This window comes from Dermacentor variabilis, chromosome 1 (genome assembly GCF_050947875.1).
Source record: "Dermacentor variabilis isolate Ectoservices chromosome 1, ASM5094787v1, whole genome shotgun sequence".
Classification (NCBI taxonomy): Eukaryota; Metazoa; Arthropoda; class Arachnida; order Ixodida; family Ixodidae; genus Dermacentor; species Dermacentor variabilis.
The window spans coordinates 72,595,724-72,667,812 of record NC_134568.1 but is presented as its reverse complement, the minus strand read 5'-3'; the positions used below and the strand labels follow the sequence as shown (position 1 = coordinate 72,667,812).

At 45.0% G+C, this 72,089-nt stretch overlaps 4 protein-coding genes across 4 annotated transcripts; all 4 read left to right on the top strand.

Moving 5' to 3' along the window:
- Positions 1-2,560: 2,560 nt before the first annotated feature.
- Positions 2,561-7,930, top strand: LOC142576581 (uncharacterized). Its single transcript, XM_075686801.1, has 3 exons — positions 2,561-2,599; positions 6,611-7,242; positions 7,825-7,930. Exons 1-2 carry the CDS (start codon positions 2,561-2,563, stop codon positions 7,238-7,240), a joined length of 669 nt encoding a protein of 222 aa, XP_075542916.1. The 3' UTR covers positions 7,241-7,242; positions 7,825-7,930.
- Positions 7,931-17,743: 9,813 nt separating this feature from the next.
- On the top strand, positions 17,744-19,621 carry LOC142571528 (uncharacterized). Its single transcript, XM_075679961.1, has 2 exons — positions 17,744-17,828; positions 18,493-19,621. Exons 1-2 carry the CDS (start codon positions 17,823-17,825, stop codon positions 19,381-19,383), a joined length of 897 nt encoding a protein of 298 aa, XP_075536076.1. The 5' UTR covers positions 17,744-17,822; the 3' UTR covers positions 19,384-19,621.
- A 15,321-nt stretch (positions 19,622-34,942) lies between these two features.
- LOC142571522 (uncharacterized) lies at positions 34,943-36,847 on the top strand. Its single transcript, XM_075679950.1, has 2 exons — positions 34,943-35,031; positions 35,717-36,847. The coding sequence occupies exons 1-2, from the start codon at positions 35,026-35,028 to the stop codon at positions 36,605-36,607; spliced, it is 897 nt and encodes a 298-aa protein (XP_075536065.1). The 5' UTR covers positions 34,943-35,025; the 3' UTR covers positions 36,608-36,847.
- A 10,412-nt stretch (positions 36,848-47,259) lies between these two features.
- On the top strand, positions 47,260-51,290 carry LOC142571515 (uncharacterized). Its single transcript, XM_075679939.1, has 3 exons — positions 47,260-47,495; positions 48,794-49,848; positions 51,187-51,290. Exons 1-2 carry the CDS (start codon positions 47,490-47,492, stop codon positions 49,844-49,846), a joined length of 1,059 nt encoding a protein of 352 aa, XP_075536054.1. The 5' UTR covers positions 47,260-47,489; the 3' UTR covers positions 49,847-49,848; positions 51,187-51,290.
- The last annotated feature ends 20,799 nt before the right edge of the window (positions 51,291-72,089 follow it).

Here is a 72,089-nt window from a genome sequence, read left to right as displayed (position 1 = left end):
TGGGAAAAAAATCTGAGTATCTCCAAGCAACGGCAAGCAACATTACCTTGGTGCTGTCCAGCTAAGTACCATATATATATATATATATATATATATATATATATATATATATATATATATATATATATATATATAAACCGATTTGTTATATGAGTGTTGTGTTGGGTACAACAGCAGCAGTAGCATCAGCCCTCTTACAGCACTAGTACTTTATTTCATAACACAAGAATAATTACAATGTCAGCTGGCCATACGGCGCACAACGCACACATAAGGAAAGCTGACTGGTTTAGTGTTCGGCTTGCTTTCATTTGCTGTGCATAACTTTAGCTCTCTTTATGCATGCTTAATGAGCTCGCCGTAACCCTCCGGGATGAGGGCGACGTTCGTCCAGTCTCACGACAGAATCACCGACAGTTTTAACGGCGCCCTCCACTTACTCTCACGTAATCGAGCTGGCGCCCAAATGCGCGACTCCTGACGTACACGGGTCGTTTTTCAACGGTGAACCAGAGGCGAGTAACCTTATATAATGAGCTAGCGGGAAGACCTTGGTTGGAAGCGGGTAAGGCGGCGCTCCCTCTCTTAAGCACGGGGAACCGTAAGAATGATGGGCAGCATCACTGCAGCCTTTCGGCCATCGCTCGCGGCTGATTGCTGGTCCGCTCGTGTTGTGCATTCTCCGAAATAGTGCATCGCGCACAGGTGTTAACTTTTTTATGACCATGCGTCACGGGAGGTTGTATTTAGATTTGATGAGGCAGCGTGCTTTTCCCGTTAACCCTCTACTTAGCTCGTTCTTCGCCAGTTTGAACCGTGCATGCGAGCTGGTGCCGGGATTTCTGATATGTCACCTATGATTATTCTATTGGCAAAGGAACCACGAGAACGGCATGCAGTATTTTCATGTTATATTGAGTTTCTTGCAAACACATAACGGCCCGAGAAATAAACTTCGCAAGGCTATCAAGGTGCAGAACTTCTCAAACGCTCGTCATATTTTACTGTCTCAATGTTTGAATGGTCTTAGTTTTGCTTGCCCTATGAAGAAGAGTAGCCGGTGCCATCAAAGCTGTCAACCTCTTCAGTTACAAAAAAAAAAAATGACACAGAGGTGACACCGAAAGGAGTATACGAATACTGCCCACACTTCCAATTTTATTCAAGAAAATAATCTAAGAATGCCTGTTTGGTGTTAAACTCAATGAGAATGTGGTCCTCATGTGAATAGCTCCGGATATCATGAGCTGGAGGTAACGGGAGCCATCTTTCATAGAAAAACCACAAACAGGTGCGTAGGTCTACATATGTTGAAAAGAAAACAGGGACCAGCAAGCCGGAAAATGTAGGAGACTTTTTGTAAAACTCGCTGAGTCTCGCGAGTTCAAAGCACAATCGCGTGCCATCTTGTGTAGCAACTGCGTACGTCCTTGCGAGTGGAACTAAAACACATCTGCCACGGCATTGCGCCGAATGGGCGGATTCGTCAACTTGGTCGTATCCAATTATATTTCTAACACCATGGTTGGTAGGGACACGCTCTTGCAAAGAGATCTAGCGTAAAATTTTTTTTATTGCGATCCGAAATATACGGACGCTCGAGGCGCCTTTCTGCCGTCGGTGCCACCGCTGCAGTGCGGTTCCGCTATCAAAGTCACATGCGCGACTCCCAGTGACACGGAATGTGTTTGCCTGCACTCTAAGCTAAGTGAACGGTCAACGCTTCGCTGGATCGGCTCGGTGGCAGAGCCAGGGCAGCGCTCTGCCTTCCGCTGCTGGCACGAAGCGCTGTGCGCATGCACATTATAAGCACACTAGCGTTCCCGCTTATAGCACTCTAATTTTTTTACACCCTTAAGGGTGTTTGAAGGGTGTTTTCTTGTCACACGGTAACAACCTTACCGTCAGGGCCTTAGAAAAATTATAGAGGACAACAGCGGAGCTCTGACGAGACTTGCGATGACAAAAGACGTAGTTGAAGACTACGCAATCATTCTGACAGCCTTGGGCGCACAGAAATATTCGAATGAGAATTTCACAGGGAGAGATGGGAAACTCTCCTGTCAGCTATTTATATGCGCCCAAGGCTGTCAAAATGATTACGTAGTTTTCAACTACGTCTTTTGTTATCGCACGTCTCGTTAGAGCTCCGCTGTCGTCCTCTATAAATTTTTGTAAGGCCCTAACGGTAAGGGTGTTACAGTGCGACAAGAAAACATCCTTAAGGGCGTAAAAATTCTATGTATGCACTGCTCTGGGAGCGGAAGAAACAATAAATGTCAAGCTAACGTTATCGTAGGTTTAACTGGACGCTGACTAACGCCTGCGGTTTCCCGCCAGTCTCCTCTCGTCCACCTTCCAGATGCGACGCCTGTGACGCATCTGGTGCCGTGACTGACTATACGCCAGCGTTGTGAGACGCAACTGCCGTGGCGCTGTTCCTTCTGTGGCGGCTGTGGCCTTGCGTGCGGCGTCCCGCGAACATGTTACATCCGCGTATTGTTGGAGTGCCATGCGAGGAGTTTAAAAATTGGGCGTTCTGCCCGGGCGAGCTTGCCCAATGTTTAACTTCTCGGATGCGGCAGAACTCCTCGGACGGGTAAGTAGAGGGTTTCGCTCTTCCCAGTATTTTTTTACAACAGAAGCGGTTTATGGCTAGGTCTCCCGGACACTTCCGACATCAGCATAGAACAGAAATACGTCGTAGTCCAACATGACTGCAATAAAGCTGTCAGCTTCCGGCCGAACGAGCAGCCATTTCTGGCCCACCTGCCCCCTTCACGGGCCTTGAGTTGTAGACTTTCGCTACTCTTCATCTCACCTTGGCAGCAATGTTCGGACGTTATCTTGGCTATATTCTTTAGATTACTTCTCGGAATCTGCGCGTATAGGCCTAGACTTTGGTTACACTTGGGTGATTCGCTATGTCACTGGCATGAATTATTGGTGCGGCTTTAGGTAGCGTACGCCATGCAGCATACGCTCTTCTTTGTTCGTGGTAGTTGCCGTCTTAAAACAATTGAAACACTTGTTCACGTACAGTCAAAGGCAAAAGTTTACACGACAATGTTTCCCCTGAAAATATGAATTCCTGCACTGTTAAGGCATGTAAATTCTAATTTAATGAATCACTGTGTACGTGGCGACCCCTGTATCTGTGACTCACCAGTAGAATGTGTAATTTGTGGCAATATTTAGTACAGTCTTGGTGTCGAGGTCTGTGCGTGCTGAGCGAACGCGGTGGAGGATTTGACTATGAAACAACTTCAGCTGGGCAATGAAAACTGCTTTGTGACTTTCGCGTCCGAAACAGGAACGTCGTCTGCATCTAAATATTCAAAAAAGTGTCCTGGCAGATTATGGTCACCTTATTAAAAAAAGTAGGGGCCACTAGCATAGATTCACCACTGCTAATGCAGTGATCGTCAGTTTACCCCTGGTGTATGAAGCGTGCCTTGTCTCTCAGGCCATTTTCTTAAGGAACAGAACACCAACCAGCCTGGCAAGTTGGTATTTTCGGTTAACGAAATTTTGGTAATTGTGCTTATTTTGTTTCTTTTTACTTCCTGTTTATTTTATTTTCATGCTTCTAGGATCGCTGCCCTACTTTGATTCTTGTTATTTTCATGCGTTGTCCTCGACAGCCGAGTGTAGCTGAAAAAAGAAGCTGTAGCCGTTACCATCATGAGTTAGATATTACCAGTTCTAGTCATTTTCATTGAAGCTCAGGATAGGCTTAGGGTAGAAGCTCGGATGATAATAATAATAATCACCCGAACGTGAACGGCGACATTGAAATTAGCGGGTTACGCATCGCGTAGTCTCTTTCTTTGTCTCAATACGCGTCCTTTGTTTGAAGCATGTGATACGAACGGTACAGAAGCGTAAGGCTATGATAAAGACGTAACGAATCAGAGTGAAGCATCAAACATAACAAAGCGCTGCGTGCAAATAGACCCTGGACAGGGTGTTATAGCAGCAAAAGTAGTAATAGCAATAGTATAATAAGTTTATGCAAGGTTTGTTCTTCCATGAAGACGAACACGATATTATAAGGCAGGCTTCAACACTAATCGCTGCTTGCCGCGCGAAAAAACAAAGATTAGTTAATGTAACAGTAGCCTTTTTTTTTCCTTCAACGTCGTTCAAGTAAGGGAGCCACATTAGAGAGGTCAAACATCATGCGGTGAAGACGGTATTTCAGTCAGCGACGCTTCTTGTAGGTGTCGCTCCTTTTACTTTGTGTGAGCTTCTAGTAATGATTGTTCCCACGGTAAGAACAACGCACCTTTTCCCAGGGCACATAACTATATGTTTAAACTCCCGGTCACGCCTAAAGTCCGACAGGTAGTTTATTCATCACCAAACACGTCTCTTGGACGCTGCGCTATTCATCGACGATTTGTATGTTCGCCGGCCGAAAGGAGGTGGGCCCAAAGGCACGCGGTTACGCACTGCGCGGGCTTACAATCGCCTGAAGCTATTATTTTTGCTTGGTCCCCGACATACTCGTGGAACCGAGGAGGTATCGCCGGGGCGAGTGGTCGACCTAGAAACCAGTTCCTAGGACCAACAACTCCTTCGTGTGGTTCAAAGGCACGAAATACTTTCTCACACAGCTTGCCGTCACGAAAGGGTTGATCACCGATCGGGCCCGACAACGGAGAGTCTACCATCCCTACGGTGTGTTTCTTTTTTAGGTTGGCTTTGCCCGGAGCCCGCAGACTGAGCTAGGCCCACGGACGGAGCACGCGCTCTACGCGTAGTGCCGTGCGGACAAGGTCAAGCGCCCCCCTCCACCCCTCCTTACGCTTTCGGATGCCCCGGCGTGCAGGCGCACACGCCTGCACTGAAGCGCTGCACGACCTGCTCTAGAGAAAGCATGGTCGCTTCCATTCGTTATTATTACTGTCTGGTGAAGAATGGAGATAGAGTGGCATAGTAGGAGATAGGCAGATAATTCGGCCCCCTTGGTTCCTTTTTTTTTTGTTTAGGGGGCGGGGAGGGGGGGGGATGGCGTTAAGGTGTGGTGCCTCTGCACTGAGGTTTTTGGCCGGTAACGGCATACCAGGGGGGCGACGAGGTGCTTTTGAATTATGTTTCATCCTGCGGCGTTTTGACTATAGGTTGGGGATAGCGCGACTTGTATAAAAGGACCCGTCTTGGCACACCGCCGACACAGATCGGGAAGAGAATTCGAGCGTTGTAGTCCCCAGAGAACTACTCTTCATCTCTCCGACCCCTTATCGAGCAAGAATATGAAGGTATAATGAACTTAGTACCAGTATATTATGTTGTGTTATAGCTTGACCATATCGTTCAGTATTGCCAACAAAGATTGAATGTTAACACCCTGAAATGTTTTCCAATCTCTGTTGACAGCCCTCTTGCATGATGCACCCAGGAAATTTGCTTGTCATATCCAAGTAGCCAGTGAATGTCGGATGCGTGTCCTCTTGTCGTCATATTATCAGCATGGCAAAGCAGAATCCGACAACAAGCAATTCTTCTGCTTGCATTCTCATTTTGAAGCTCAGCTGCGGGAATATATTGGAGTGCAGTGTTTTCTGTTCTGTGCTATCAGTTACAGATAGAATAAGCAGAGAATGATGTGCACAGTGCGGATCAGTGAAACTTTGCCGGCCGCTTGACTCCGTAGCTTGACATTTTCTAACAAACCTGCGCAATGTGAAGGCTAATTTAGCTACATTTGGCAGTAGGAATTAAGCCAGAATACCGAAATAAAAAATTACACTATGGGGTTTTACTTGCCAATACCGCGGTCTGATTATGAGGCACGCCGTAGTAAGGGACTCCAGAATAATTTGCACCACCTGGGGTTCTTTAACGTGCACCTGCATCTATGAACACGGGTGTTTTTGTATTTTGCCCCCATCGAAATGCCGCCGCCGTGGCCGGGATCTGATCCCGTGACCTCGTGCTTAGAAGCCAAACACAATAGGCGCTAATAAGAATCATATTTGGGGTTTTACGTGCCAAAACCACTTTTTGATTATGAGGCACGCCGTAGTGGAGGACTCCGGAAATTTTGACCACCTGGGGTCCTTTAACGTGCACCTAAATCTAAGCACACGGGTGTTTTCGCATTTCGCCCCCATCGAAATGCGGCCGCCTTGGCCGGGATTCGATCCCGCGACCTCGTGCTCAGCAATAGGCGCTAAGCCACCGCGGCGGGTAATATCGACTTCCATTTTATGAGCCAAGAAATAATTTAACCCTTTGGATTCATCCCATTCGTGTCTGTCGCGTTTGAACGCAATAAATAAATACCAATTGTAGTCTAGTCCATACAAAAACTTCTTTTTAGTAGCTTCAATATATTGCTTACGCAGAGACAACTGTACGCAAAGTTGAGAAATTAATGTGCTTCTTTATTGGTTTTCCGCACCTACTGCATGTGACTCAGGGACATATTTCTGAATCAGCGCGACAGAGCATAGATCGAGAAATCGCATCCAATGTGACGTAAAGGTCCAGGGACGAACTAAGGCGAGAGAAGTTCACGGTGCGCTTCTGAACTCTAGCTGGTACTTTTTTTTCGTGCATTATCCGCAATCTATGAATATGTTCGCAATCTCTTGCTCAACAGCTGATCGCTGCCACCGTCTTCGCCCTCCTGGCCTGCACGGCCTTTGCCGAAGACAAGGACGTCGAAGGTCGGGGTGGTTTTCTGGGAGGCCTGGGTGCCGTCGGAGGCGCCGGCTATGGCCCAGGTCTTGTCGGTGCTGGCAACCCGGCTTTCCATGGAGCCGTCGGCCCTGGTGTTGTCGCGCCCGGCGTGGTTGCGCCTGGTGGCGTGGTTGGTCCTGGTGGTGTGGTTGCACCAGGAGTATTCGGGACGGGACTCGGTCCTTTTGGTCTCATCGGAGGATTCGGCTATAGAGGAGTTGGTCTGGGAGGCGCCTATGGTGCCTCGCATGGAGTTGCCGCCGGTGGTCACCAGGGTGGATTCCAGAAGGGAGTCGCTGGTCACGTCCAGGGATCGGGTGCGTACGCTGGTGGAGCCGCCCACAGGAACGTGCAGGCATACAACAATCAGCAGGGTTACAACCACAACTCTGGCTTCTCTGCTACCGACAGCAAGGCCTTTGGCGCTGGACAGCAGCAGGGATCAACGGGATACGTCGGCGGGGCGGCTGGACAACAAGCTGGATTCGGCAAGACAGCCTACGGAGCCGCCGGTGGCGTCGGCGGCATTGGCTTTGGCCTCCACGGTTAAAGGTGAGCCGCTGCATGATTGTCAGTCCTGAGGATAGGAACAGTAGGGTACTGTTTGGAATGAGAAGGTAAAATGAAAAATAAAAGCCTGCGTTGGGATGCACTGATGAAAGAAACAAGAGTTTCTCACTCCCACTTCTTTGGAGTGACAAGGTGAATTGAAAGAAAAATCTTAGGTCGCATTCATGAAAGAAACGAGCACTTCTTCCAACGTTTTAGCAGATAATATTGCAGTTATATTAGCGGCTGAATACACCAGCTTAGTCAAGCGAAATTGTAGATGTGACTTGCAGCTGTTCTTTTTAGGAATCTTGCTTTTTATGCCTTTTGAAGTCTGTCACGAGGGAATATGCTTGTCTTTATTATTCTTTCTTTCTCGTAATTTTCACTTACGATAAAGAGTTGTCATCAGACGCACAAATTTTGTATGCACTAAGCTGAAAAAATTGCTAGTTGTCAATTTCGGTAGGCTCGCAATTGCTCAATTACGTCAGATGAAAATGTGGTACTGAAGCCAGCCTACAGGAAAACACTCTTTAGATAAAGGTGACTCACTTAGCCTGGGTTTCTGTTTTATCTCTTCAGAGACGACGTACGGACCCTTATCGATCTTGGCGCCACTCCTGTTTTCGCTCCCTGACACCCATGGACATTCAACTGTTTTGTTGAGCAATAAATGTTGCAACACCAAAGCGCATGCCTTTTCATTTTCTTTGCATATATTTTCATAGGTATCAAAAGGTGCTGTCTCAGCATTTTCGTTTGTTTAACTGGGCTCACCATGAGGCTCACTGCTGCTGATTAAATTCTACTGAAGTATGAATATGGCCTTCGGATGTAGAGCTAATATATATTTATAAATGCATTGAGAAAACTTTGTTCCGGGTTGAGAGCGGGGATGGGGGCTTGTAGTGGCAATAAGTTTCTTCATTTGAATTAGCAGATGGCTAATATCGGAGCATACTACAATACCTGCCGAAATTCAAGGATGAGTAGCAATAAGAAATGGCTCCCCGTCCAACTTTTCCGAGAAAATGAGTAGCGGCGCCTTTCACTTCTAGCCGCATTGCAATGTGTCGGGCGTCTTGCGTTAAGTTCAGCCTTGTGGATGCGCGAAAAAAGCGCGTATGCCTTCGCTCGGAGTGTACTTCGTTACCTTGAGAGTCACAATACACTTTGTAAGACTTTGGCATCTATAAACGCGGTTTTCAGATGACGCAAAATTGTTTTACGATGCAAAACATTTAGCCAGAAACGAGGAACTGCCACAATGATTCAGTTCTGCCTAAGTACATCCTTCATGTATTGGGTCAATAGCAATAGGATTTAGATTCACGCTTCATTAACTCCATTGGCCAGATTTATCTTAATATCGGCGACACAACCATACTTGCATCCAACCCGAACCCGCGCTTTAATGACGCCGGCGCTCAGCTTTTCCAGTTTGGATAACGGAGGCGGACGTCGTTTTCGTTAGCAGCTATGTGACCTTTAGATCCAGATCGTTGTTACACTGGCTGCTTTTCCCCGCATATTTGTGACGTCTGAGGCCATTTCACGCCCAACTTATTGTTAAATATGAGGTCGAGACATTTTTACAAGTTCGTTATCCACGCCATCCTATGAAATACTATAGTGTTTCGAACTGGATGCTTTGCGGAAAGACTGAGAAATCATCGTCGCAGAAGTGCGCACGTGGGTGGATGACACTGGCAGGCGGGCAAATACTGTCCCGAGAACTAGGAATTAAAGTGTACTAATGGGCTCTTCGTGCTTCCATAAAAAATTTAAAAAGAAAATTTGGTCATATTTAGCCTCCGGCGAAACACACCGCAGAGAAAACGGCTTTGCTTAAGCCGGATGCTCTAAACGTGTGAAACGCCGCGTGTCGGACGTGTGTCAAGAAGCTGGCGTATTTGCAGGAATGATAGGCTAGGCTAGTCGATTCTCGTTGAGTCTAAATATTGTTCTAGTGGAAAAGAGACCCGGTCGAGTGGAGAGAAAACGACCGGACAACGCAAGTTAAAAAAAGGAGTGAAATCTACTTGCCCATGGCACGGCATTATCGAGGGTAATGTTATCGCACATAAGCAACGACGAGGTTCTCATCTGTCACCGGAGGGTTTGCAGAAAGAAGAGGTTTCCACCCGAAGTCCCGTAATGCATTAGGAACCAACAATTTTACCTAGTACCAGAATCTGGAATACCAGATCTTTCTTCCTACTACCCCATGGGCATGCAGCCGTGGCGACCAGAAATCAAACCAGAGACGTTGTTCTCTGCACAGCGATATATGCATGTATTAGCCACTGAGTCTCCAAAGACTAAGCTTTTGCCTAAGCATAAAAGACGCAAGCACCAGGTTAAGTGTAAAAATTTTCAATTGCTTTCAATGCAGGTACACAGGCAATCTTGTTTATATGTAGTATAGTTCTGAATTACAAATTCAAATCTTGTAATTTATTTACAAAAAAACAAGAAAATAAAATAAGAAGCTATAGCGATGGGTGTTAGAAAAGGCGGATTATTCCTGGCTTTGGTCGCGTCCGTCAGCGTTATTGTCATTATGTTGTCATCGCAGAAGAGGTCCGAGGACACAGCTTATGCTTATACAGTGTGAGAAGGTCGAGCAGATTCATCGTCATGTTCATTGCTCATTATGCCACAGTGGTTAGGGAGCCACTGAAATGTGACGTCGTGTCCTTGGTCGACGAGACGATGTAGGAGCTCTCGTATTTGTAGCAGTAGTTGTTCGTAGGGTCCACAGCGTAAGGCGGAAAGCTGTCAATGTAGAGCCGCTGAAAATGCTCCATTTTTGAGGTGGCTGCTGACGATTTACGCGAAGTGCGCTAGGAAGACTAGCAAGCTCCGCGGCTGTCGATGTAGTCCTATGCGATGTCTTGAACTTCTGTGTGGTGACTTTCGCAAAAAAAAAAGTGTATATAGATGGGTATGATCGTTGTATTTTTCGTACCGCAAGAGCAGCGAAAGTTGCCCGAGAGCCGGTGATGAGAGTTGTGCCTTTGTTCGAATATCTGGTACTGTCAGTCTAACGTGTGGCTGAGCCAAGCACACAGGGGAAAGCAAAACTCTCATTTCACCTGTCTAATCTGATAGCAGGTGTACACGGTAAGGTAGCGTCATTTGTCAGAAAGAGGCCCGTGGTGGGTCTTCCGGCAGTGAGGCCATATGGTGGAGAGGGGCGCGAGCAAGGTGCCGGCGTGCAGGAACCACTGCCAAGAACAGATGTAGCAGCGAAGCTTCGAGTGCTTGCATACATGCCTTACGATCGTTGTGGAACACGCCTAGTTTCTAGCCCACACTTCTACACGCACGGGACCCCTGTCTGCAACTTCATCCTCCACCTGGACTATTCCGACCCGATACAACGGTATTTCGCCGATTGTGGCTTGGCGTCGCATTTGCGAAGTCGCTTGCTTTCTGCATCGGATGGGCGAATAGTGCTGCGGGTGACCACTGCGGTGACTAGGAAACTATCGAACACGTTCTTTGTCATTGTCCCCAATACAGCGCGCACACACAGTCACTCGCGACCATGCTGGCGCGCCTTGACGACCGGCCTCTTTCGGAGCAGAGAGTCCTGGAACGCCGACATTTGCTGTCGTCGCACCACAAGACAGCGATGGCACTCTTGAAGTTTTTATCTTCGAGTGGCTTATTAGAGAGACTGTAGTCTTCATGGACGTTCGCGAACTTCCCTATCCTTCTTTTTTTTTCGTTCAGTTGCTTTTTCTCTCCACTGTTCTTTCCGTCTTTCATTTCCATTTAACCTTCGCAGAGTGAAGGGTAGCCAAACCAGAATCTTATCCTTCCTACCTTTAACCTACCTGGTTTTCCCATGCCTTTTATATCTGTCTCTATACAGTGTGCAGCGAAATATTGGGGTAGGCTCTCTATGGATCTCTTGTCGTTGCTCTTTCGCAAGAGGGCCAACGTCATACCGTCGTCAACACTGCCGTTGTCATGTCATCACGGCAGTGTAAGTCGGAGGCCATAGCAGTACGCTCCGTTTACGATACCGCTCATTTATTTAGATTTCGGTGCACGTTAAAGAACTCCTGACTGTCAGAATTACCCGCGAGACTGCCATTTCTGTGTTCCTCATAATGAGATCGTGGTAATGACACGTAAAATCCACAATTTAATTTCAATTACTTCCGTTCACTAGAATGTTGCGTATGCGTCGGGAAGGGCCCTCGCGGCGCTTGTCGTAAGCGAGTAGGCGTGTTGTCGCTGTCATCGTCGCGTCGCCGTCGTCGTTTCAGGTCTTCGGTCACTGCATTGTTGCTAACGGTGATTGCTTGCGTCGTTTGCGATTGTTACCGTTGTCAACACCAATAGTGGGTCCTATAACGTAAAACTATTCCAATATGTTTTTATTCCAATCTCCTGACGTCAAACTTACGTAAACGCCAATGCAAGCACCGGGCGGTCACCCGCTGGGTTGTCTGAACAGACCAATCAAACGCTCTCCGCGTTCATAGGATGTCACTTTTGTTTGCTTGAAACACGAATAACATTGCCTAAACTGAGCTGCTTGTCTCATCCAATTGGCTGACAAGAGGCGAAGAGCACCCTCAAGTAGAAAGGAATTCGATAGGACCGAGCCACTGCACTGAAAGTAGATAACCGGATGAAGATGGTGGTGCCGGCGTCTGTGATTCATCCGCTTTCCCTTACTTCGCTTGCAGTGGCTGGTCAAAAATCGCGGCGGCATGCAACGGAAACTTAAGAATGACGCTAAAACGGATCCTCAGCAAAGAAGAGTTGGCACAATGAGGTCGTAAACGTGCCGAAGGTGCTCGAAAACGTTACACGGCCATGCAAGAAGCTTTATTATACGCAAATAAACCCATGCTCTCCGGCAGGTGCGAGTAACCAGCGCCTGAGCGATCGGCGGCAGCCATATTTTATTCCTTTCGGAACGGGGCAGCCTGCGGCTATTCAGAAGAAAAGTCAGTTTTGTTCGGCATATTGAGGCATCTTTATGCGTACACTTTTACGCGGTGAGTTTATGCGGTTTTGTGACGTCGCGTGACAGGCAGGTGAAGTGGGTGCAGCCCGAAAGCTTTTGACCAATAGCCGGGGGCTAATGGCAAAAAGGCGTCGAATCAGAAATAACTATTTCTCTTTTTCCGCTCAAATCACGGATAATCAGTCTGTGACGTGGCGTGACGTCGCGTGGCAGACAGGTGAAGTGGGGGTGGTCCAAAAAAGTTTTTTACCAATCGCGGAGGGCTGATTACAGAATTGGAATAGAAAAGTTTGGAATAGTTTTACGTTATAACGCCCAGTGTCGGTCTTAGTCTCGGTCGTCGCCATTGTTGTTAACGTCGGACAGTAAATACTGACAAGTAGCAGCATTTCCTCCACATGCAGCATCTAGCTTATTAATTTCATTGTATGGTAAAGAACTCGCTTATATCCTAAAATTTTCTGCTAGAGATGCATGGTAGGCGCGTTGGTACGTCATTTTAGAGGGCTTAGGTGGAGCAGGCGCGATAAAGGACAGAAGAGCGACACATGCATTAGTGCGGTGTCCGTGCGTGCGTGCGTGCGTGCGTGCGTGCATGCGCGTGTGTGTGTCTGTGTGCGCTTGTGTGTGTGTGCGCGCACTCACGCGCGGTATACCTAAGCTCTTTAGTGTGACGCAAATTTGCGACTCTCAGTACTGTGTCTAATTTTCCGCTGCACTGTCCTGATTTTCTGTTCTTTAACCGGCTGCATTGATTTCCGTTCTACATGTTATATATAGGCGGATGTTATACAGGCCAACATAGGCGGATATCGTCTAGGCAGAAAATAAAGGAAGAACTAAATTCATGTTGCGGGCTGCACTGAAAGCACGATTCCTTTGACTAAACGGGCACCGTTATTTCGCACAGGTGCGTGCGTTTGTGTCATGCCTGCTTAGCCTTCGCTGGCATCATATTGGACGGGCAGGGTGGAGTGATGGTTAGGCAAGCAAATTAGGCAGGTTCATACATAAAACACGTTGGAAATAATCGTTTGATGCAAATGTAACACGAGATTTAAACTGAATAGCCCAAAATTTCATGAAATAAGACAGGAGCAAGTTCGCCTAAAGACTCGAGGACTCACATTTGTATAGCGCAAATGTGCAGACGCACCAGTGGCCATTCAGTATAGCACGTACGGGGTTAACTTTGGTCTAGCTGGAGAGATTGGAAGCAGCATGGTTCCGGCTACTTCATTTCATTTGCTTACGCCATTCCACTGTTCACTCACGTCATTTGGAACGGAACACAAAAACACGGGATTCATTAAGGCGATGGCATTTTCGTCATTTATCATATCAATTTGTTTATTTTTAATGAATTAATTTTATTTTTATTTATACATGCTGCAACCCTAAGAGAGTTATCGCAGGAGTGGGGTACAAAATTAAGGGTGACACACACACACCAAAGGGGGTACACAAGTCAAAGATAGATGGCACACAGCAAAGTACTAGTGAACAAAGTATGAAAAAGAAAAAAAAAGATCTTAATACGTACATATATGCACATAAACATGGTATATAATACATGGTCCTAGGAATCATGGGCATGAGCCAGTCATCGCCTTAACAAATTATCAAGTGACAGTTTTCGTGTGTTAGGTGGAAGCTGGTTCCACAATTCAATGGATCGGGAAAAAAACTACATTTGAATTTGTCAGTGCGGGTGTAGAGGGATTTTATATTTAGAAGGTGAAAATTCCGTGTGTTAGACGTTTTAGCAAATTTAATTTATTCCAAGTATGAACAACGTTCAAAGTTAACGGTGGTGTAAAACAGTTTAAGACTTTCTATATTACGGTGCTCCACTAGTGAAGAGAGGTTCAAGGAGGAAAGGTTAGAAGCGGGGGAGATGTCTTTGTCGTAACGCCGCTATATAAATCAACTAGCATTTTTTCTGGACCAATTCGACTTTTTTTATGTCGGATTTCAGTTATGGATTCCAAATGGCACACCCGTAATCCAAGATGGGCCTAGGGTTTTATACGTGAGCAATTTATCTTTTTTTTTTGGGGGGGGGGGGTGGTGGGGGCGGCTGAGCGCAGAGAACGCTTTAGGTAACCTAGACGTGCTAGAACTTTAGACCAGGTTGCTTCAATATGTTTGGACCAGGATAAATCGTATGTGATTAGAATGCCAAGATACTTATACTCAGAAACATTTTATAGAGGAATACCATTGAAAAAGTAAGGAAGATGCAGTTGTGCAGTACGTGTCGAGAAGGACATACAGAAAGTTTTGCGAAAATTGATGTTCATCTGCCACTCGTTACACTAAGTACAAAAGTTAGAAAACGCTCTATATTCAGAATGGCGTGATCTTCATGACTGGTAATTCTGTAATAGATAACGCAGTCACCAGCGTAAAGACGGATTTTAGTTGGTAGCACGTTGATAGGTAGATCATTTATATACAGGAGGAAGAGAAGCGGGCCTAAAACAGAACCCTGCGGAACACCAGAGGTAACGGCCACCGTAGGTGATTTTGCAGAATCGAAACATGCGTATTGCGACCTATCTGAGAGAAAACTAGCCATCCAGGTAACTAGGCTAGGATTATTTAAAATACCATTTAGTTTATGCAAAAGCTTGGTATGTACAACTGTATCCAAGGCGTTGGAAAAGTCTACGGATATGGAATCGATTTGAAGGCCTAGGTCAAGTGCGTGGCAGATGTCATGAGCAAATTCAGATGTTTGCGCAATGGTGCTGAGGCCACTGCGATATCCATGCTGGAAGACTGTCAAGATATTGTTGACCTCAAGAAACTCAATATTATGTTTGTAGACGACATGTTCTAAAGGTGTACTGCAACTAGAGGCTAAGGAAATCGGTCTGTAGTTGGATAGGTCTTGTTTACTCCTCGTCTTGTGCAAATGAATAACTTTCGCAATAACTTGTTTGCAAGGATTTATTAAATATCACTGTAAGAAACCTGCTAAAACAGAGAGTATACCGTATGATAAAGGAATTGTGAATGTTATCAGAAGCGCAACCCATTTTAGAATCTAAGTTTAAAACTAAGTTTAAGACGCCTGACATAGATACACTTAAGTTATTGATGGCAAGCCGTAATTCTGAACAGAAAGGAGGGATTTCTAAGTTGTCGGCAGATAAAACTGACCGAAAATACGAGTTGAAAGCAGCTGCAATAACATGAGGATCATTAGTGGAAGCATCGTTTATTAAGAAGGATTGAGATTCTGTTTTACTAGGCGAAATCACACCCCAAAATTTTTTATGATTTCATTTTAGTAGACTAGGTAAACTGATGACGCAGGTCAACTCTATGGCTGCTTTAGTTTTTATTCGAAGCTCATGCTTAATAGTCTGAAACAGTGTGGTTACAAGAGTACTACCGGTGCGTCCTTGTCGTCTAAGTCTAGCAAGGAGGCGAGAAAGGTGAAGGATCTCTCTGTTCATCCATGGCAGGTCAACGTTTCTTTTTTTTTTGGTTTTGAGTGCAGCAAAGCGGCTGGCACATGTACGTCGGGTAGCAGGGATACGGGAGATTACACGCACATCCTGTGGGGCTGCATAAAAAATCCAGAAGAAGTAAGATCAAGAACGATCCCACCACGGCTCGAGGCAGCCGTGGTGGGATCAGTTTCAAATCCGCGGCAGGTCGTGGTCATGCTGCAGTCAGCGGTTTATGCTCTTCGCGTGGTTTTTACGACATTGTATAGACGCCGTCAGCGCACAGTGCCTTGCAAGTGCTGGACGCCCAGCATCCAGTGCTTGCACTGCGCTTCGCATTGGAAGATCCTCGAAACATGGCCGTGCGCGTTACTGACAAGGAAAACGATCAGATAAATTCCCGCAAAACCTCGAATCGACACGTCACTGGATGGTATACATAGATTTACTGCACATGTTCGCGTGTACGCTCAGCTACTACTCTCTGTCTGTTCTCCTGCCTTCTCTCTTTTCGTTCTTATGTATCCACTCCCTTCACTGTAGGGTAGCAAATCGGACATGCGTCTGTTTAATAAATGCTGATCTTTCCTTTCTTCTATCTCCCTAGCTTTCGCGACATTCAGCCCCACAATTTAAGTGAAGGTCAACGAAATGCTCCATTCTTTTATTCAATGTTTTCTCACTGTGCAAGTTCTAGCACGGAAAACTGTTACATGAAACAGCAACGTATATCACGGAACATGTTCAATTCGTATTTCTGCAGGCCCTTTCGGCAAATATATCATGACCACAAAAGTGAATAAATAAAGAGACAAATATAGAAATGCTGTGAATTAATGAATATGTTGGTGATTATCGCGCTGATTATCTAGTCCACCCGTACAGTAATCCATTGTCTGATATTCTGAAGCAGTCGTCACGCAAACGCACGAGTGCAATCACAGAAATGTATAAAAATAAATACACTAACAAGCATCCCAGAATGTCATTACACCACGATAATGGGTGAAGCTACTATAACGAATAGATTGAACTTAATGCGCAAATCATAAAGTTGTTTCAAGCCGCTTCGGTAATAGCTTTATTATACTCTGAATTTCACAAAATATTGACCAATAAAATGCACGTGAAATGCACGCTTGCAAACAACGTAGTCGTTGCAGACAACGTGGCAAACAACGTGCAAACAAGAAAAGACTGGTGTGTGTGTGTGTGTGTGTGTGTGTGTGTGTGTGTGTGTGTGTGTGTGTGTGTGTGTGTGTGTGTGTGTGTGTGTGTGTGTGTGTGTGTGTGTGTGTGTGTGTGTGTGTGTGTGTGTGTGTGAGAGAGAGAATTCGGTGTAAAGATTTTTGATGTAACAATATTACTTTTTCCATAGCTCCTTGGACGTCCATTCACATATTTTCAAATTTTGTTTGAGTGGCGGGAAACATTATGGAACTAAATTATGATCAAATAATTCATCCTATGATGGTCTTAATTCCTATTATTCCATGCGCAAAACGCAAATGTTTAGTTATACTATAATCAGCATTGCCACCGAGGGAAGCCGTAGGCCTGAAGTTCGTCATCAGTTCTTACAGCTCCGAAGCATAATTGCGGGAAAGGGTCTTTGTTAAAAGAACGAGAGCGATGTCAACGGATGCTAAGAAGCAGGAAGTCGTTGCAATTGCAGCGATCAGCACGGTACATCAGCAGTGTATGGGTACCTACGCTAGCGTACGCACTTTCGAGGCCAAGGTCACCCTGCCGTCATTCTAAGTTACTTGGGAAAAAGGAAACCGCCCTGCGCCGGAGTGAAATCGACTCTACAAGCGCGATAAGCTTGAAAGAATTGCTGGCTCACTTCATGGAACAGCAGCGAGCGGTAATTTTTTATGCGCTAGCGGCTTGTTTGTTGCTTGGTGGAAACGCAACTGATATGTACGTCTACTTCTAAAACTTCTGACCGCTTCATTTCTTGTTTTGTTTTGTTAAGCTTTCTTGTTCTCCACGAACCAGCCACAGAAGGGGTATAAAAGGCCAATGAGTTAATCTCTAGTCATCAGTCGACACCAAAGAAAGATTCTGAAGCCAAACATAGCTAAATTCAAAGCTGTTTGAACTCAAACAAGACGTCAGCAACAATGAAGGTAAGTGGTCAACGTGCTTCTCAAAAAGAAATGAGTAATGAAGAGATACCAGTTAATATTTTTTGGATAGCTGGAAAATTGTCTAATCTTTATGTGCATGCAGGATACGTAAAAATACTTTATTACATTTTTTTCTGCTAACCTTTAGTCCCCATGTTCCGTATCAAATCTCCTTAAACATTTATGAAAATGAAGATTCTAAGTGTTCCCCTTGTGCCCTTGATATTTGCAAGGGAACTAGATTGATGCCACAGATATGAATATGTGGTAGCCTCCTCAGACCAAACATTTTGCTTACCAAATATGGAATGATGGCATTGCCATTAAAAAAACGAAAGTATCTCTTTTATTCTTTACGATATCTTTAGCTGTTCTCGACCATGCTGAGTTTTCCAAGTCAAATTCAATTCACAAAATGGCGCATTCATAATAACCTTTATCAAACTCAGGAGTAACTCTTTAACTCATTATTAAATACTGTTAATCTATGTGTACCATGTGCAAACACAGTTTTACGTATACCGCGTTCGCAACAGCGCAACAGCCCAAATTTTTCATGTAGTAGGCTTGACTTATATCGGTTGATAGCCTAATCTCATAGCTAATGGAATAAAATGCGTAAAACGGGAGTTTCTAATAACACCCTTTGCATGTGCAACTGCAGTTCTTCGCCACCGGTGTTGTCGTCGCTCTCCTAGCCTGCTCTGCGTTTGCCGAGGACGCTGCAAAGAGCAAGGAGAGCAAGAAAGACGAGAAGAAAGACGTTGAAGCCCGTGGAGGCATCCTGGGGGCAGGAGTCGGGCTTGGAGGTGTCGGTGGTGGCTACGGTGCCGGAGTGGGTTCCAGCATCGCAGGCACTGGTCTCGGAGGAGCCGGACTCGGTGGAGTTGGAGTGGGCGGAGGCAGTTACGGGGGAGCTGGTCTCGCGGGGGCGGTTCCTGGCGTGATCGGCAGTGGTCTCGGAGGAGCTGGACTCGGCGGCGTCGGCCTGACTGGGGCTAGTTACGGCGGAGCTGATCTTACGTTAGGTAGTCTCGGCGGAGCCGGTCTCGGAGGCACTGGTCTTGGAGGCGCTGGACTTGGCGGTGTTGGTTTTACTGGAGCCAGCCTTGGAGGCGCTGGGCTCTCTGGGCCGGCCCTCGTGGGACCTGGAACCGCTGGAGCGGGAGCCTTGGGAACTGGAGTTTTTGGCAGCCCAGCTGTCGCCGGCACCGGCCTTGGCCGAGGCGTCGGTGGTGGTTTCCAGTCAGGGTATGGTTCTTCGGCCGGAGCACACCAGGCCGGATTTCAGGGGGGAGCGTCCGGTCACAACCAGGGATCGGGAAGTTTCGCCAGTGGTGCTTCTCAGAGCAGGGTGAACGCGTTCAACAACAAGCAGGGCTACAGCCACAGCTCTGGATTCTCAGCCAGCGACAGCAAGGCGTTCGGATCTGGCCACAAGCAGGGCTCATCCGGTTTCAAGAATGGAGCAGCTGGGCACCAGTCGGGCTTTGGACAATCGTCATACGGAAAGGCTTCGGGAGTCGGCGTTGGTGGTGTGGGCCTGCACGGTTGAAGAGCCCTGTCATTTGGTTAAACACCACAAGTTAGCTTCTATAAAGTTGTCTCATTTTTCTTACTTCCGTATAGCAGGGACGGCGCTTGGTGAAGAGCATTATGGGCTCAACATTGCTTGACATCCTAGAGTATTTTTTTTATTGGCCTTCTCATGTAGCCGTCATATATTGTGTTGTGCGCGTCTTGCAAAGCGTCCGTAATGTTATTTAAATAAATAATAAAACTTGTTTATTTAAGCCCTGCACTCTTCTGTCCTTCATCAAAAAATATAATGGTGGTTGTGGTGCTCAAACGATTTCAAGTGGTTTTTGGATGTGCTAAGCGGAACTTGATATTCTCTGATATATGGAGTTAAGAACCCCTGTGAGACATAATCGAGCATTTATATCTCTATAACTTTGGGACGACGATTTGGTTGGGCAGTTAAGGACTTGTGGCACAGTTGAGAGTTGAAGTAGGAAAGGGAATCATCTACGCCACTTAACATAAAACCAACATCGCCCCCATTGGAGTCAAAGAATCATTATATGGGGCAGGAGATTGGTAATTTTTGCAGCATGTTTCGGATACAATGTCTATAATAATGCAATGAATCTATTCACACCACACTATTTGCCATGCTTCGGCGTTGAGTGTCTCCACGCATACGCAAACTCTCTGATGGGCATCTTGGGAGTGTTCAATGACATGTTGGAACCCCACTACACCCACTTACTATGTTTTTTTTCTTTTTTTGCGGTCATTACTTCGTCGTCGTCATGTCTTCGGCTGTTATCACCACCATATCATTTTTATTCTCTTGTGTTTGTCTGTCGTCTTACTTCATAATCTCACTGCCGGACGCCGCTTTACTAACGATATATGTATTTAGGCGTGCTTTCCTTTCAGCGTGAACCTGGGGTAACACAACTGAAAGGTAGTCAAGTTCTTACAGGTCATAAGCTGTTGCCTGGAAATCTATGATTGAAGATGGGTAAAATAAAAAATAAAAATCACCGAAATGCAATTTCATAATTTCCACAACTCATAAGGTCTCTTGTTTTGAACAGTGAAGGGGAAATGTAAAAACGGTCGTGAACCGTGAACTGGGTGTACGTTAAAGATCCCCCAAGCGGTTAAAATTATTGTGGAGTCGCTCCCAACGGCGTGTTTCATAATCACATTGTGATCTTGTAGCGTATATTCCCAAGAATTTACATTAGTAAGATCTTGACGAGGGCTAGTTGTTTCATACTTAGAACTGAGGTGAAACAGCGCGAAAAAGACGAGGACACAAGGAAACAAATCCGTATTCGCTACATTACATTCGCTACAAGTACATTCGCTTGTCTGTGGTATCTGTTTCCTTGTGTCCTCGTCTTTTTCGCGCTGTTTCACCTCAGTTCCAAGAATTTAATTTATTCCGTTTTATATATGACGCCAGCAGCCTTAGAAGGGTCGGCGACATTAGCGACTGTGCGCAGTGGCTCTAAAGGAATTCGTTAAAAACCTGAATAAAATCAAGGGTAATAATTAATCGTTCCATATGGCGATCAGTTATTACTTATTAATGAGAAGCCCAGAAATAGCTGTTTTAGTTCAACTAAATAGATTGCGAGAACATGATAGATTTGGAAGGTCAACGCTTGTAGTTCATTTCTGGAAGCAAATAAAGGTGCAACAAAAAGGATGCCTCACCACAGGTCGCGAGCAAACCACCATTCATAGTTCCGCAGGATGCCAATGGTAATAGTGCAAACTTCAAAGATCCAGCGAGGCAACTGTCTCATGTACATAAGCACTCACCACTTCTCTTATCATCATCATCCATCCCAGTACTTTCGCTCCCCTTCCCTCTTCCCCAGTGCAGAGTAGCAGACTAGAGCGCACTAGCTCAGGTCGACCTCTCTGTCTTTCCTATCAATAAATTCTACTTCTTCTTCCTTCTTCCTTCAAAGATTCCGTTAAAAGGACGCAGAAATGTGTCCTATATTTTTTAGACAAATTGCTAGAAGTGATTGGTGTTGTAAAATACTCAAACCTAATTCAGAACTATGAATGACGCTAAAGGCAGCAGTTAAGAAAATACCGAATGCAGGCGTAATCTAACGACAAAATATTATGTATTATTATTCATAATATAATATATATTATACATTATGTATGATGATATAGTTTCTTCGTCTTTGATAGCTCAACACTTACGCTGAGTGTGGACGTTTATTGCTGGTAAACGATCTCACCGAGCTTAAAGTTCGTGAAGATAGGTATCATGTCAATGGGCTTGGATGTGTAACGTGAAACACAAGCTTCGGTCAGAAAACTACTTGGTGAATACTCACGTGTCATGTTCGAAGAAATAAGTCATGAGTTAGAAGCACGCAAACTTTCGTAGACCACTTTATAGAAGCGTTAAAGACGTGAAAATTGCGTATAACTTATGGGGAGTGCAACCATCTTTTTAATCTATGTAGAAAGCCACACCTGCAGTGCTGCACTGATGATTTCAGAGTCCTTCCTACTCTCTGAAGCCTAAGTTACCCTGTGTAGACATCAATTAAGGCACGGATGTAGACCTGAAAGATGCCTTCTCATGCCGTGAAGTAACAGTACGTTAGGTTCAGGTTTTTCTCTGCCGACACTGACGACCGTGATGCACAAGTACATTCAAACAAAGGTTTGTAACAGTGACGCTAAGTTACCCTGTGTAGACATCAACTAAGGCACGGATGTAGACCTCAAAGATGCCTTCTCATGCCGTGAAGTAACAGTACGTTAGGTTCAGGTTTTTCTCTGCCGACACTGACGACCGTGATGCACAAGTACATTCAAACAAAGGTTTGTAACAGTGACGCTAGATGGACATGGTAGCAAACGCTTCTTTACTCTGATGACTCAAAAACCTTGATCTCGAGTGCTTTCCTGCATGACAGGTGTGCAGACATGGATTTGCGCCATATTGCGGGTACCAGACTCCTTTCCGATGAAGTTATTATTCGGACCATTTGTAGTAACTCTTTGTTTTAATGATATGCCAATAATTTTTTTTTGTGGATTCTTCTCTACCTTTCTGTAAAATGAAATTTAACAACTCACTATCACGATCGTTGCCTAGAAAATCGCATTGAGGTGATCGTTCGGCTCCGGGAGATTTTGACGTAAGGTTCTGTCGTACGTTGTATATGGGCACTTTGGCTACGTGTGACAAACAGGATAGCCTTTTTCCCCATGAATTTTAAATATAGCGCGTAGAGGCATTGCTTGGAGAAATTTATACTTTTGATGCGTCCTTTACTTAAATTATGGGGTTTTACGTGCCAAAGCCATGATCTGATTATGAGGTACGCCGTAGTGGAGAACTCCGGGTTAATTATAACCACCCGGGGTTCCTTAACGTGCACCTAAATCTAAATAAACGCGTTTTTGTGCTTCACCCTCACATAAATGCGGCTGCCGTTTGATCCCTAGACCTTGTGCTTTGCAGTGCAACACCAAAGCCACTGAGCAACAACGGCGGGTGTCGCGTCCTCTTCTAAGAAATCACTAAAAATTATCAAGCAATCTCAGCTAAGCACTCTAATATCGGAGCCCGGAACACTGGATACTTCGTGAATTAAAAAAAAAATTGATGCGTGCAGTGTTAGCCGAAATTCTTACAATATGTCGTATGAGCTCGGGAAAGTTCGTGATTAGAATAATTTGCATAATAATAAACTGTCAGAGGACAATAACTCTTAGGTGATGGCTTTATTTAAATGGTTCTAGAAGAGCAGAACGGAGCATGCCATGCTGTAGCACTTTAGCCGCCCGATCTGCGCATGACAGTGGTCAAAGAGTCTTCATTCCGCTTCCGCGAACAGACGCTGCGGCTGGGCTGCGATTGATGTCCCGTGATTGTACGTTGCTCCTGTGGGACTCGAACGTTTTCACCATGAGTCGTTTGCGTTCGTTGTCTCCGGATATACGGATGCACCTCCCGCCTGGGTTACCACGACGTGTACAGACCATGCTGTAACGTCTGTGGCTAGGCGTTGCCTTTACGAACTCATATGCTTTCCTTATTGGAATGACCAACAGCCCCACGTGCGACACATGCAACAGCGAAGAGACGCTCACACACATTATTTGTGTCTGCCCCCGATATAGTGCCCAGAGACAAGTGATGGGCAGAGTACTGGACCAGTTGGACAATCGTCCACTATCAGAACTGAAAGCTTTAGGTCAGTGCTGTGAAAGAACATCCGCGTTGAAAGCCTTACTAGCGTTATTAAGGTTCCTGCGGTCTACGGGGCTTAACGATAGACATTAAGAACGCCGCCCACTATACCGCTCTATAGCGTACACGCTTTGCTAGTGCTCGTCTCGCTTTCTCTCTATTTTCCCCCTTCCACTCTCTTTCTCTTTTTATCCCCTTAACCATTCCCCCCGTGCAGGGTAGCCAACCGGAACTACCTCTGGTTAACCTCCCTGCCTTCCTCTGTATTCTATATATATCTCTCTCTATCCATGATAAATATTTTTTTGAAATTTTATGTAGGCCTTTTGCGATTACCATACAACATTCAAATCATCACGGCTCAGAGATCCTATGTGTAGTCAAACACACATCTGTATGATAAGTTACCATGGCCTAGACTTCGTGATACTGGCGTGAAACAGTAAAGACGTTGATCCTGTATGCAGGCCATGATTTTACGAGGTCGTGTCACGGAAACGCAAGAACGACATGTTCTCTCAGGAACAAAGCAACAAAAATTATCATACCTAAAAATCTTGTGCGAACAATTGGGGAACATACCTGGACATCATGAACATTGAATTTCTCCGGAGGCGCTAACGAACCCTAGGCTTGCAGCCTGCCTAGGGTACATTATATTTTCCGTATTTTTCATTCTTTCCCCTTGAAAACCCCCCAAAAGGGGGGTTACCAAGGGATGGAAACGCATAAGCAAAGCAACCTTATTACTATGTGCTGTCAGTTTGAGAGATGCTTAGACATGTTTTCAGTAAACGATAATGGACGAGTAACGTCGACGATATTGTGAAGAAGGTTGCAACAATCTTTGGCAACACGGGGAAGAAGGATGTTGAACGAGGTACAGCTGGGGCGCGCACGGGCAGTAAACTTGCAGTTGGTGACCGGTGCGGTGAGATATGTTTGTGGGTAGCATCATGTCAGGTGCGTTATTAGGCGAGGAATAAAAAATCTACAGAGTACGATCAACCTCTCTATATGGATTTCATAGATTATTAAAAGAAACTTGATTCAGTAGAGAGAGGTACCAGCATTCATAGTGGCACTACGTAATCAAGGAGCACAGGAGGCATACGCGAACATCTTGGAAAATATATACAAAGATTCCACAGCTACCATGATTTTCCACAAGAAAAGTAGAAATATACCTATAAAGAAAGGGGTCAGGGCAAGCAGACGTAATCTGTACAATGCTATTCACTGCAGGCTTTTGAAAGAAGTAGTCAAGCTGTTAAACTGGGAAGGCTTAGGAGTGAGGATCAACGGCAAATATCAGAGCAACCTTCCGTTTGCAGATGACATTGTCCTTTTCACAAACACTGGGGACAAATCGCAACAAATGACTAAGCTGAGGCGCTAAAGAGAGAAATTTTATGAGTGGCCGGGTTGAAGATTAATATGCAGAAGACACAGATAATGTTCCATAGCCTGGCAATGGCACAGCCATTCAAGATCTCCAGTCAGCCTCTAGAGTCACTGGAAGAGTACGACGTTTACCTAGGTCAATAACTCAATGGGGGCCCTGATGATTAGAAGAAAATTTACAGAATAAACATTGCGAGATCCTCACCACTATCATCGAAAAGAAAGATGTACAATCAATTCGTTCTACCAGTGCTAACATATGGGACAGAAACTTAGAGGTTGACAAAGAAGCTCGAGAACAAATTAAGGACCGCGCAAAGAGCGATGGAACGAAGAATGTTCGGCGTAACGTTAAGGAGACAGGAATAGAGTGGTGTGGATCAGTTAACAAACGGGGATGGCCTGTATTCGAATTAAAATTAAGAGAAACGAATGGAGCTGGTCAGGCTATGTAATCCGTAGGAGAGGTAACCGGTGCACCGTTAGAATTACAAGATGGTTGCCAAGAGAAGGGAAGCGCAGTGGAGGTCGGCAGAGAACTAGGTGGGGTGATGAAATTAGGAAATTCGCAGGCGCAAGGTTGGAATCAGTTGCCGCAGCGCAGGAGTAATTAGAGATCGCAGGGAGAGGCCTTTGTTCAGCAACGTACCTAAATATAGGCTGCTGCTGATGATGATCATGATGATGATGATTGAAAGGACTAAGAGAAAGATCAAGAGATAGTGTGGTTATTCGGCGAGGAAAAGAAAGTGGTTGTAAGTAAGATTGCGTTTTCAAGACTGAAACAGTGGTTTCAAATGAATAGGAGGAATGAAGGAAACGTGCGGCACGATTTTGAACACTTTCAAATCCATTGATGCGATACGTTTGTGATGAGATTCATATTTCCTATTTGGGCTCTAGTATGGGCCGAATGATTATCTTGTACGCGTATGCAAGCAATATGACAAGCTTAGGAGCATGAAGGAGGAGACGCGTCAAGAAACCCAGCAAGCGGTTTGCTGATGAGACAAGGTTAGTAACATGCGCGTAACATTAACATCGAACTGGACTTCATCGTATTTACTCGAAATATAAATGACAATAAGTTTGTAAATGCTTTCTTCGATAAATATCGTTCAATGCAGTGGAGAGCGAATACGGTATTTCTCCGGCTGCAAATTTTTTTTGTGTGTGTATACCTTGCAATAAGTTACCATGGATGTACCGGGCTGTGTTTCCCTCCACGCTTTCATCTTGCATTTTTTCTTTCTTCAAGTCGCTGGGCTTGGCGTCCGATTCAGAATACAATTGCTAGCCTAATTTTATCTTATTTTATGTGGTGCTTTAATGTTTCCGTGAATAAAGGATAATATACGTAACGTACGCTGGGCGTCAGGGTGTCCCTTTGCAAACAGTCACAATTTCTTTTCAAGACAATGCCTTTCTTCGTGAGTCAGCCCCCCTTTTGCGTGTCGTGTTCGTACTATTTCTAGTTTTTTTCATGGGCCGATTCCGCGCGCACACACACACACACACACACACACACACACACACACACACACCCACCCACACACACACACACACACACACACACACACATATATATATATATATATATATATATATATATATATATATATATATATATATATATATATATATGGATCTCCGACGGCTGGATTAGGACTCAAGACCTCAAGCACAGAAACTCAAAATCTAACCATTGCGCCACGGACGCTTTCTTCTTTCTTTAGTGCTGGATTTCAGCAACTCAGAAAGCTGTACAATAATAAACAAAGAATATCTGCAAATCAAAATATGTACAATGAAGAGAACATAATAGACACAACAGAAAGGAACTGCCGAAAGCCTCTAGTGACATTGCGGTTCTTATAGTGAGGGAAATATATTTTAAGCTTGCTAGAAGTTCCAACCTGACCAACCTGAGTTTCCAACCTGACCAACCTGAGGACAATCCTGAGTTTTAATTACAACTATAAAAAGACGGTATGTTCACGAAAATACATTCAAGCTGTTCTTTTATCTGGACCGCTGTAGAATCCAACAGTATAGGTGCGCCATATACAATACAGGCCAATGATCATTATAAGGCCAGAGGAAGTTACAAGGTTATTATCCATTGCTAAATACGCACTCACCCCCTGAGAATCTTAAGTAAAACCTTTCTTTATTGTGTTCTGTAAAACGTCCTAGAAGCAAACTCCTTGCCCGCAATGACGGAAAACGTGATCTATGGTTTCTGGTTGCTTACATTTGAAGTAGTGTGAATGCCATGGCATATAAAAAATCTGTTCTTCTAAGGAAGTTGCGACAGAACACGTTCCTGTGTGTAACTAAAAAAAAGAGAAGTCTTTGTACCTAGTGGTACCTGCATTCTTTTCACCATTCTTAGTACGTTCTGACCCAGGCCTCCACGGTATATGCCTGTGAACACATGATTGTGGAGTACATTATATAATAATTTCATATAGAGACTTCTCCTCTAAACCGCAAACAGGTATTCAGGCGAAAATCGTACGCACAAGGAACATGCACTTCCCACCACTTCCTCTAAAAAAAAAAACAACCCTAAAACGCTCCTAGCTTATTCAGCATGCATGCAATAACTTCTATGAATTGTCGTCCAAGCCTTACATTGTTTGCAAAAAAAAGGTCCCTATTTTCACCATTTAACAGTAACTTATTTACTCCCTGGCCAATAAATAAATGAGTCAGCCCCAACGTCCCGCCCTTTAGTGGCCGGAACAACTTTGTGCAACTGCACTTCTCCGACCATGACCCTCAGACAAAAACTGCAAAACGACTATACTATACGGACGCTCCCCCCCCCCCCCGCCCCCACCCCCCTACGGCGTGCCTCATAATCAGATCGCCGTTTTGGCATGTGAAACCTAACAAATAAGATAATATTAATTAACACGTCATCTTACATCAAAATGTGGGCCGATCCAGAAGATAGTTCCAAGAAATAAATTGAAGCAATACGACGCTCCTCCTTCTCTCTTCACGCGACAGGTGACACTTTAGAGTCTCACGAACAGGCTCCCCGCCCCATTCACACCCACAACTCGCTCATGAAGTCTTTGATCGACGTCAACTAAAGGTTGAATCGGCTTGCAACTTTTTCACTTTTGCTTCTGCAGTGCGTAGAGCCGAATGAATGCCGATGCAGTCATGCTAGTGTAGATTTTGCCATGACTTCCTCCTTCTTTAAAAATTAAAATGAAGATCACGTCATTTCAGATTTATTTCGGTGATTGTCACTTCTGCAGTAAAAATGACTCTTAGTGTGATGTCATCGCTTCTGGTACTATTGTCTTGTTTTGTCTAGATGATACTTAGAGTTGACGAGGGGGCTGTAAGAGCTTCAAGCAAAAACGAACGTCTGCAGACGCACTTCCCTGCCAAGAAAACGTGTGAGACATCCATCCATTGCTGGTTTGTGCTCTCGCCTCTAGAATAGGTGAAGTGATAAGAAAAAAAAAATTAAATTATGGGGTTTTACGGGCCAAAACCACTTTCTGATTATGAGGCACGCTGTACTGGAGGACTCCGAAAATTTCGACCACCTGGGGTTCTTTAACGTGAACCTAAATTCAAGTACACGGGTGTTTTCGCATTTCGCCCCCATCGAAATACGGCCGCCGTGGCCGGGATTTGATCCCGCGACCTCGTGCTCAGCAGCCTAACACGATAGCCACTGAGCAACCACGGCGGGTGTAGTGATAAGAAGCCCCTCCCCAAAGGCCAAGGAGAAAAGGAGGAAACAAACTTAAATAGTGAATACAAAGATAGATGTTAAAAACGGACATGAAGATGAAGGAGCGAACCTACAAACAAGTGTACCGTCACATGAAAATGGCGGTTGATGTGGCAGTAATGAATAAATTGGGCTTTATGCGGAAATAATATAGCTCTCTCGCGCTTTCTGCTCCAGTAGTCAAGTTCGTTTGCATGGTAATTGACAAAAGAGGGGTATTCTGTAACAATTTTAATAATTATTACCTCACATTATTCCCATAAAGAAAGTACACGAGTGTTAACGGCGCATCAGTATGTTATTAACACAAACGCGGGCTCTTTGTTTGTGCAAATGATTAACTTTCTTACATATAGACACAGAAGAAATACGTATGCAAGATACATAAATTTGTAATGACTAGTATTATTACCGCGTAACAGACGCGCGGGCCGGCGCGCACGCACACACACACGCACACACACACACGCACACACACACACACGGGTGCGCATTTGCAAGTTTCTTTTTTGTGTCACCGACACTTTTCAGCAGCGCAAAAAATGAAGTTTAACAAAAGAGCTTTTAATGCGCCAGCATGATAGGGATTCCTTCGTGGAAAATCTGTCCGTCCGTCCGTCCGTCCGTCCATCCGTCCGTCTGTAATGCGTGACATGATGCGCTCCACAGGTGTACAACAGGTCCTATTGGGGTATATGTGGGAATGTCTAATGACTACGTATGACTACTGAAATTTATATTTATGTCTATATATATCACGTACTGAAGAGATATTAAAGTAATTAAGCTTAATAAAAGCCGAATAATATTAGTCACGATGAAATTACTTCAGCGCAATGACAAATTATTAATGATAATTTAGAATAGTGCGGCTAACTAAAATTAAGTTAGGATGAATTTACTAACCCAATCAAGAGTAATGAAGGACCCTAAATTATCAAGCGTAATTAAGACGTACTAAGCATAATTACTTTTATACAAACAGATTAATTAAGCCTGTAATTGAGAATGTTACCCTTCATAATGAATCAATTCATTAATTCAGGATAATTAAAAACAAAAGAAGAAAAAGCCTTGAAAACGTCCCCGTCATACGACAGAGGCGTTCGGATACGTCAGAGACGTATATGTGAAAGATGAGCGAATGAAGGGGATGCTTACGCACTATCTGACAAGTCCCACTAGCGAGCTTCTACAGGAACTTTTTTATATCTGTTTTACAATTTCTGGAACTTTCATGCCGCGTCTTTGGACATTTTTTTTTTCATTGCTAAGCAACATTCAGTAAGTACATTGCGAACAAGTTCGTCCTTCATTGAGATGCCTTACCCCGATTGGTTCAAATGCAAAACGCAGAAAGGAGCTACCCAGGTAGCACACAAAGTCTTGAAAACGTCGTATTAAGGGATTCAACGTCTGAAACGGATTTTTGACCAAAATCGACGCATCAAAGACGTTCCAAACAAGATAGCTTAAAAACGAGGGGTGAATACGTTTTGATAACGTTGGAAGCCAGACAGCTTAAAAACGAGGGGTGAATACGTTTTGCAAACGACTCAAAACGCCACCGCCACACCACGGCGCGTCAGCCTCTTTAGCGGCTTCTACAACATTCAACAACCCATCAACGCGATCCAACCTTGCGCAAGGTGGCGATACCGTCGTCAAATCATGTGACCAAGGTGGCCACGTGATTCGTGATGCCGGGCAGCCGGGCGAGCCGGGGCATAGTCGCGTCGTCATGGCGTCGTCACGTCACCGCACTCGCATTGCGCTGTGGTGTGTTTGCGGCTGTTCTGAACGTGCTGCCGCTGCCCTTTGCTATGTAAGTGTTGCAGTGTTTTGCTGTCAAGAAAACGATATTCTGTGATCAGTTTGGGTTGTGCGATATGTTTGTGTGGTTTTAATTTGGAAATCAGTAGTGTTTTCAATTGTTATGTGATCAAGGCGGCCACGTTATTCGTGAAGCCGGGCATAGTTACGTTATCGCACTCGCATGGCACTATGGTCTGTTTGCGACTGTTCTGAATGTGCTGCCGCTGCCCTTTGTCATGTAAGTGTTGCAGTGCTTTGCTGTCAAGAAAACGTCATTCTGTGATTAGTTTGGGTTGTGCGATCTGTTTGAGCCGGGCGTAATAACGTTATCGCACTTGCATTGCGCTGTGGTATGATAGCGGCTGTTCTGAATGTGCTGCCGCTGCCCTTTGTCATGTAAGTGTTGCAGGGTTTTGCCGTCAAGAAAACGACGTTCTGTGATTAGTTTGGGTTGTGCGATCTGTTTGTATAGTTTAATTTGGAAATCAGTAGTGTTTTCAATTGGAGGGCGCGGAGTGGAGGGCACTAATCAGCTCTTCAAGTTCATTGTCATGTTATGTGAGGCGCCTTTTCACTAACGCTGTAATTAAGGCGTTAAGGGCAGTATAAGGACGAAAGTTAGAGGGACGAAATCGTGCCTGTGTGTCCCTAGCGTCGGGGTCGGCCGCTATGCGTGATCCTAACAAGAAAGCATTTTGCAGAATGCGAAGAAAGGCGGCAAAATTTCTGTCTGTGCGCACCTTGCCGATCTCCGCAGTAGAGCCATCATCGTGGTATTTTAGTCTCCCGTTTAGCAAGAGTGTTGCAGACAAGGGAACTGGTTCAAACAGGCTTTTTTTTAATGATTCACTACTAGTGCGGTATCCCAAAAGGTGAGGTCAAGTGCTCACCCTATTTTCTTCCCTCGCGCTACAGCGCACTGACAGAATTTTGCGTGCACCATACCGTGCTTTTATCGTTTGCGCTTCAGGTTCTCGATTGTGTTTTCGCCCCCTTTACCCACGTGATGGGTATTTCATGGTATTACCGTGTACCACATGTGTCCATATATTGTCCAATATATGAAACGGCCAAATTCGATTTTATTTGACGCCTCAAATGGTAGTAATGTATTGAGTCCCTTGTAGCTTTGTGCTTGTTATCAATTTTACTATTTGGCGAATGGATACGGCATGTACGCTGCATAACTCGCTTGTGCATACTGCATACGTGAGTCGAGTATGCCCTTGGTATAAAATAACTTGTATGCTTTAGGTAGTACGATTGTTTGCAGTTTGGGACATGTGTCGGAATGTACGCTGTGCGCCCTTCGCGCTTTACGGCGGCCTGCCGAGTTCATGCGGGTGCCATGTGTGCGCATGGAGTTCGCGAAGCGCTCTCGCAGTTTTTTTTAGTATATATATACATGTGTTCTGTTCGCGCGCTTCGCACAACAGGGCATGTCGCAGTTCTTTGTCCTTGTGCAACACATTTTCCTAGCGTACGTCTGTGCATTATTTGGTACCGGTTTCACACGGGGCTCTTTTAGCCGCTATCCAGTCCGTTACAAATCGAATTTCTCGGTCGTGATGGCTCCTCTGCGCAAGCTACGAGAGTGAGCCAGTCGCATCGATAATTTCGATCCGGATCGGGCTTGATCGCGATCGAGAGTGGTCGTGTGACACCGGTTTTACACATGGCTCCCACATAGGGAACACTTTAAGTTCAATGCTACTGAGTGAAGAGCAAGTGCATATATATGCCAGTGGTGGCATGTGGGCAAGTCTTTCTGGTGAAGCCAATACTTGTGCATTCAAAACATTTCAATTACCAGCGTAGTGCATCAATGTGTCTACTTCAACAAAATAGAGCACCAGTGCAGATATCTGAACATACCTGTCCAGGGCAGCAAGTGTGTCTAGATTGAAACCACTACCAGCATGTGCGGCAGTTCTATTTCCAGCAGCGGGACTGCACAATAATCAATAGGGTGCTCTCAAGCTGTTTAACTATGAAGCTCTGCCTGGACTGTGTGCCAAATATTTTTGGACGTGAAAGTGGGGGTGAATTGGTAAACATCAGTGGAACTGCGCCTGGACTTTGTGGCAAATGTTTTTGGATGTGAAAGTGTGAGTGAACTGGCAAAGAATTTGCTCTGGGCTACATGTGTTAAACGTTTTTCTCATTCAGAGTGCTTTTTTTTACTTTAGGAGACTGGAGATGTGCGCAAAGTGGGACATGTCAGTGTGCTAATTAATGTATTTGCTGGTTTGCAAATTATTCGTTGCAACTTTATTTTTGCCAGAGAGGTACAACTTTGCTTCTTGTAAAGGGCTTTTTAGATAAAACACTTACTATTTATTATGACCATTGCTTCCTTTGTTACACAAATGCAGCTTCCAGTGCATTCCAGTTTATTTCCATGTTTATGTAAGTTTCTAATATGAGGCTTGCATATTCATTTCTCACGTTCTGGAGTGGCAAGATGCAGCATTACTGTCTCATCGTTCGCTGTACTACAGTAGTGTTCACTTGTTACACTGAATCCCCCGTTTAAGTATTCTGTACTAATTTCACTGTATTGCTTTTTTGTTGTATGGTTATTTTTTCTCGCCATTACCTTCTTTGATATATCCTAAAGGCAATATTTCCAATTTTGCATTGTTCCCATTTTTTTTTATTTCTGTCACAGGATTGTTTTATGATGGTATGCGGTGGTATTTCTTTTTGTGCTCTTTTCAAGCTTCTAGATGATTGGTAACATTGCTTGGAGGCAGTTACCATCCAATTCCTACTCTTGCATTTTTCAGTCTACTTCTTCCATTCACTCCGATGTCACTTCTGCATAACTCTAGTCCATCTAATAGCACGCGCACTTTACTATGATAAATTAGACACTTTAGTACACTCCAGGTTTTTCTGTTCCTTTTTGTATGTGTACTTTTAATTTTGTTTATGTGCTAGTGAATGTTCACTTTCGAGTTCATTACGAATCCTTTCTGCGACTTTTGTCATTGTTGATGTACTTTTATTTCTATTTGCATTTCTCACACAGTTTGTTCGAACCTTGCATAAGCATTACATTTTAATAAAGTGTTCTTGCTTTGTCACAATGTTCTCATTTCATGCACTCTTGGCATGAAGGGCTTGGTCTGGCCACCTGCGAAGACGTGGCCATTTGTTCTTTGTAGGATGTCATTCCCATTGTGGTTGTAAGCATCGTAGCTTACTAAAGGTGGTATTAAGGATTTATTATTCCTAACAGGCTCATTTTCGTGCGACTTGGTAGACGATGCGCCGGCCATGCGGGGAACAGTGCTTGGCACTGCGCCATGGCTCTTACAGTCAGCACCGACGCTTCTACTCATCTGGAGCGCGATTGGAGATCGTTGTTCGAAACGCCCGATCAGTTTCACCTCACGCGATTGGCCTAGGCCGTGCCAACGGGTGCGGCTGACGACGTCTGCGCGGCATAGGCCAGTCGCGTGAGGCGAAACTAAACGCGTGTTTTGAACAACGATGTCTCATCGCGCCCGTCACCCGCGAAAATTAGCTTCAGATGATCGTAAACCTTTCAAGACCGCTTCTAGACCAGCTTTTTGGTAACGTCCTAAAAACGTTTAGAAATTGGTTACGAATAGTTTTGGCAAAGGGATTACTTGTGTCTTTCCCAATCCTATTTCTAGACCAGCTTTTCGAATACGTCTTGCAGACCTGTTCTAGATCGTCTCAAGAAAGTAATTAAGCCGGACATTAGCAGAGATATCCGACGTTTTCCCGCCGAAGTTCTCTCATTCGTGTCTTCTTTAACCCGTTTTTATCGTCTTGGATAAACGCTACGAAAACGTTACGTATCTCTTTTGTGCTACCTGGGTACCAGTAGCAGTTATACTAAAATCTATACGTCAGTACCGAGGGACGCCAGGGGCCGGAAGCTCGTAATCAAGTCTTACAGCTTCGCCGCAGGGTTTTGGGACATGGTCATGGTCACAAGAACGAGAACGCACTTAGCGGATGGTAGGAAGTAGGAAGTCTTTGCTGCAATCAGCAGGGTACATCAGCGGTGCAAGGGTGCCTTCGCTAGCGTAGGCACTTTCGAGGCCAAGGTCACACTGCCGTCATTTTAGGTTTCTTGGCAAGAGAGAAAGAACCCTGATATCGAGTGAAACGGGCCGGCGAAACTCGACGAGTGCAAAGGAAATGGTGGCTCAATTCAGGGAACACCAGCGAGCGGTAATTTTTCATACGCTAGCGGTTTGTTTGTTGCTCTGTGGAAGCGCAACTAATATGTACAACTACTCTTAGAACTTTCGACCGCCTCATTCTTTAAATCTTTTCTTTTCCACATAAACTAGCTATAAAAGGGGCATAAAAGCCATTGAGTTCACCGCTGGGCATCAGTCGACGCCAAAGATAGATTCTGAAGCCAAATACACACCTCTTAATTGAAAAGCCGTGCGCATTGAAGCAAGACATCTGCTACGATGAAGGTAAGGGAACAATATGGTCGTCAAATAGAAATACGGGATTAAAGAATGCCAGCTCGCATTTCTTTTTTATAGATTGACAAGTTGGCTAATATTTTGTGCATGCAGGTGGCGTAAAGAGTACCGTCTGGCATTTTTTTTCCGGATGACCTTTAGTCCCACCTTCCCATATCAAATCGTTTTATACATTGGCAATAATGAAGATTTTTAGTGTTGCCTTTATTATTTGAAAAACAGAATTTGAGTATTTCGCTAGCAATTGTAGATTTCTGCCATAGAGCTGGTCATTTGGAAGCGTCATCAGACCAAGCATATCGCGCAACAAATATGCAGCTATGTCAATGGCTATAAAGAAATTCGAGCACCTCCTATATTATTTCAAATATCTTTATCAGCTTTCAACAGTGCTCACTTTCCTAAGTCCTATCTATTTCACCAAACAGCTTATTTATACTAACCCTTATTATATTGAAAAGTCAGACATTCACTGATTATTAAATACTGTTAATCTATGTGTACCATGTGCAAACACAGCTTTGCGTGTACCGCATTCGCCTCAGCGCAACAGCCCAAATTTTTCATGTACTAGGCTTGACTTATATCGGTTGATAGCCTAATCGCATAGCTAATGGAATAAAATGCGTTAAACGGGAGTTTCTCATAACACCCTTTGCATGTGCAACTGCAGTTCTTCGCCACCGGTGTTGTCGTCGCTCTCCTAGCCTGCTCTGCGTTTGCCGAGGACGCTGCAAAGAGCAAGGAGAGCAAGAACGACGAGAAGAAAGACGTTGAAGCCCGTGGAGGCATCCTGGGGGCAGGAGTCGGGCTTGGAGGTGTCGGTGGTGGCTACGGTGCCGGAGTGGGTTCCAGCATCGCAGGCACTGGTCTCGGAGGAGCCGGACTCGGTGGAGTTGGAGTGGGCGGCGGCAGCTACGGGGGAGCTGGTCTCGCGGGGGCGGTTCCTGGCGTGATCGGCAGTGGTCTCGGAGGAGCTGGACTCGGCGGCGTCGGCGTGACTGGGGCTAGTTACGGCGGAGCTGATCTTACGGGAGGTAGTCTCGGCGGAGCCGGTCTTGGAGGCGCTGGTCTTGGAGGCGCTGGCCTTGGCGGTATTGGTTTTACTGTAGCCAGCCTTGGAGGCGCTGGGCTCTCTGGGCCGGCCCTCGTGGGACCTGGAACCGCTGGAGCGGGAGCCTTGGGAACTGGAGTTGTTGGCAGCCCAGCTGTCGCCGGCACCGGCCTTGGCCGAGGCGTCGGTGGTGGTTTCCAGTCAGGGTATGGTTCTTCGGCCGGAGCACACAAGGCCGGATTTCAGGGAGGAGCGTCCGGTCACCATCAGGGATCGGGTAGTTTCGCCAGTGGTGCTTCTCAGAGCAGGGTGAACGCGTTCAACAACAAGCAGGGCTACAGCCACAGCTCTGGATTCTCAGTCAGCGACAGCAAGGCGTTCGGATCTGGCCACAAGCAGGGCTCATCCGGTTTCAAGAATGGAGCAGCTGGGCACCAGTCGGGCTTTGGACAATCGTCGTACGGAAAGGCTTCGGGAGTGGGCGTTGACGGTGTGGGCGTACAGGGTTGAACAGCACTGTCATTTGGCTAAAGACCACAAGTTAGCTTCTATGAAGTTGTCTCCTTTTTCTTACTTCCGTATAGCAGGGACGGCGGTTGGTGAAGAACATTACTGAATCAACAGCGCTTGACATCCTACCGTATGTTCCTTTTAATGGCGCTTCTCATATCGCATTGAATGTGTTGTGCGAACATTGATTTTCATAGTGCGTTTGATCTCTACAATTAAAGAAAGATGAAAGCTTGCTTATCTGAAATGTTTACTTATTTCTCTCCTTGAGCAGAAACATAGGGTGGAAGCCACGCTTTTACAATTTTACAATTGAGATTTCGGTTCTCAAGCGCTCAAGGGCGCTTGATATGCACTACTGTTTGGGCTTAAGAATTACCGTGCGTCATTATCCAACATTTGTATATTTCTCCGATTCTGGGAGGAAGACCTGCTTTGGCATTAAAGGAACGGCTCCGCATTCGAGATATTAAGTAGGGTGGGAAATCACTGACCCCAATAAATATAAAAACTAACGCTGTCCCTTTTGAAGTTATGGCGACATTATCTTGCTCAAGGTGCCAATGTCATGCCTAGATTATTGCAACGATTATGTTCCAAACGCACTTCTGGTCCTTCGGTGTGGATTTCAGTGACTGCATGCCTACGATGTCGCCAGTTTTAGACTTGCGTGAGAGTTTAGTCTTAAGAAAGGATAAACCCAGAAATAACCGTAGTATTTCGGCCCTAACTGCAGTTTTCCGACACCTTTGCGGACATCTTAACTTAAGCAAACTGGAGACAGATATTGTTATAAGCGTGACTGAAATAATAAACTACGCGAGGAATATGCATCGTGACCTGGCTTAGCAGAAACTGCACCACTAAGAAATAATAAAAGGCTCGCGTTCATGTTATTTCCTTTCCACATAGCTGTTCTCCCTCGTCATACCCATGTGCCCTCCTGCTCCATTGTATGTATGTATGTATGTATGTATGTATGTATGTATGTATGTATGTATGTATGTATGTATGTATGTATGTATGTATGTATGTATGTATGTATGTATGTATGTATGTATGTATGTATGTATGTATGTATGTATGTATGTATGTATGTATGTATGTATGTGTGTATGTATGTATGTATGTATGTATGTATGTATGTATTTGCGGCATTGTAGATGCCGCGAAAGGAGCGTCCGCTGCATAGATCCGTCTTGAAACTTGAAAAACCCGCAACTCCACCAAAATGTTTCGGGGAGAAAAGACCTTTGACAATATATTTACATGATATATACAACGGGCAGAAGACAGGCATACAGGATGGAGCCCGTGCGCACGACTATCGGCGATCGTCATCTTCGTCAGTCCTCTCATCATCGTTCGCTCCTGCAGCGCCTCGTAGCAATATATATGTATATATATACACTTATTTTCGCAGCTGGCTGCCAAGGGCCAGAGGTATATCGCTGGCCCTTGGCGTGTGCGTATATTGCAATCATCTTTTATTCACTATGTTGTCTTTGCTCTGTCGTTAACTATTGTCTCCATCGTGTCACCTTTGGACATCATCATCATCATCAGCCTGTTTACGCCCACTGCAGGGCAAAGGCCTCTCCCATACTTCTCCAACAACCCCGGTCATGTACTAATTGTGGCCATGCCGTTCCTGCAAACTTCATAATCTCATCCGCCCACCTAACTTTCTGCAGCCCCCTGCTACGCTTCCCTTCCCTTGCGATCCAGTCCGTAACCCTTAATGACCATTGGTTATCTTCCCTCCTCATTACATGTCCTGCCCATGCCCATTTCTTTTCCTTGATTTCAACTAAGATGTCATTAACTCGCGTTTGTTCCCTCACCCAATCTGCTCTTTTCTTATCCCTTAACGTTATACCTATCATTCTTCTTTCCATAGCTCGTTGTGTCGTCCTCAATTTGAGTAGAACCCTTTTAGTAAGCCTCCAGATTTCTGCCCCGTAGGTGAGTACTGGTAAGACACAGCTATTATATACTTTTCTCTTGAGGGATAATGGCAACCTGCTGTTTATGATTTGGGAATGCCTGCCAAACGCACCCCAGCCCATTCTTGTTCTTCGGATTATTTCCGTCTCATGATCCGGATCCGCCGTCACTACCTGCCCTAAGTAGATGTATTCCCTTACGACTTCCAGTGCCTCGCTGCCTATTGTAAATTGCTGTTCTCTCCCGAGACTGTTAAGCATTACTTTAGTTTTCTGCAGATTAATTTTTAGACCCACTCTTCTGCTTTGCCTCTCCAGGTCAGTGAGCATGCATTGCAATTGGTCCCCTGAGTTACTAAGCAAGGCAATATCATCAGCGAATCGCAAGTTACTAAGGTATTCTCCATTAACTTTTATCCCCAATTCTTCCCAATCCAGGTCTCTGAATACCTGCTGTAAACACGCTGTGAATAGCATTGGAGATATCGTATCTCCCTGCCTGACGCCTTTCTTTATTGGGATTTTGTTGCTTGCTTTATGGAGGACTACGGTGGCTGTGGAGCCGCTATATATATCTTCCAGTATTTTTACATATGGCTCATCTACACCCTGATTCCGTAATGCCTCCATGACTGCTGAGGTTTCGACGGAATCAAACGCTTTCTCGTAATCAAAGAAAGCTATATATAAGGGTTGGTTATATTCCGCACACTTCTCTATCACTTCATTGATAGTGTGAATATGGTCTATTGTTGAGTAGCCTTTACGGAATCCTGCCTGGTCCTTTGGTTGACAGAAGTCTAAGGTGTTCCTGATTCTATTTGCAATTACCTTAGTAAATACTTTGTAGGCAACGGACAGTAAGCTGATCGGTTTATAATTTTTCAAGTTTTTGGCGTCCACTTTCTTATGGATTAGGATTATGTTAGCGTTCTTCCAAGATTCCGGTACGCTCGAGGTCATGAGGCATTGCGTATACAGGGTGGCCAGTTTCTCTAGAACAATCTGTCCACCATCCTTCAACAAATCTGCTGTTACCTGATCCTCCCCAGCTGCCTTCCCCCTTTGCATGTCTCCTAAGGCTTTCTTTACTTCTTCCGGCGTTACCTTCGGGTTCCTCTAGACTATTTTCTCTTCCATTATCCTCGTGGATGCCACTGGTACTGTATAAATCTCTATAGAAGTCCTCAGCCACTTGAACTATCTCATCCATATTAGTAATGATATTGCCGGCTTTGTCTCTTAACGCATACATCTGATTCTTGCTAATTCCTAGTTTCTTCTTCACTGTTTTTAGGCTTCCTCCGTTCCTGAGAGCATGTTCAATTCTATCCATATTATACTTCCTTATGTCCGCTGTCTTACGCTTGTTGATTAACTTCGAAAGTTCTGCAAGTTCTATTCTAGCTGTAGGGTTAGATGCTTTCATACATTGGCGTTTCTTGATCAGATCTTTCGTCTCCTGCGATAGTTTGCTGGTATCCTGCCTAACGGAGTTACCACCGACTTCCATTGCACACTCCTTAATGATGCCCACAAGATTGTCGTTTATTGCTTCAACACTAAGGTCCTCTTCCTGAGTTAAAGCTGAATACCTGTTCTGTAGCTTGATCTGGAATTCCTATATTTTCCCTCTTACCGCTAACTCATTGATCGGCTTCTTATGTACCAGTTTCATCCGTTCCCTCCTCAGGTCTGGGCTAATTCGAGTTCTTACCATCCTGTGGTCACTGCAGCGCACCTTGCCGAGCACGTCCACATCTTGTATGATGCCAGGGTTAGCGCAGAGTATGAGGTCTATTTCATTTCTAGTCTCGCCGTTCGGGCTCCTCCACGTCCACTTTCGACTATCCCGCTTGCGGAAGAAGGTATTCATTATCCTCATATTATTCTGTTCCGCAAACTCTACTAATAACTCTCCCCTGCTATTCCTAGTGCCTATGCCATATTCACCCACTGCCTTGTCTCCAGCCTGCTTCTTGCCTACCTTGGCATTAAAGTCGCCCATTAGTATAGTGTAATTAGTTTTCACTCTGCCTATCGCCGATTCCACGTCTTCATAGAAGCTTTCGACTTCCTGGTCATCATGACTGGATGTAGGGGCGTAGACCTGTACAATCTTCATTTTGTACCTCTTATTAAGTTTCACAACAAGACCTGCCACCCTCTCGTTAATGCTATAGAATTCCTGTATGTTACCAGCTATATTCTTATTAACCAGGAATCCGACTCCTAGTTCTGTTCTCTCCGCTAAGCCCCGGTAGCACAGGACGTGCCTGCTATTTAGCACTGTATATGCTTCTTTTCGCCTCCTAACTTCACTGAGCCCTATTATATCCCATTTACTGCCCTCTAATTCCTCCAATAGCACTGCTAGACTCGCCTCACTAGATAACGTTCTAGCGTTAAACGTTGCCAGGTTCATATTCCAATGGCGGCCTGTCCGGAGCCAGTGATTCTTAGCACCCTCTGCTGCGTCGCAGGTCGGACCGCCGCCGTGGTCAGTTGCTTCGCAGCTGCTGGGGACTGAGGGCCGGGGTTCGATTGTTGTGTTCATAGGAGGTTGTGGCCAAGTACTGCACCAGGGTGGCCAGTCCTGCTCTGGTGAGGGAGTGCGTTACCGGTTCTGGTCACCGGGATCAGGCCACACTACAGGCCTGTTTGTGCAATTTTATCAACACGCGGATTTTTTTTTAAATCCAGTGGAAAATTGCCGGTACCGGGATTCGAACCACGGACCTCTTGCAACCTCTTGCACGCGAGGCGGGTGTTCTACCTCTACGCCACCGCTGCACTATATATCTTTGGACACTGCATCTTTGGACACTTGTGTTATATTACTTCGTCTTCTATCATACTTTCAAAGTAGACATAGTCTTCGGCATGACAGCTGTTCGCTGTCTGTGATGTTTCTAAATATTTTTCTAAAAACTTTTTCTAAATATATTTCGTTGTTCAGTAGGGTTCCAGTTACCGTAGACCTGAAATAACTTTAAGTTAAATAATAAATTTCCTAAAAGTCATAAGTAGTATATCGTAAATTCTAGCGAATACAGAACTATATTTTTCTCCCCGTGATTGCTTATAAGTAAAATGAAGAAGAAGAGAAAAAAGTTAGGGCAAATCTATTTCTATTTAAGACCTCTTCATTATAAAGCCAGTGCAATAGGCAGGACAGCGTCAGTATCGATCGTCCAAGACGCAGTGCTAACAATGAGTGGTGGCTCGAAAGTTTCTCAGTACATCATGCAGTGAGTCGCAAGTTGAATGTTCATTTAAAAAAAGGACAACAATGAACGTAATATTGGTTGTTTAATTGTTAGTTAACTGCATAAAAATAGTTTGCTTAGTTCAAGTAAGTAGATCAGGAAGCCATGATTGGTAGATTTCGAAAGTTAGTTGCGTGTAGTAATTGCATACAGATGCAAAAAATGCTACTTCGCATGAAGCCATTAATAAGCTCGTTATCTGCACACACAGTCATGATTTCTGGAGCACCAATGGTACCATTGCATACTTCGGTGTTCTGTAAAAAAAAAAACGAAAAAGAAAACGATGCCACGTTTTCTGTTAGTTCTTTCTGGACAATTGCCGAAATTAATGTGGCCAGAAAAAAGATACACAACTAAGAATTCAGTATCGTTAATGACGCTTTAAACAACGGTACAATGAAATAAAGAATGCAGACATAGCCTTGTACCATGCCAAAAAATGGAATACCGTATCTCAGCCAAAAGAAGCGCAGCAGCAAAAGATTAAGAAGGGTTCAAATGTAAAGGCCTCTCCATTATATCGAAGATGACCCTTGTTTTGCGCATTCTGTTTTCGGCAGAATATAGTAACTACTAAGAATACAATGTCCGCATATTTTTTTACGCCGAAGCTGTTAAGGGCTACTTTCCCCGATGCCGTGTCCGCGTGTAGAAAAAAAAAACAAATCCCGAAGATAGTGCAATGCTAAGCCTACCTGAGGCGGATGTGAAGCAGGCGTTAAACACAACTCATACGTGGACCGATCCCCAAGAGAGTGAAATGCCGGGCCGACCCGTGTCGGAGGTGCAGTTGGTCATTAAGGGTCCCATATAGTACACAGCTTCGCTGGTCATCCTTCTTCACAGAGTGGAAGGGCACTGAGTTTTTTTTTTTTTTTGAAGGTTATCCTTTCACTAAATTCCCATTGCGACTTTTAACTGCGTAGTAATTACCCGGCTTTCAAACATAGTTGCAGAAGGGCGTCAGATAAGGAAATGTTTTTATAGTGCTTAAACAACGCTAAGATTTGAAAGTGCGTATCGAATTAAAGGGATTAACAGTTGCTAAACAACGACTGTCACTGGAGTCAATGTTTTGACAAGGGAATCTGTAAAAGTTGTTGCCCTGACAAAGACAAGGCCCCGTGACAAATGTTTGATTCCCGCGACATTCCTCTTTTGGACCACTGTTAATAAGGTTAAGCTTCTATCTTCCTGTGAACTTCAGTGCTGGTTGGCCTTCAATTAAAGGAGCACTGGCATGTCATTTCGGACTTATGAATTTTTCGTGTTAAATGAATGTGCATGTAATGTAAAGCCTAGGAAAGAAAAAGAAGCTACACTGGCAAACGTTGGAGCACTATATATAATTTGTTATAATACTTGTTTCTACGATTCAGGGGCCAAATTAATGAAGCTTGTGGTTTGTAAGCGTTCGCTGTCATTGGCTGGCCGCTTTCGATAATAATATGTCAAGGATCAGGATTGGTTGAAATTTGCTCGTACGCAGAATTCTAGCGCAACTGATTTTTGTGAACACGGGTCCAGTTTCGATTTCGTTATCCAGGAGGCACATGCGTCACTACGTCATGATGCATTGGCTCGCATCGTACCTGCTATCGCCTTTGCTGCCATGCGTTGCCACACGAGAGCGCAGTGAAGGCAACAGACTTGAGTGCCCGACTGTAGCCATCCTACACCTAACTTATTGCATGTGAAAGTGCGGTATAGACTCATGTTCTCTCTCTCTCTTTTTTTTACTCCCCGTTCCCCTCCCCACGTGTATTGTAGCAAACTGGACTCAGTCTGGTTAACCTCCCTGCCTTTCCTTCTTCTCCTTTCTCTCTCTCTCTCTCTCTCTCTCACGAGAGCGCAGCACTCTTGCTTATTTTTATGAGCAAGGTCATTGTACCTATCCGATTTGCTACGCGACGTCCGAAAATTTTGCTCTCTGGCATGATGCCACATTGTTGGTGTAAACGTTAGGTTGATTACGGCATTTCGAGACGAGTTTTTGCACCAAAGTAAAATGTCTGATAAGTGTATTCAAAGCGGTTTAGATGCTAAGCGTGATCGTGGGTATGCGAGAAGCATGTGTTAGAGTTACTAGAACTTCGAAAATATGTGTCAGTAATCCTTTTACACGAGAACCTACAGTTTCCCTGCTTTTATTGCGTGTGAAGGGAAAGGCTGCTTCTCCCCGATAACGACGACGGAATCCCAAATAACGCATAAGTTACAAGTTCTGCCGTCCTATGAAGTGCGAATACCTCGTCAAGTTAAAGCAGCGACCGCAGTTATGACGGGTAGGATGACTTTCTTCCGGAAAAACATGGCCACCGCGCCTTTTTAGCTACTTAGAACTATCTTTATGCTTATGACTTCATTCTTCCCTGATGATTTAACGGCAATGCGGCCCTAAGTTTGAGTTGCTGCTCTATATATTCGGACAAAAGGTTAAAAAAATTAAATTATGAGGTTTTACGTGCCAAAACCACAATCTGATTATGAGGCACACCGTTGTAAGGGACTCCACAATGATTTGGACCACCGGGCGTTCTATAAGGCACACGTAAATCTAAGTACAAGGATGTTTTCGAATTTCGCCCCTATCGAAATGCGGCCACCGTGGACGGGATCTGATCCCGCGACCTCGGGCTTAGCAGCCCAACACCATAGCCACTACAGAATGACTGAGCGTGAACTAGAACGAACCACGGAGAATACAAATACTGGTGCTTAGCGCAGAAACCTTGAGAAGAGGAGGAGGAGGAATGAACATTTATTGTGAGAAACAGCGAGAAAGTGTTCTTCCTTCGCCCTAGGTGGGCGGCTCTCTTAGTCCAGAAAGCCGTTCGCTAATGGCGCAGCCGGGGCCCGGTTCACCAGACTTCGCTGATCTTCCAGGCTCTGTGCCTTTAACATTGCCTCCCACGTTTCTTCTTGAAAAGAGGATAGAAAAATAAAAGAAGACAGCCACATGAACTTAGCAAATATTGAGTCAGGGCCTTGAAGGTACGACGCAGAAACATGCTTTCAGCGCGAAACTATTCAGATGAGGACATGAAAAAGAAGACAGATGGACAAGCGTCAAACGGAAACTTAGGCATGGACACAGTGCGGGATGTGATAATCAAGAGCACAACTAAGTTTAAGTATCCTTGTTCAATGGCATATTAAAAAAATCACTATAGAAAGTCAAGTATACAACAAAATATGAGTACAATTAATACTTGTGTGCGCCCGGACAGCATAAACTTACCTAAAAGGCAAAGAGAAGAAGTTGACAGTACGGATAACAGAAGTGGTTCTGATAATGAAATCACAAAGATTCAAAGCATCCTAGCGGCTGTAATGGGGATTCTGGGATGGATTTGTGGAGCGACAGAAAAAAGATACAGTCTGGAGAAACTATAGAGCCGAGAACCGGTCAATATTGGGGACACTACACGAAAGTAAAAGAGCTAATGCAGGTACTTCGGTGAGGCTGACGTTAGAGCATGTAACAATTAGCGAGCGCGCGTCCTGCTGTTGCGAGCAAGCGAGAGAGGAGGGAGTGACGTCCCATCCGCTCTGCTAGGCAGATGTTGAGTCTATGCCAGGCAGCTGTTTGCCATTATTTCGCCGGCTATATATCATGCCACCGTCTCGTGTGTGACGTCATTATTGACGTCATTACTTCCGCTTTCCACTTCCGGGTTTCTAGGAATTCCAGGAAGTCGCGCTCACGTGGCGGGTCCCTACGACTGTGTGCATTGGTGTGCGGTAATCAGTGATTTCTAATTAATTCTAATTATTTCAGACACTTCAGTAACTCAGCTTGTAACTAAACTTGTGCTCTGATATTGTATCTACAATAAAACCCATAAATATTGCACTGTACTATTTTTTATGATTTATTTTTAATTTCGTCCCCGTTCGTCTCAGGAGGTGAACCGGAAGTGCTGTGCAAGAAACAAGTGTCACTCGATGCTTGTGCCACTAAAATTTCTCGGTGCCAACCGCACAAACGCGCTAGTCCACTGCTCGCGCGTTCGTCGTCGTCGTCGTCTTTTCCACAACTGGCTCCGTTGTTCAAAAAGCTACCATCACCAGCAATGGCTCGAGCGTCGTCGTCCTCCACAGCTAGCTCTGTTGCCGCTCATCATTCCAGCGTAGAATTTCACTTTTCTTCTGTCATCCGTAATAGGGAGGCCGCGTTTACGGGTGTATGTGCCATTGCTTAACGAGGTAAGAGCCATTCATTGTCTTACGTGACGTACACATTTAATAACAGAGGGGATACGCGAATGTGTGTGCATATCGATATCGCCACGATAAGCACAGATTACGACAATAAATATGTTCGTACCTTTGTTCAGTATTATGGGTCATCTTTGTGTCGTGTGCTAAACAGCTGCGCTAGTCTTCCATCTTCGCATAGTGGTAGGGCTCTAAATTTTTTAAATGAGAAAGCAATATATGCCCCATTACGCGACAATCCGTCGCCGTGACTGAAAGATTGCAGCAAAGACTAAAAATACGTTGCAAAATTCTGGGATAGACGACAAATTTCTCAGGGAGGTTCCTGTGAACAAAGTAAATAAATGCCTTTGAAAAGAATGTATGGTAAACTTTGGTGTGGGTGGGAATCGCACCCGGGCCTACGGGGTGGGAGACGAGCCCGACGCCACGGCAGCTCCACGGTTCTTGTTGACTAAAAGGTGTGCCTAGGGCCTGCGTCATAGCACACGTCGCGTCGCAAGCGTCCAAACGAGCGCGTTGAGACGCTTGGCGCGTTTTTTAGTTGGCCTTACCGAGGCACAGTTCAGCGAAAGCTTGCGCAGACGAGCAACGCGCAGAAAAGAAACATTTCCCGAAAAGGACTACAATGCTTTCGCATTCCCCCACGTAAGCAGCCTTAGGTGTCTCTGCCAATTCTTTTATGTCCATTCTGAAAAAAAATTTTTTTTAACGCTGTGATTAGTAAAACGCCGTCTAACAAGCAGCATGAGGAACGGCTTCCCAGAGAAAAAATTCAGAGTATTATAAAACCAACTTGGTCTGATGAACATAATTTTAAATTTTAAAATATTTCGATAAGGGGGGAGAGGTCAGCTCATTAGAGGATCACTTAAAATTTACGTGAAAGTAGTGGTCTAAAACAAGCACGTGAGGTCAGGAGGCAGGAAATGAAATAGACACGACAGATTGCGTAAATACTTTTTATTCTCGTCAGCGTGCACGCAAGAATTCAGATGCACTACGACGCTATGTTAATGCGCGTAGCCTGTGTAACCACTTCCCAATGCCAAGGCCACGGAAACCACGCCCAGTTTCTCGATTAACGGGAAAGAGCCACGCTAACGAATGAGAATAGGCTCTAAGGCAAGGGATTAAGTCACGCAGAACGTGGGCACACTTCCTGGAACGTGGTCGAGAGCCAAGTTTTTTGTCGAGTCGACAGTGGCTTCTTCGTTAGTCGCCGAGGAGGTAACGCCAAAGACTTTGTAGTCCGGGAACCCCTGGACACTTCCTATTATCTCGTCAAACTTGTTTCTCTTGCAATTCTTGCGCGATAGCGGCCTGTGAATAGCATATAAAACTCACAGCGGCCATGCCTACTAAATCAGTACCTACCAAAGAACACAGGCATCACGCCAAAGAAACACCGGAGAGTGTTGAAGACGTCCAGGACTATCAATAATGAGGGTGAGTGCTTTGCGTCCAGCGGAGGACTGAACCTCTCGAGCATCACACTGGTCCAATCTAATTACTTTTTAGAAAAAAAAGAGTGTTTGGTTTGTTACCAATCCTACGCGCGAAATTTACATTTGGTGATATATATTGCTGGGGGGACCAGGTGGAGTGGCCGGAAGCATGCGGTTTCGGCTCCTTTAATCCATTTCTACAGGCTTTTGTACATGATCTTTGTTCGTGGCCGGTTATTTATCTCTCTACGTTACGACCTTGCCAATGAGTTTCAGTTTTCCTGGACGCTGTTACTGCCGCACTGTGTTTCGGACTATGATTACTCCGCATTTTCCGCAACGTGATGCGAAGCATAGAGCACACAAAGAAGACTGACAAGGCGCTGATTTAAAATTGAGCGTATTGCACCCACAAGTGAGCAAACAAATCAGCAAAATGTAATATTTAGACCCCTTTACGTATCTGCTCACTCTCAGACAGCTATCGCTCATCCACTAAAAACAGAAATAATGTATAGTTAACGTTTCAATTGAGCACAATATGGTTCATGGGGACCACCTTGGCGTCTATTGCCGCAATATTGACTGCGTCATGGTTAAAATTTTAAAGTGCCCCATGAATAAGATGATAGAAAAATGCAGCTCATTTTGGAATGGTGGCGTACTCTGGTGTTGAAGGGGGTTGACTATTACGGGTTACCACTTACCATTTACTGAGACCCACACCTGCCGCTAAGTAGGCACGGATAGGCAGGTGCAGATAAAGTGCCAGAAAGTGCCTGCGCGGTTCGCATTAGCCAGCATGCTTGAAAGCTCTAATTTGTTTCACACAGTACAACGCTAAGAATAAGTGGTAATACCAGTAGCACTACGTTAGAAACTGTCTAGCACGTCTAAGAGCGTCACAATTAGCGCTACATGTCTGCTGGCGTTCAAAATCACCCTACAAATGCTAGCAGGTGCAGCAGCCGAATTTTTCTAAATACTATCTTGCCCAATTCTAGAAGGCCCAAAGCTGTGCCATGAAACAAACTGTCCTCCCTTACTGAACTTAAGGCTTACTTCACCAACAGAAAATTTGCTTCTACCTTGAAATTCTCTACCTGCTACGGCAAGGGATCAGCGCAAAATAAAAAAAAAACCCACAAACGTTAAGAATTAATGGTTTGTGTTCTTTCTGCGTGGGTTGCACGGCATGCATTTGCTCTTCCAACTCTGCCAAAAGCCGTGTTTCCAACTCTGCCAAAAACTGCAGTAACCGTATTGCTTTTCGGCCCCTTGTGTGTTTTCCAAATACAGTACTTCGCCACTGCTCTCGTCACTACCCTCGTGGTCTCCGCTGTCTTGGCTGAAGAGGCAGCGAAAAGCAAGGATATCAAGGAAGACGAGAAGGATGTGGAGGCCCGTGGAGGCATCCTGGGTGTTGGATTCCTACTCAGAGGTGTGGGCGCCGGTGACGGCGGTGTTGAGGGCCCCGGACTCGTCGGCCCCGAAATTGCCGGAACCGGCCTCATTGGCACCGGCCTCAAAGGACCTGGACTTGGAGGAGTCGAAATAGCCGGCGGCAGTTACGGCGGAGCTGGTGTCCCCGGCGCCGGTCATGACGTCGTTGGCAACGACAACGGAGGTGCTGGATTTGGCGGAACTGGTCTCGCGGGAGAAGTTCCTGGCATTCTCAGCAGTGGTCTTGGAGGAGCTGGTCTCGACGAAGTAGGAGTGAGCGGTGCCAATTACGGGGAAACTGGTCTCGCAGGGGTGGCTCCGGGCGCTGTCGGCAGCGATCTCGGAGAAGCTGGACTGGATGAAGGCGGACTGACGGGAGCCAGTTATGGCGCAGCTGGTCTCACCGGAGCTAGTCTTGGCGTTCCTGATCTTGGTGGTGCTGGTCTTGGTGGTGGTAGTATTGCCGGTCTTGTAAGTGCTGGGCTTGCTAGTCCGGCGCTCACTGCGCCTGGAGCCGCGGGACTGGGTACTGTGGGAACCGGATTGGTGGACAACCCAGACATCGTTGGAACTGGCATCGGGAGCAGCAACCGAGGAGGTTTCCAGACAAGCTACGGTTCTTCAGCTGACGAACACCAGGCCGGATACCAGGGGGCCATCTCCGGTCATAACAAGGGATCTGGAAGTTTCGCCCGCGGTGATTCTCAAAGCAGGGTGAACTCTTACAGCAACAAGCAGGGCTACAGCCACAGCTCTGGATTCTCGGCCAGCGAGATCAATGCATTCGGATCTGGCAACAAGCAAGGCTCTTCAGGACTCAACAGCAAAGCATCCGTTCACCAGGCAGGCTTCGGACAGACTTCCTATGGAAGCGCCGTTGGGGTTCGCGACGGCGCTCAGCATGGATGAAAGCAAGTAGTGGTCCTTTATATATATATATATATATATATATATATATATATATATATATATATATATATATATATATATATATATATATATATATATATATAAATATATATATATATATATGTGTGTGTGTGTGTGTGTGTGTGTGTGTGTATATATACTGTAGCTTGCTGTATCTAGTATGTTAGGAGCAATATTAAGAGGATGGCACTGAGTAAGGAGAATACTTTAAATGCCTGCACAATATTTCCATTATTTAGCCTCCTATTCGCATGATCGTTAAGCTGACATATATTGGATTGGAAAGAAAATTATAAGTACGATAACTGAGTCCGTCTACAAATGGCATAAGGTGCTTTTTAATCATATTAAGAATGGAAGACGCACAGAGCAAATACGATCCCGAACGCATCCATTAACTGAACTGTTCCAACCATTGTGGGTAGATAGCAGCTCGCCCTCGTTTCCTTCAGGAGATGCAAGTCTAGGTTATTTGCGACAGCATGCCTCCGAGGTACTGCGCGATCAATATATGCACATAGCAATAAAAGCAAACACATGAAACACTTCGTGTGTCTACTTTTTTGTGTATGTTTTCTGCCTTGCTGTAACAAACGTTTCATATTTGTATTCGCGTTGATTAAAGTAAAGCTTACTTCAGGCGAAGATGTTGCCGTTTTCTTGAGACGAGGTTTTATCGAGATGCATTTTATAAGCTACCAGAGCAAATAAAGAAGGCTGTGGCACTGGGCTAGTTGCCTTTGCATATTATAGCGGAAAACAGCGCAAGATAAAAAGGGCTGAAACACAAGATAAGCGCTGCGTTCGGTGTGTCTCAGTCCTTGTTTCTCGCGCTGTTTTCTCCTACAGTGGAATTTATTCAGTGATAATATAACATTATAATACTAGCATCTGATCTGACTGGGCAGCGGCGTGCTAGAACTGAGGAGTGCAGGCGCTCCTCGCAATGCGCAATACCGTGAACAGAGATGGGCTGCGTTGATACAGGCGTGCATGTGTTCACCATGTCGAGTCGATTTCGTGGTCTCCCTATCGGATGGTGGCAGCATATTTTAGTTGCGCACTCTAATTGCTGTAGCGCTTCCTGGCCAGCACTGGCTCCCCATCAGAAAATGAGAAGTGACCACCATCGCTAGGGGTCACAAAATTTTGAAGCACAAAGTAAAAGAAAGAAATGGGCTTTTGAAATGAAAGGAGGACTTTGGAGAGCTTAGGCGGAACTAAGTTGTTGCTGTTGTCATTTCCTTTTTTTTTCTCTCTTTCTTTTTGGTGGCTCGATCTGGCGTGACGGTTGCTTTCTGTCTTTCCTTTTTTTTCAGGTTTTATGGGGCGCTTGATTTTGCATTGCCTTCGCGCCGCTGGCGTGAATCACAGTCACTCACTCATCAGCAAAGCTAATAAACTATATTTGCTTTTCTCGTTATTGTTGTTTTAGCGTGCCACGCACATCTTGTCCGGAACAATCGCTAAATGAACTGCAACAAGTGCCTACAATGTTTCTGTATTGTTTTAGGCTTTTTGGATTTAATGTCTCGAACCTGCCGAATGAGTCACGAGGAACGCCGCATGAACTTTGACCGATGGAGGTTCTTTAATGTGCACCCGACGCACGGTACACGAACGTTTTTGCCTTCCGCCATCATCAGAATGCGGCCGCTGCGGCCGGGATTGAACAACTGATCTCGTGCTCAACAGCGCAACGTTATAGCAGTTATCACGTTATCACTTAGCTACCGCGGCTACTAGAGTTTGCTTTCCTTCTCCGAAATAAACGCAAGCAGGTTTGACACTTGATAATAGCGTACTTGGCAGAGTCTATATGGAAATCAGTCGCCATCGCTCGTACTCCGGCCAAGGCGGCCGCATTTCTACGAAGGAGAAATAAAAAAAATACATCCGTGTGCTTATAGATTTAGGTGCACGGTAAAGAACCCGCGGTAGTCAAACTTTATCCGGAGTCCCCCACAACGGCGTACAGCGTAATCAGATCGTGGTTTCGGAACCTAAAACCCCATAATAAAAAAAAAAGAATCACTCGTACTCGTGGCCAACTGCCAATCTCCTGCACATACGCAGTTGCTCAGAGCTCTTACGCTGCACCAAGCCGCGTACGGATGCTATCGCTTTGGTATAACTCTGCACTGGCGCTGAAGAGCTCAGTTTTTCTTAAATTGTTATCCCAACCTAGCACTGATTCGTAGCGTCGTGACCACTGAAACAGCACTGTCAATATACCAATGATGGTGTCTGGATACCTGAGAGACTAAATGTATAACAACCAGCCGTAGTTGCTCAGTGGCTATGGTGTTAGGCTGCTGAGCGCGAGGTCGCGGGATCGAATCCCGGCCACGGCGGCCGCATTTCGATGGGGGCGAAAACGCCCATGTACTTAGATTTAGGTGCGCGTTAAAGAACCCCAGGTGGTCAAAATTTCCGGAGTCCTCCACTACGGCGTGCATCATAATCAGAAAGTAGTTTTGCACGTAAAACCCCATAATTTAATATTATAATAAGCGCTATTGCAGCTCTTGGCAGCACTTTGCATCATTCGTTCACGATCGAAGCAAAAAAGAATAGCTGCGATAGCTCAGCGGCTGTAGCTTTATGCTGCTGAAAAAGAGATCTCGCATTTTTGCTGCCGTGAAATGCAAAAACACGCTCGGTGTGCTTACAGCTCATGCGAAGAACACTCATGTGCATTACCGAACGCTAAAGGTGGTCAAAACTAACTTGGAGCCGTTAACTATACGGCTACTTGTTCTTTTCTAAAGTTCTCACAAATCGATTCCTGTTGATATATTCACGCTGTATGTACCCGGGCTACTCCACTTTTTGTATTCTACATCAAGAAATTAAATAAGTTATCTTAAAGTGAAAAAAAAACAAGGCTACCACGATGAAGAACTCAAGAAATGCGGAGAGTCCACGCCGCTATAAAAAGGCGGGATGAACTTGTTTCTACCCTCCATTAAGGAGTTAAAAAATTAACTAGATTTGGAGGTTTTGCGCGCAAAAACCACGATGTGATTATGAGGCACGCCGTAGTGAGGTTCCCCCGATTAATTTTGGCCACCTGGGTTGGTTAACGTGCACTCAATGCGCGGTACAAAGGCCTTCTCGCATTGAGCCCTTGAGTCCTCTATGTACTTATATGAATGGAAGCTACATCAGAAGGTAAAATACACCACTGCCCACTTTGTTTGGCAACCTCACTTATCGTTAACGCGTATCTAATCTTGTGTTTACTAAGAAATCTGCTGCTCAGCACGAGGTGGTGGGTTCGATTGACTGCATGCGGCGGGCGCATTTAGGTGCATACCCAGCTTTTCTGGACACGTACCAACTAGTGCCCCAAGCGGCCCTAGCACGAAGCTAGCGCATTTTCAATGGAACGAGCGGGTTTTTCGCGAATAAATAAAGCTGCAGGTCGATTATTGAAGAAGGCAGATGACAGACATGTTCTGGAAGACAATCCACACGAGCAAACTGCAGTGATCACGCCGTGGCAAGCAAAAATTTTGTTCCCAGAGCGGTTAAAGATTAAGCAATGGAAGCCTATAGAAAGGACGAAAATGTGCACTCAAATTTCGAGAGACAAACGATAGCTGTAATAAGACTATGGCGTCTATCGTGATAGCTGCTGCATTGTATGTAGTCCGAAGACTCAGCTTTCGATTGATGCCTACATCGATTCTGTTCTACATCGTAACAATGTTCCCAAAAGCGATTTTTGAAACACAGTCGTGCAAGTTCACGTGGTATCTATAAAAAACCAGAGCCGTATCATCGGCGGAAACGTTGGAAGCGGTACCCGAGCGGACTAATCACTCGTACCTAGCGTTCTGTGTCGTGCTGGCAGCGGTTCGATACTGTGCTGTGTGATACTTTCTTTTTTAACACCACGTAGGACTGAGTTCGACAATATCCCACTAGATGACCGAAACACAAAGCTCAAGATTTGGTTTCAGTGTTCTTTTTTCAGGAGGGCTCTTCAAATATTATATTTTCTATTTTTACTTCCCAAAACGTAGCAATGGGTTGCTTATTTGTTAAATCATCGATTTTATTATCAGATGTTATTCCTCGGACAGCATAAGAACAAACATGCGCATGTCTTTGTGTTTTGTAAAAAAAAATGCTATCGTGTCTTGTAGCATGGACATACTCAGGAATTCTGGACATTGCACCTTCACCATCCTGTGGAACATCACGACAATACACATGCGTAGCTGAATGGGCAAAATTTTAAACAATTTCATTTTTATATAATAGCTGAGTATCAACAAGTTTCAACTGTCTGCGCCAAGAGGGTAGTCCTTTGTAACAACATATGCGTTTATGGCACTTAGTCGGAACATTGGTGGTGCGTTGAAGCAGTGTTTTGGTCGGGTATGGGCGGTTATGTGTCACGGCAGGAGCAAATTATTTTGCACCCTCTCAGCACGAAATTTGAACCGTAAAGCGATTTGTTACAGTTGGAATTGGGAACGGTAATTGCAGAGCGTGTGTCATTCAGTCTCTTTGCACGCGCATCTTTTTGTGAAGGAACATGGAGGGAGAAAGAGTGTATATAGGTGTGCACATCTTGAGCGTACGTGCGTGTGTACTTGCATTTGCGTGAGCGCGCGTGTTGGTGCCTTAGTATTTGAATATGCATGCGCACGAGTGCCTGTATGGGTGTGCGGGCATAGGCGTGTTTGTGTGTGCGTGCAGTTCCGTGTGCGTGCGTGCGTTCAATTTTGTGCTTCTGTACATGCGTGGGCGCGTGTAAATGCGAATGCGGGCGAGCATTTGCCGTTTCTCTGTGTGTTTGCGTTTGTGTGTCTGTAAGCGAGCGAGCTAGCGAGCATTTCGCCGTTTGCACCTACTCTTGGGAATGAATGGGAAGTAGAGTTTATTTAAACCCTTATTTAAATATATGAGACAAGAGCGAATGACATTGTATTTATAGCGTTATCTCTTTCTCAAAGCGAAATCGATGCAAGCAAAAATGGAAAAAAAGAAGGAAAACGCAGCTCCCTTCCACTCTGTGAATAAGTATGACGAGCGAAGCTGTGTGTGTGGGCCCCTTTATGGGGAACTGCATTTCCGCCGCGGGTCGGCCCGGCATTGCATTATCTTCTGGATTTTGTTCTGCACGCAGACACGGTAGTGGGGATAGTAGCCGTTAGCGGCTTCGCTGTAAAAAAAATGAGAAAAGAAAAACGCCGTCCCAGATTTCGCCACGATTGAAACATCACCATCGGCACGGCTCCGTGAGCAGCTACCAAGCTGTTAACTTTCGTTATCTTCCTTCCCTCAGCGGCAGCGCATTGTCCTGATGCCAGCGACGCGCTAAGTCTGCCCCATCATTGCGGCATGCATCGCTTCTGCGACCAAGCAAGCTTTCGGCGGCACACGTTCACTGCTATATTGACACTAAATCATTGAACTGCTTGCCTTCGAAAAAACAGCATGAATAAAAATCGAAAGCGGGCTAGCCACAAGGAACATGCTCACGGAGCCATACTATTGATGACAGCATCACAAAAGGATAGGTGCGGTCGGGTTCACTTTACAGGTTTGCAAGGATTGACTGACAGGCTAGTTGGTTCATTATCGCAAAAAGAACAGCGCTTCAAGTGGTTAGCGCAGTGTGTGTGTTGTTGCTGCTTTGCGTCCCGTTTTGCGCTGTTCTTTCTGTGACATTACAGATGTTCATTTCGTGCCTCAGGTACGCTTTCCTAGAGCGTTTAATAGAAAAATTTTTGTTCTCATAGCTCTTACAGAAGCATGTTTAATCAAAATTTCTCATTTTCTTTAGCTACCTAAGATCAACTGAAAATTGAATTAACTTAGCTTCGTTAATTATGCACACAACTTCTTAACTTGCTCCGCATCCGGAGGTTACCAATCTGAACACTCGAGTGATAAAATGATGTCACCAATACTTCTATTGGTTTAATAGTTTTGTCTGATGCAGTTAAAATCAGCCGACATATTGATGGTGCTGTAGGGTTCTTGTAAAGCAAGTGTGAAAGCTTGGACAGATTTTCTTAGCGCGAATCAAGTTTATGAGCTTAAGCACATGTGCTCAACCATGCACTTCTGCCTTTATAATGGACTATTCTACGTTATACAAGAAGCACCTCAGCGTTACGGTACATCACACAAGGTGTGCGAGAACATTGTGCGCGCTCCCGATTAGATTTCTGAGCGTTGATGTCTTCAGGCTTATTTTCCTGGCATCATCGGGAATTAAAACAGCTGCCTGGGGGAGAGCATTGGATACATTTTCAGTACTTTGTAACATATGGATCAGCACGGACATTTACGTTAGAACGAGGAATACTGAAATATGAAGATGAGGGTATTGCTTCATGTATTTTGGCTGTCTAATGTTAAGATATAAAGAAAAAGCACTGGGATTTTGTGACAAATAATGCTGTCATATGTACAGTGCCGTGAAATATGAGCTCCGACAGAGTACTCGTGGTGGAACTGGCCCCTCGACTACAGGGCTACATTGAACCACAAGATGCTGGCTTGATAGATGCCTGTAATTAGAAAGTGTTTAGCTCTTGAATTTTTGGGATGTCGGCGCCGCTGTGCAGCCTTGGCGGCTCTTTTTACCATGAGTACTATGTTTCAGCGAATATTGAAAGCAACTGTACACTATTTCTTTCTTTTGGGGGGAGGGGGTTTGAGCTTTCTTTAGCGTCTAACCATTGTTCCAAAGTTATCGGTTAGCTCAAGACGCGCCTGCATGTGTTTCTAATATCCAGTATGTTGTCACTGATTCAATAGCGTAAGGGCGTTATCTGATCATATTGCGCGCGTGAAGCGAATACTCGCGTACATTCTCCATCACAATTCAGGACCCGATTGCAATGTACGAGCATTCCACTCTGATGAACCGGTGCCTTGATCCGTAGATTAGATTCAGAGGAAACACTACTTTGAGCGCAGCCATGGTTGTGCTTTTAGTATTGTTTTCTTTTCCAGCACAACCTCACCTTATAGTGAGTTATATTCGTGACTCACTCTTTTGGAGCTGCCTTGTTCTTCACATGACAACAACTCTGCAGTATCGACGTGCTACGTCTTCATTGAGTGAACACTGGGAAATGGACTAGGACTTTTGTTGGGCGTGTGCGTTTACACATTTACCGCAACAATTTATTTTTCATAACTTACTTTTTAATTTAGGAGGCTGTAAAAGACTGCAGCCTTACATTAACAGGACGTCTTAATAACGCAGAAAATACAAATGCTTATTAGTCGGCTTTCTCCTCAATTTAAGGAATTTCAATAAAGATATCCTTATGATAATTAATAGCCTATCCGCTTGACAACGTTTCATCTGACTTCCCCCTTTGCAAGCTGATACCAACTTGAAGGTGGTTCGTATCGTTGGCCCTTAACATATGTCCAACCGCCAAACAAACGGTTATTCCGAATTTTTCATTTCAGGAAGGCGTGTTACCCTCCTGCCCTTCACTCCCGTTCGCGAACACGCATAAGACGAAAGTGCTGCATAAATAGCATCGTTAGCACAAACACACGAACTACCGTAACTCATCTCGCCTATATCGCTATCATTCAGGATTAGATAAGCCGTGTATGTTTTAAATCGACGCATCAAGAATCTGAAAAGAGCTGCATGCGACCAGCCCAGCTAGGTTTCTTTCATTTCGTACTTTGTCCTAGCTGCTAATACAGTAGCTCACGGAGCAGAGCACTGACTGTGGAAGTGGAAGAGAAGGTGCTCTAATACTGTCTCGTCACCCACCGAAAGTTGCACGCTGCGCTGCTGGCCATTCCTAGAAAATTGTATATGCGACGCCCAGACATTTGCAACACAGCAACATTGTTTTGCGATAGGAGAGTCCAGGCGAGAGAGAGGGTGGTCATGGAGATGAAGACACGCTATTCTCTGCAGCAATTTAGGAATGACTGAATGAATGCCTTCCTTTATTGAGAAAAAAGAAGAGCAAACATCGGTGGAAGCACGTCTCAGCACATCGGAAAAGGAGCGGGGTAGAAGAAGAGAAAAAGCTGGAGTGTGGATGGCAAGTGAAGTCGCAGTTTAGGGTCGAGATAATATAAGCAAGAGTTGGTGAAACCGGTTGAATTCTAGTGTAGTATGCGATGTGGCGAGCAAATTATTGGAATGACAGCCCAGCATCCGTCCTTTGCGGTAGTATATAACCACCCGCCACTCTTCGCAATAAAGGTTTACTTAAAACCAATCTTGCAAATTAGTTACTAATCAGCGATACCTCGCCGCGTATTCCTTAGTGGCAGGCTCTGTTGATTACAAGTGCGCTGTCGCGACAAGTTACAACCATACCGTGACGATTGCGATTACGGTTGCCACACTAGTAACGCTTGCTCTTGCGGGAATACTATAAACATGGGTTTACTGCATAAGTTAGAGAACAGACAGTTTAGAACAGCATTTCTCTCCTTACATACGCTCAACACAAGCACCCTTGCGGTGCGCGTCCCTGCAAAACACAGACGCGAACGCAAACATAAGAACGCGTTAGAAGGCAGGGTGCCGCCTTAGGCCTCGTGCCAGACATATCCAAGCTAATAATATATTAGCAACCATGCTGTCGTTTCTATACAAGGAGGTTATATACTTAAACTTCTGGAGTGCCAGTCCCAGCCGCTGCCTACGGGAGCGCGTGGAGCCGCCGGTGGCCATATGGCTAGAGGAAAAGGAACGCGGCTACAATGCGTGGCTGTGGTATACTTGCAGCGCTCCCTGCGCTTGCGCTTGTGCGATGAGAAATAAAATTAAACCGGTTTAAGAAGTATATCAGTCTGCCATTATGTGTCGGTGTTGTAGAAAAAAAAAATGTGTCAGGGTAGTGGGTGCCTTGTGTTCTGTGTATTATAAGTTGCGAGAACTAAAAAACAGTCGTATTTTCTGGTTTCATCACTCAGTAACATGCCGCGTGCATCGGTAGTGTGACGCCGTTTCTTCGATGCGTGGTGCCGGCCCGTATTGGCACCGACATGGCCTTGAAATCTAGTATCCTTATGCCATTTCTTAAAAAAATGACTGTTTGTGTGAATGAGCGTTGAAGTCGCTGATGATGAAGCTGCTGCTGCTTTAAAGTTATGAATGAACGTTTTGGTTTACACCTAGAAAACAATAAAGAAATACAACAGTAGGTCTCATTTTTGTCCAACGTTTCAGTTTTAACTGAAAAGAGTCGGTGAAAGCAAATTTACAATAAAGCCAAGGCGACGATCTGCACGCAGCCGCAAGCCTAGATATATATATATATATATATATATATATATATATATATATATATATATATATATATATATATATATATATATATATATATATATATATATATATATACATCGCTCCAATGAGGCTAACCTGCCAAAGATAAGGTCAGGTGCCAGCTAGCAGCTCAAGCAATCTTTACTTTTTTTGTTTCTGCGTCCGTTCTGCCTGCGTCGGCGACGAAAACGAGAAGTGGGAAGGCAGAAGATAAACCGAAATTGGTGGAGGGAGGTACAGTGGTGGAGGGAGGCACAATGGTTAGCGGGCTCAGCTCCCGATTGCACAATGCTGCGAATACATGGGCTCGAATCCCGCTGGTTTGTTTGTGAAGACAGCTTTCTGTGCTCTCTGGTGACGGCGATGCTCAGGATGAGGCGGCAGCCTGACGACAACGGTTGCCGTTAGCGTAACAGAATAAGCGGGCGTGCAAGGTCACACCTAAAGCCGAAAGTATATTCAGAGGAAATACAGTGAGTATGCTCCTGTCGACAAAAAAAAAAGTGTGCTGAACAACGAGTGGTGTTGTTGAGCGAGGCTGTAGACAAATAATGCAACCAAGGACAGGACCACGCTGCTATCCCAGTGCGGAAATGTACATCGACAGCATGTCAACTAGCGTGTAACTGATACTCCATTAAGGTCTTTGCGTGTTTCTGTTGTGTGTAGCACGAGCGAGAAGTGTAAGGGATCGCACTGGAGAGAAAGCGGTGAGCAAAGTCCACGAAAAGTACGCGAGGATGGCCATATTGAACGTCAACGCGGTGTTGAAGAAAGCCTAGCTGCTGCTTTAGTTGCTGAGGTCGCCAGAAAAGCTTGAGTGGTAGCATACCATTGGGTGTAATTGGTAACCGCAGCGATAGACACACACTTTGCTGGAATAAACAGAGGAAAGAGGCCCAGTGAGCTGGACGGTCTTTTCGAGCTCTGGCATGGTTTGAAAACTGAATGTGGTGAAGTATGACGCACAACGTAGTGTATGCCAATCTAAATGAATCAGTGTGGTCATACTTGCGCGACACGGCATGGTTGCCATGGAATTGCAGCGATGACAGTTTTAATCGGGCCCTTGAGAATAAAAACGAGCACATCAGGGACGTCCGAGGGACGTTTCTATAGTACAAGATCACATCCGCCCCTTCCCCCCAATAGAAATATAAGATTGCGAATAGGGGCATCAGAAGATCGAGTACTACGGTACTTGTTGATCTTGTCCAGGATGGCGTCAGCGTTTCATTCAACGTTTATTTCTGAGAAAATGAGTTCAAGTTACGTTTATTTGCATCCCAATGGCGGGCGTAATCAGGCAAAAATTGGACGAATTTCATTAGAGGGTGCTTGAATATTCTTTGTAGATTACGCACGGCAAGTATAGCAACAATACAGCAGTATTAGAGAATATAATTCGAAAAAAGTTCATTTATTTATGCAGTCTAGTAAAAAGGAAGTACCTCCACAGCTGGGGAGGGCGCCAATAATGAACTGGCTGAAGAAAGAACAGTGTTGTAGGTCTAGTAAACTGGATAGACCATTCGCTTCTTGGCAACAGGATAAGGTTGCTCCTGAAGGCAGAAATATAACTTTTTTAAAGTAAACCTTTCTTTGCTTCATCCTTCTACTTTTCATTCGACCTTTCGACTTCTTTCTTCGACTGCCGCGATGCGATGTGTCATGTGAAGCAATGACAATACTCAACCCTCTCACAGGTCACAGACAATAGTGCACAACAACGCCTCAAGCAAACACGGCTCGCTGTATGTTGTGTACTACGCAGACAAATAGCAGTAGTGCACGCAAGGATACATTTGCCATCAACTGACTACTCTCATATTGCACTATACGCTGAAGAAATCATACATTCGCAGTCAGGATTACTGCTAATTAATGCAAATCAAGGCTAACAGCACAGAAAGCTTCGCTTAGATCGAATCGCACAGTGCGTGGGATCCGCACAATTTTTTTAGACTGTGAATTTATATGCTTAAGAATGGCGCTCAATAATGCAATATTTTCATTCGTGGTGAGCAAAAGCGGCTGTCGTGTCCACGGTAGAATTTATTTAAACGGCTTCAATCACATGGCCCTTACATCACTGCCAACTTCTTTGGTATCGTAGTCATCAAAATAGGATACAAGTGACAGGGAAATCAGGAGCTTGATGAACGGCAAGGAGGCAGAAGCTTGCACAGGATCTCAGGAAAATAACATGACTTTTTGAGCAGCGTGGTCAGGGGGCCGTGCTATGGTTTGAACATCTACTAAATATCCCCGAAAATATGAACAGAGGCCGACAAAAATGTGGGCCTTTTGGGAAAGGGGAAACCGCTGGAAATCTCAGGGCAGCATTAGCTTAAATATAAAAGATAACCTAAAAATAAAAAAAAACGTAACGTCGACAGGGTAGCCAAATTTTGGCACAAATAAATTGGCTGTTGAAGCAGTTCAGCTGAAACCCGATGCTGCGAAATAAAGTGAGCATGTCGGCAAGTGCTGAAGCGAGGTCAAGTAGGTCCTATGTCCGTCGCCAGCACTCGGGAGTGGTCAGGCGACTGCACGTATAAGCGAGATGCCTGGTCGTGAGTCATTACAGGGTGATTCGGGTCTGAAATTTCGGACGCGGAGTCCATCACATTAAATACAGTGCACTCTACGGTGTCATTCTTCAATGGCTGCTACCGATTCTTGGGAAATGAGGATGGAAACAAATTGTCTCACGTGCTGACTGTAACCTTCTTCGAACTGCCAACATTCCTTACCCGCCGTAGTTTCTTAGGGGCTATGGTGTTCAGCTGGTAAGGACGAGGTCGCGAGATCGAATCTCAGCCATGGCAGCCGCATTCTGATGGGTATGAAATGCGAAAACACACGTGTACTTAGAGTTAGGCGCACGTTAAAAAAGCCCAAGTGGTCCAAATTATTCCTGAATCCCCCACTACGACGTTCCTCATAATTAGATCGTGGCTTTGGCAAGTGAAACCCCATAATTTATTATGTAACATTCGTTAAGGTTGTCCTTGACAGTCGCATAACTCTTGAATACAAGTAAGTGTCAGGAGTTGTGCATGAGGTCTTTGGGTATGTGGGTAGCCTTTATGGCGTTCGATACCTGCTAGCCTTCATAGCAGCTATATTATAAAGGCGGAACGGCAACATGGTAGACAGTATGGAGACAGACAAATCCCGCATATGTTACTGCACAATAATTTTAAATAGCAGTCTTCCTTCACGCAAATGGATAACCGTGACAGAAGACTACTTTGGGAACTAACTGCAAGTAACCAAAGGTGCACTTGGCTCGGTGAATAGTAAATGTGGCATAATATTGCGAGCAGCTTCGGCCATTGCATGCTTTCAAACGACCATACAGAGACAGTTTGTACAATTCTTGCGTCTTGAATGTTTGCTCAAGGTGCAAAATCAACATATCCGTGTTGGTTTTGCAACCTGAATACTTAAGCAAATCTCGACTTGCAGCTGCTGCGGCAGCGCATGAGTGCGGATAGCGAAGTCGCTTCGGAAATAATTGGGGCCACCTTAAAGGGGTGGAGATATGATAATTTTCGTTCTTGCGTTCTTCAATTCAAGCGTTGCGTAATGCTTCAGGAAGCAGGATACACACCACGGGATTCATATATACCGATAAATAATTTAATAATAGCATTATTATACCGAGCGATTTCGGTTTCGGTTTCTGGGCTCCGGGTGATGCTATGACGTCATAGGAGAGGAAACGCAACACGGCTTGGTCGCGTGGGTCACAAAAATAGTGACGTAAAACCATGCTGCGTCGTCTGCTCGCGCATACGCGTGCTCTGCCAGCAGTAAACAACTGGCGATTCGAAGTGCCTGTCGCGATTATTATAATTATTGCGAAGAGCGACAGCAACGGTAAGAAAATATTGCGGCTTGTGAGAGTCGGTGATTCATTCCGAACCACCGTAAGCTTTAACTTTGAAGTGAACCGGAAAAGGCCTAGCGACGATATCGGCGACGCCGAACGATCAGAGGTGGTGAGGCTGCCGTCGGTGCCAAAGTGTCCACTCCTCGGTCGCTGATTGGCCACTTCGCCGTGCGGCTGCCGCACAAATGAGTCCCGGGCCCGTCCTCTCTATGGCAAGGAAATCTCGCAGTTCGCGAGCAAAACTGCCATCGCACGGGGCCTGCGAACGGCAAGCGGCGTGCGGTGAGTTTCCGTGCCGGTAACGTGGACGGACGTTCACCTTGAGAAAGGCCAAGCGAACGAGAAACCACTCCGAGCTGCCGAACTATGCGACTATGCGAGGAGAGAAGCTGACAACACGAACTACGCATATTCTGGTCCCTTTCGGAGTAGGCCGGACACTCAACGTGTAAAGGCCCGTCCGCACGGCAATTCGCCGCACGCAGTTTGCCGTTCGCGGGCCGCCGTGCGGCGTTCGTGTTGTCCACTTCTCTCCTCCTGTGTCCGTGTCTGCACGCCTTACCCCTTCGTTGCATTAAGAAAGGATTTCTATATGCCTGTAGCTCGGTCATAGTAGAGGCTATGCTCGGTCGCTCGGCTCAGCAGGCTCCGTAATCGGCATTTCATCGCTACTCATCATACGTCACCTTTTTGTGCTAGAGTGCTATGACGTCAATATTTTCGTTCCTCCTCTGTGACGTCATAACTGCCGCGCTAGCGATGGGTCTCGACCACGAGAATGAGCTTTTAATGACTTTTTGGAGCTGAATTAAAATTATTTTGAAATGTTTGCAGCGTCCAATACCTCGTTGTGGGTGTCCTTGCATAGGGAAGCAGCCTACAACATACTTTTTATAGCCTCAAAATTCGGTGTCCCAACCCCTTTAACGAAATCGATAGGCCAAAATCAAAAGCCGTCCACGACGGCGTCTCTCGTAGACGCTGTGCGATGTTCGGACGTTAACAATGTGTGCCGACTGAAGAAAGGCTGCCACGGAGTGCTTCTGATGGTTACCTTGGCTTGTTTACTCTGTAGCATCAAAAAGAAAAAAAAAGGAAAAGAAAAGAAAAAAGAATCGTATTAAAAGCCCAGAATCAATCATAGCTCGTTACGACTAAACGCTCGTAGGATGATAAGCCATTTCCAGCCGACGAGTTAATACCATACGAATGAGTACCATAAAGCCATTTCCAGCCGACACTGATAATACCGACGGGACAAGCATTGTGGCGAAGTTCAATGCGCAGGAATAGCTTTTAATTATTTTATTTATGTTTTGTTGGCTTCATCACGCGTCACTGCGGGAAGTTTCAAAAGTTAAAGGTCAGTACGCAACGTGGTGGCACTCACGCGAACTAAGCCCTCGTGTCCAGAAAAGCTGCATACGATGGTGAAATGAAAAAAAAAATTTCGTTTTCTTAGGTTTATCCGTAGGTGGTCCGTAGGTGGTCATATCCGTAGGTGGTCAAAAAAATCCAGGGTACTCCACAACGGCGTCCCTCGTAATTAACTGACGTTTATTCAGCCTTGTAATTAACTGTGATGTCAAGAATGGCATAGAAATTTTCTCGATTTTATTGTTACAGCATCAATTAGAGAAACGGGTGCGGCGTATCTAGTATATAGATATATTTGTGGCTGGAGTCGACGGCGATGTACTTATGTCCCTATACGCGTAGTAGGAAATCTACTGTTATATTAACCACTTGATGGCATGGTGTAATCTTTTCTGTAACACCAAGCGTTCATGTGGGCTGCGACACACTGCAGGGCTGAAAGGAGAGATTACAAGGCTGCCTTTGAATCACAGAATGAAGCCTAGGAATTGGTGAATGTTGATTTAAGTGGCTACCAGGGGTGCTGCAACAACTTTGGCAAGGAAAGTGCCATCGAAGCTGCCCGTGAGGCACATGGAAAGAGTCAAAGCGCCTCGATTCTGTTGTCGAGGGCGGGCGCAGCGCGGCACCTCAGCGCGGTCCATACCACCACTTCATGGAAGTGGAATGCACCGGAGTTCACTAAGCCGCGCTCTAGTGCCATGGACGCATATATTTAAATTAAAGCTTTAAACTGGTTTTACTCGACGACAAGAAATGTTGGTATGTCGCTTGCGAATAGTAGTTTCTCTTATGAACGCTTCCTCATTTCTAATTGGAATGCGGTCAGTGCCGATTTCAACACGTGGAGTAGAGAGAGAGAGAGAGAGAAATGGAAGACATGAAAGGCAGGAAGGTTCACCAGACGCACGTCAGGTTTGCTACCTTGCACTGGGGGAAGGGGTATGGGGATGAAGAGAGAGACGGTAGATAGAGCAGTTTCGCGCATATTTGAAGGTTTGCACCGAGTCTACACACGGTTGCCAAGACCTGTCGACTTCAGGTATTTCAGCAGAGCTTTCGTGGCTTTCTGTGCCATCGACGCATACGGCCATAGTCCAAGGAGCTTCATTACCGGAAATGGTCTACAGTTCAACTGGTTCAATGCTGTCTGGAGAGCTTCACGCTCGACGTCGTATTGGGGACAGGTACATAGGATGTGTTCAATCGTTTCTGTGGTTCCACAAGAGTCGCACATGAGCGTATCCCCCATTCCGATGCGGAATGAGTAGGCCTTCGTAAATGTCACTCCGAGCCAAAGGCGCCACAATACTCTCGCCTCAGAGTGGGAAATTTTTGAAGGCACTTGTAGCTTTAAGGATGGATCCAGCCTATGAAGATGACACTTTGGGAGGTTGGGAGAAGACCAGTATGTCTGTCATAGATTTAGCCACGATGTGAATCTTTCTTGCAGCGTCCGTTCTGGATAAGGGGATTGGAAGTGGTCGGACTTCCAGATGGGCAGATGGGCGGCTTCGTCGGCAAGGTCATTACCGGCAATGCCGGTATGTCCAGGTAGGCAGTGGAATATAATTTCATGCCCTTTAGCGATACCTTGATGGGGATTTTCTCTTATTTCATATGTCAGCTGCTCATGAGTCCTATGATATAGGGCAAAATGCAGACTCTGAAGTGCTGCCTTAGAGTCGCGAAAAATGACCGACTTCTGAGGTATCTCTTGCAGGAAATATTTGAAAGCATCACGCAGGGCAGCAAGCTCTGCCGCCATTGATGTTGTCATGTGGGACAGTTTGAATTTCATTGTGGTTTTCATAGCCGGAAAGACAACGGCACCTGAAGAGCTGGTACGTGAGACCGAACCATCAGTATATATGTGTATTCGGTCCCCGTATGCCTCATTGATTAATAGCAACGTCATCTCTTTCAAAGCTATTCTTTGGTGATTGGCCTTCTTTACACCCGGAATACTTAGGCGCAGCTGAGGCTGTTGGAGACACCACAAGGGCATTGAAGGCCCTGCTGCTGGCATGTGTAATAATGAAATACAATCTGTATGGGTGATTATAACTTCAGAAAACGTTGCACGAGGTGCCTGCGATGGCAAGAACGCCAAGTGATGATCAGGGACGCGTGAAGGATGACGGATAGGCGTCTTGAGACAATACACGGCAGCGTATGTTTGGATGGAAGGATCTTTGGCGAGCACGATTGTTGCGGCTGTCGATGCACATCGAGGAAGTGCTAAACACGTGCACAATGCTTGGCCCTTTAAGCACTCCAATGTGCGAACATTTGACTTACACGTACTAGACAGCACTAGAAGGCTGTAGCGCAAATAGCCTAAGAATAGAGCTCTGTACAACTGAAGCATGGAGCCTACAGATGTGCCCCATGTTTTCCCGCACATGAATCTCAGTACCTGGGCAATCGACAACAGTTTTTTCTTCAGGTACGTGCAATGAGGACCCCAGGAAAGGTTTCAGGCAATTATTACACCCAAGAATTGATGGGTCTTTAGATAGGTGATAGTGTGCCCATTAATGGAGACTGGGTAAGGTGTCATAGGTTTACGTGTGAATGAAATCAATGCACATTTCTCGGTCGATACAGTCAAGCCTTGTGTTTGAAGGTATGGTGATGTCAAAGTTGCTGCCCGCGGCAATCGCACGCGAACCTGAAGGCGAGTGACCGCAGAAGTCCAAAGGCAGATGTCATCTGCGTATATCGAGAGGTAGGTTCTTTTAGGTAAAACTTCAGCTAGTCCAATGATTGTAACATTGAACAACGTGGGACTCAATACTATTCCTTGAGGCACGCCGTAGTAAGTGTAATATTCAGCCGTGGGGCCATCTTCTGTTTGTACAAAAACGACCGGCGAGTTATGTAGTCGGATAACCAGCGAAGCATGCGGCCGCCGATTCCAATAGTCTCCAGGGAGTTGATGACGGCGTCATGTGCAACGCTGTCCTACGCGCCTTTCACGTGGAGAAAGAGTGCAACCGGTATGTTCTTACGGCTTTTCTCCTGTTGCACAAACGTTGTAGGTCAATGACGCTATCAATCGAGGAACAACCCCGAAGAAAGCCTGCCATGTATGAAAGCATCTAACCCTACAGCTAGAATAGAACTGGCAGAACTTTCGAAGTTAATCAATAAGCGTAAGACAGCTGACATAAGGAAGTATAATATATATAGAATTGAACATGCTCTCAGGAACGGAGGAAGCCTAAAAACAGTGAAGAAGAAACTAGGAATTGGCAAGAATCAGATGTATGCGTTAAGAGACAAAGCCGGCAATATCATTACTAATATGGATGAGATAGTTCAAGTGGCTGAGGATTTCTATAGAGATCTATACAGTACCAGTGGCACCCTCGACGATAATGCAAGAGAAATTAGTCCAGAGGAATTCGAAATCCCAAAGGTAACGCCGGAAGAAGTAAAGAAAGCCTTGGGAGATATGCAAAGGGGGAAGGCAGCTGGGGAGGATCAGGTAACAACAGATTTGTTGAAGGATGGTGGACAGATTGTTCTAGAGAAACTGGCCACCCTGTATACGCAATGGCTCATGACCTCGAGCGTACCGGAATCTTGGAAGAACGCTACCATAATCCTAATCCATAAGAAAGGGGACGCCAAAGGCTTGAAAAATTATAGACCGATCAGCGTGGTAGATATAGTAGAGAAAACCATAAAACACCTCCTGTGTGACTGATCATGACAAGAAGATGAGAGGTTTGCCCTTCGGGCAGCTTTAGGGTACTTGACTGGCCTTTTGCAGAAGGCAAGATCCCGGCACGGCGGCCTCATGCCTCCAAAAACGATGCTGTGCTTCTTGAGATGCACCAGCTTAAATGACCGCGTGTGATGAATTGAACGAAGAACGCTTCATTGTGTGCGTATTCGAGCAAAGTGGGAACCTCTCTCCTTCTTCTCATAATTAAGTCCCATTTTCCCTTTCCCCAGTACAAGGTAGCTAATTGGGCTCTGCCTGGTTAACATTGCTACCTTTCCCTTTCTACTTCTCTCTCTCTCTCTCAGTGCTATTGTGTCGAATTTTCAACGTCACTCAACGTCATATGTTGCTCCCTTCCTTGTTCATGCGGCAAGGATTGCCTTCGTCGTATGGTCGCTAGACCCCTTTTCTTAAGAGTAGCGAGAAACTATACTTGTCTCCAGATTCTTTGCCCCAGGTCGTTGAAACCGCAAACCCCAGCAATTATTAGGATGAAAAAAACAACTACGAAAATATTGAAGCGAGCTTATTTCGCCTTGAATACGTTGGGACGAAGAAAAATTTTAGACTCTATTTAGGCACCGAACAGCGCAAAATCACCTGCAACGCTCCTTTGTGTGATGAAATAAAATGAACGGTGACATATGTGTGACGTTTCAATAACTATATACTTTTCACAAGTACACTTTCACTCCATACTCTAAAGAGCTAAATAGATCGGGGCAAGAAAACGTCTCGTGCTCTTCGCAGAGCGGATTTTTGCCCGATAACACAAGTCGACACCTTACGGTTTTTTTCCCTATTTTTTGCCCGTTCAGTGGGCCCATTACACTCCAATTAATTATGAACGGACAGGTTCAGGCAGTGATTCTTAATCAATGTATGTGGACAAATATAAGACTACCTTATCATTTGACATTTGTTTCAAAGTCACAAAGCATTAAATTTATGCATCAATGTATTTGTATCCCTCTTCGTTGTATATTACAGCTTCAAATGATTACTCTTTCTTTTCAGCAAACTTGCAAGCAAGCTAATAAACATTACTAAAAAGCTGGTCCTAGATTGAAATTAACACTGCTGTAGCAATTGACGTGCCACAATAGTTGCTAAATAGCGCGTGCGAAGCTGGTGGAAATTATGCGCAGTTCTCAATCGGTTGATTGAATAATCGCCTTACTGTTGATGAGATGGCTCTTTGGCATAATAGGACGAACGGGAGAAGGGAACAAGGTGCGTAAAAGTTGGACGGCGCTCAGCAGCCAGATTCACAACCGGTGTAATAGTCCGGATTCCCTGGCTAAAGCCAGGAGACACTCGAAGGCTGCGTCACGTTCATCTAGGCCACCTACCGGCCGGATCAACACTTCGCAGCTCGGCACCTGTCCAATAAAGGCAAATAATAATGGCAAATAAAAAAAATCGATCACACTGAGTCTATACCCATATATTAAGTAGCATTTGATAATGCACTACGATCGGTACTGTAAACCAAATGCAATTTTTTTTTTCAATGATCCAGACAAACTGTGGATAATTTGAGGTTATTCATACCGGATGTTTCAGCGAACACTTCCAATTTTTTTTAAAGGTTGCCTGTGGCAGATAGCACAATTTTAGTTAATGAGGTGCCTGCTCGATGCGGCGGACGCTACTTGCACAAATTGAAACGCCTAATCAACTAATTAACAAAATTCACTAAATAACCATCTTATTGCACTTTACAAATTCTATCCGGGGAGTTCACAAGGCGGATCCACTAGGAACGAATTCTGAGGATGACACACCTTTCGAGATATTAATTCCCGAACTTTACGGAGAAATGCATTGGCGTTCCAGTTACTTTTGCGCTTCGAAACATAAAACGACGTTTTGTTAAGTAAGTAACTGGAACGCGAATGCATTTTCCGGCAAAGTTCGGGAATTAATATATCGAAACTGGCGTCATCCTGAGATTTGATTTCAAGTGAATCCGCCTTGCGAACTCCCCGGCTAGAATTTGTAAATTTCAATATAGGCCATAAGATAATATGTTAGAAAGCTAATTAGTGAATTTCCGTTAATTAGTCGATTATGCATTTCAGTTTGTGCAAGTAGCATCCACCAGTTCGAGTAGGCGCCTCATTAACTAAAATTGTGCTATCTGCCACAGGCAACCTTTAAAAAAATTTTGAAAGTGTTCGCTGAAACACCCGGCATATCTATATCGCATAGGATCGTATATATCGTGTATATATCATTCTCTTAACAGATGAAGACATGACAAGATCTTGTTTAGCTTTGAGACTGGGCAAATTATCATATAGTAGGTAAAAAATACGAATTATACAGTTTTGATTTGGGCTTAGAAAAAAACAATGAGAGGCAAGCTAATCAAAGACAGGCGTGAATTGGGATTTGTTTCCTATTTATCGCGCATGCAGCAATTGCATTAATTGGATTTTTTTATTGTAAAAGAAACATCTTGCTATCAAGGTATGGGTTTCATAAGTGGTTTTGTACCTTCTACGGCAATGCAGTTACAACTTTTGCAGCGTCTCCAGTTTTGTTACAGGTGTTTATTACTGTGAAACTGTACCGTTTTAAAGAAAAAGAAAATAACGTTTAGTAACATTTTTGTTGATTCAACTCTCCGTTCTCTTCGCCGTCAGCATAACGTTAGCATAACCACTGTGGCAACGCTCATTCAATCAGCACCACCCGAAGGTTAGTTCTATGTAGAATGAATATATATATATATATATATATATATATATATATATATATATATATATATATATATATATATATATATATATATATATAGACTGGTCGATAAGATTATATTAATATTTTCCAATATTGTCATTTTTGGTACACACACCTGCGGCTTCAGAACGCCCTACTACATAGCCCTGCAATGAAAGAGCTAAATCAGCTGCTGCTGAGTCAACCAACGCTCTTCTTGGGTGCACAGATTTTAATTGATTAGGGTTACATGAGGAGCCAGCGCTGCTTTTAACCATAACGCTCAACTAATTCCCCGTTGCTCGGAGAGCGCCTCAGTGAGACCAGCACTGTCTGTACTAAGCAGATATCTGCAAGAAGGCCTTTAGGGTGCGCATTGCAGAGGTAACACTGCGCCGTGCTTCCAGGACGCTCCGCAGTTGAAGGCACGTGTGTGTTTTTGATGCGTGTTTTAAGTCGTCTACGAATACAAATCTCATAATTTATATCACCGTCAACACTGCAAAAGGACACGAGGAGGGGCTGAATAAGTTAATTTTAAATTTATAGTAATTCGTATGGGCAAAACTCGAATGCACGCGAAGTACGCGAAATGCAAATGTACGCATACTGTGGTGATGGATATTACAACAAATATAACTTTAGTTCCGATTGTCTGGTTGTTTCCGTATTGTTTATGTATTTATTTTTTGTTCTTACAGAATCAGATAGTACACGGGGTGTGTGAAGTGGCTGGCGAATCGCATTGTTGTTAAGCTGAGCGATGTCTGATACCCGTGTCACACGGGCGTTTGGAAGGCCTTCCAACCGATAGTCAGTTGACTCAAAGGTCAAGTTGGAGCTGCTACACGGGCGGTTTCGAAGGCCGCCGAGTCAATAGACTATCGAGTCCACGCAGCACCTTACAACTCTATCGAAATCTCGATGGCCTTTGAGCAACGGAAACGGAAACAGTGCGAACATGCCCTCTCGTTCGTAGTGTGCTCGTGATATCGGTTAGAAAGAACAAATCAAACCAAAATGCTCTAAAAATACTCTATATGAGTGTTATTAATTATTCAAGAGCATTTTTGCCACTTGATAAGTGCGAACTGCACATACTCTCGACAACACCGACATGCTGCGACGCAAACGTTGCCGCCGTTTCGCTACTCAACAACTTAAAAACTAAACATATATGTGTGGCAATGTA

What these genes read in the sequence shown, in the direction of transcription:
- LOC142576581 (XM_075686801.1), top strand. Translation starts at nt 2,561, where the DNA reads ATGTTTAACTTCTCGGATGCGGCAGAACTCCTCGGACGG. An exon ending in CGGCAGAACTCCTCGGACGG is followed by an intron (nt 2,600 to 6,610) that starts GTAAGTAGAGGG and finishes CTTGCTCAACAG; the next exon opens with CTGATCGCTGCCACCGTCTT.